At 48.6% G+C, this 71870-nt stretch overlaps 1 protein-coding gene across 1 annotated transcript; it reads right to left on the reverse strand.

The window, feature by feature from the left end:
• Positions 1 to 10391: 10391 nt before the first annotated feature.
• Positions 10392 to 38938, reverse strand: LOC147736831 (uncharacterized). Its single transcript, XM_086953521.1, has 3 exons — positions 38357 to 38938; positions 37111 to 38284; positions 10392 to 12839 (listed from the first exon to the last, which is right to left on the reverse strand). The coding sequence occupies exons 1-3, from the start codon at positions 38936 to 38938 to the stop codon at positions 11968 to 11970; spliced, it is 2628 nt and encodes an 875-aa protein (XP_086809647.1). The 3' UTR covers positions 10392 to 11967.
• Positions 38939 to 71870: the final 32932 nt, after the last annotated feature.

Raw genomic sequence — 71870 nt, forward strand, 5'->3', positions numbered from 1 at the left:
ATAGTTAAAAGCCTTGACTTGCTCAAGGGGTAATTCATTCATGAATATATTGCCCTTATAGGATTTATGTTGATTAAAAGACATAAATTTGGATTTTAAAACATTTACTTCTAGACCTCGGTTGGTGCAAACATTTTCAAAAATACCTAGAGCTTTTTGCAATCCACTCGGAGTCTTAGCAATAATTAGAAAATCGTCAGCAAACATTAAAATGGGTACTTTCGCACCTGCTAGAGTTGAGGCATCAACATTAGCTTCAATCAGTAGTTTGGCCACATCATTGATGTATAGAGAAAACAGGGTTGGTGCTAGCACACAGCCTTGTCGCACCCCTCTTTCTACTGGAAACTGGCTGGTAACGCTTCCAGGAGAACCCCATCTTATCTGCGCATAATTATCCTCATGGAGTCTCATAATTAGCGAAAGAAGGGCACGAGGCATACCCATATCATGTAGAACAGACAACAGGATCGAGCGTGGAACAAGATCAAAAGCTGCCCTTAGATCAATGAAGGCAGCATATAAACTACCCCCACCTAATTGCACAGTCTTCCAATGAAGCATTGCAAAATGCAATATTTGGTCGACTGTGCTAATATAGGCTCTAAATCCTGCTTGGAGGTGGGATAAAATATTCTGCTCGCGCTCCATTCTTGCACTTTTTTCAAAATCAGTCTACCAAAGATCTTTTGCATGGTATCAATCAGACTGATTGGGCGGTAATTACCGGGGAGTGGCTTATCCCCCTTCTTAAAAACTGGTATAATTTCCGCACCATTCCACGATTCGGGTATAGGTGCTCCCTTTGCTATTAGATTTGCCAACAATAAGATATACCTCCCCCAAGATTCTCTATCATGCAAAAAGGTATCAGCTGGTACGCCGTCTATACCTGGCGCCCTACCAGGTACCACAGAATCTAAGGCGCAATTTATATCCCCAATATTGAATGGATCTTCCGAAAAGGGTGTGCGTATAACCTCTACACTTGTACTTGGTTCCACACTTTTTGCATATTGCGGCTTAAAATAAGCCACCCACTCTTCTTGGGCTACCCAGTTTTGTGGCTTTTCAGGTCAGCCCTCACAACCCCACTTAAGTATATTCCAAAAACATTTGGAATTCTTGGGGGCGCTAGCTTCCTTGAGCTCTTGCCACCTCTCCTCATCCCAGGCTCGCTTTGATTTGGATATTACACTTTTATAGGCTGCCCTTGCAAGGCGTACAGCAATACTAGATCCAAACTCTATAGCCTGACCCAAATGATGACGTGCTTGCCTACATTCTTTGGAATACCAGCGTGGAGAGCGGTTAGTTTGTGCCTTATTCACCCTGCATGGTCTAACAAACAAACCCTTTAATTTGTCAAACAATGTTTCGTGTGTCCTAGTACCAGATTCTAAATATAAGTCCGTACCACCACTACTGGCATGTACCTCCAACTCCCTTGTTGCTTGCTCCTGCTTGCTTGAAATAAAATCTATATGCTCCTGGCATTCTAGCAATTTTACCTATTTTATGTGGCGCATATCATTCGCAAGAACTATATTTGGGGGAGACACTTCATTCGATCCCCTGGCAGCCGTAGGTGCCTTCCAATAAGACAAGAACATACATAGAGGATTGTGATCGCTCTCCAACCGATCAACAACCATCATATCCTCTATGTATTCCCACATTCCAAGACTCACTAAAATGAAGTCAATTCTACTTTCCCGTAGGCCGCTCTTGAAAGTAGTAGCACCCAGCTTATCCTGCGATGTCCTGCCATTGGTTGCCCTCAACCCCTTATTCATGCAAATTGAATTAATCGGAATTGTCGGCTCAGTCCACCTCTTTACAGGCTCCAATTCTAATTTAGGAACTCCCCACTGCTTATCTTCTTCATCTGTGAGGTTCCAGTCGCCACTTAACAACAGCTCAAAAGTCGTATTAAAATCCCCTGCTACAATTATATATGATTGCGTGGAGTATCTTTTGCCCTCTGTACTCCTCGCATATACATTGTAGATATCTACAGGTTTAGCCGGTCTATACTTAAGGTTAACAATCTGTATATCCCTGTGGTTTGAGGGGAGCACCTTTACACTAACTTCTAAGTCCTGCCTAATCCAGATAACTAAACCCCCTAAAGGTCGCCCTCTTTCGCCCTTTTCCGCGGGTACGATAACATTTTAAAAACCCGGGAAATACTGTACTTCAAGTAGCCAGGTTTCTTGGAATTAACAGATATTATACAGATTAATAAACGAGGCCCATTCCGGGGTTTGAATCTTCGTGTTCAATCCTGCGACGTAGACTGAACCAAATTTCTCAAGGCCATCAAGGAGGTTAGGGTTCATATTTAAATTTGGGCCTTCTAGGACGCGACCTGACATGGGGTTATCGTGATCTTCCAACAACCATGAGGTTACTGGTGTGCAAAGAATGCCTGGATTAAGATCTACATGCAGGCTCGGACTTTCTGCTACGATAGAGACTGAGGGGCCTGATTGGTCACCTTTATCTGGTAGTCAATCATTAGACTCTAAACCCGAACAGCCTTGTTCACTTTCGAGTGCTTGCTTTATTGTTTCAGCCAGGCCATGTTGGGGGTAGAAGATCTCATTTGTATGGCAGAATAATCTGGGGAGCAACTTCTAAATTTCAACAGTATTAAATGCTCTGCCATATTTTCCTTTTTAAAAACTAGTTCAATACAGTCGGTTTTGCCCCCTTGGGTAGAAAGCCTTTGTGCCCTAACAATATCATCTCTTATCACTAATCGATAACCCCTGGTGTGCCAAAATCCAATGAATAGACTTATTAGTTAGAGATTCACTTGATTCTCGATCCCTGCCAGGGCCCAATTTTGGAACATTCACCAAATAAACTTTCGGTGTTTCATTCATATCGGCATGGTGTTGTTGTTTACCGCTGTCCATTGTAGGAATTTTATTGTTAATTTGTTTGGACATGCTAGCTTGGTCACGATGTCTACCGCTCAGTTTGGAATCACCACTTCTTTCCCTTAGCTGTGTTTCCCCTAACGTTGCAATTGGTTGTTTGCCAACATTAGTGCAAGGGACTTGCGACAACCCTTTCCTTGCCCTAGCCGCTTCGCTATACAAAGCACCAGCCTGGGTCAAAACACTATCTCTGCTTGGGCGAGACACGATGCGTTGAGTTGCCACATTGCCCTGATCTATTGGCATACCATTTGTTTTCTTATTTGCCATGCACGTAGAAGAGGGACCTCGGCCTAATATGGTTTTATTTACTGAAGCGGTAAGGCTTTCGATCTTAACCTGCATGCCCTCAACCAGTTTACATAATTGTTTGACCACAATGGTCAGGGCAGTGCTGTCTTCCTTAGTGGGAACGAGAAAGTCAAGAAGTCCCCCCAGTGTTGATTCACTAGCTCCTTGGGGAACAACAATCTCACATGTACTGGGTTGGGCTCCTTCACCATCAATCGTAGAACTACAGCTATCAGTATTTGCTAGGGCTGAAACCTATTTTTACAAATAATAATTGGATCAACCACAAGGGGGCATATTGCTCTATGTTCTATACCAGAATTACTGATCTCATTTCCCCCTTCAGCAGTCCCTTGATCTAGAACTCTGTCACCTTGTTTTCTCCCTAGGAACATGTCAGGGACCACTATTGGGCCTTGTTTAATCCCCCCCCTTAGTACTTCCACGGGGCTCTTACATCCACTTTCTGGCTTCTGATTAGGGAGGTGGTTGGTTGAAAGTTGTGCTCCACATTCCTCGATTAGCTCGTCAATACGGTCCATAACACAGTTCCCCCTGCATGCGTTGCTACTTTCTTAGACTTTTTTGACTTCTTCCCCTTTGTCAGTACACTTGGGCCCTCACCCCCTCCCTCCATACATTTTCTCTTCCCCATTACTTAGGTTTTCGTGCTATTAAGGCACACTTACAATGTCAACAGTACCTTCTTGAGGCGATAACAATTCGGGTGGCCCAGGCCAGCCTCCTCTGGCCCCCGACGGCCACAGACACTCGCCCTTTGCCCGGGCTTAGCCCGGCGCCAGCCCGCACGCGTCCTGCGCAGCGGGAGGGACCAGACGCTTATGGCCTTCTGATGGCTAAGGGGAGGGGCAAGCTGTCCTCCGGTGTGCCCACTGCCTTCTGGGCCTCGCAGTTCCCAGCAGGAGCCTTCTGCAGTTGCGAGCGTCTCCCACAGAGCGGGAGACGCGAGAGGTCTATGTAGCCCCCGGTGGTTAGGGGGAGGGGCAAGCTGTCCTCCGGTGTGCCCACTGCCTTCTGGGCCTAAAGTTCCCAGCTGGAGCCTTCTGCAGTCGTGAGCGTCTCCCACGGTGCGGGAGACGCGAGAGGTCTACGTAGCCCTCCCGGTGGCTCTATGGTCTATGTAGCCCCCCGGTGGCATGGGGGAGGGGCAAGCTGTCCTCCGGTGTGCCCACTGCCTTCTGGGCCTCGCAGTTCCCAGCTGGAGCCTTCTGCAGTTGCGAGCGTCTCCCACAGAGCGGGAGACGCGAGAGGTCTATGTAGCCCCCGGTGGTTAGGGGGAGGGGCAAGCTGTCCTCCGGTGTGCCCACTGCCTTCTGGGCCTCGCAGTTCCCAGCTGGAGCCTTCTGCTGTCGCGAGCGTCTCCCACGGAGCGGGAGACGCGAGAGGTCTATGTAGCCCCCGGTGGCTAGGGGAAGGGGCAAGCTGTCCTCCGGTGTGCCCACTGCCTTCTGGGCCTCGCAGTTCCCAGTTGGAGCCTTCTGCAGTTCTGAGCGTCTCCCGCAGAGCGGGAGACGCGAGAGGTCTATGTGGCCCCCGGTGGTTAGGGGGAGGGGCAAGCTGTCCTCCGGTGTGCCCACTGCCTTCTGGGCCTAAAGTTCCCAGCTGGAGCCTTCTGCAGTCGTGAGCGTCTCCCACGGTGCGGGAGACGCGAGAGGTCTATGTAGCCCTCCCGGTGGCTCTATGGTCTATGTAGCCCCCCGGTGGCATGGGGGAGGGGCAAGCTGTCCTCTGGTGTGCCCACTGCCTTCTGGGCCTCGCAGTTCCCAGCTGGAGCCTTCTGCAGTTGCGAGCGTCTCCCACAGAGCGGGAGACGCGAGAGGTCTATGTAGCCCCCGCTGGTTAGGGGGAGGGGCAAGCTGTCCTCCGGTGTGCCCACTGCCTTCTGGGCCTCGCAGTTCCCAGCTGGAGCCTTCTGCTGTCGCGAGCGTCTCCCACGGAGCGGGAGACGCGAGAGGTCTATGTAGCCCCCGGTGGCTAGGGGAAGGGGCAAGCTGTCCTCCGGTGTGCCCACTACCTTTTGGGCCTCGCAGTTCCCAGCTGGAGCCTTCTGCAGTCGCGAGTGTGTGACTAAAGCAAGATCGGACTAGCCGAGAGACTTGGGTAGTCCCATAGAAGATAAGGTATGGCAATCCTGCTGCGCTAGAACTAAGGAGGGATCTGTAAATGGGGACACCAGTTGATACACTTTAAGTACATAAACCGTGTGTATTATACGCTGGAAAGATTGTACCGATATGGCCGACGGGAATCTGCAAACTGCCTGCAATGCAGTGAGCAGGAAGAAGGGTTTATACATGCTGCTTGGTACTGTCCAGCGATACTTCAATTCTGGGAGGGAGTTTTCACACACAGCCGAAGCACCCCACGAACGCACTAACGCCCCCCACCACCACCCTCCGCGCCTGGACACCGGTCAACACCGAAGACATCATCCGCACGATGAACTCCATCCACTCCGGATCACCTACTGACCCCTGCCCTCACCACGTCTTCAACAAGGCTGACTCCATCATCGCACCCCATCTCCGGGACATCACCAACGCCTCCTTCAACACCGCCACCTTCCCAGAGAGCTGGAAGCACGCCGAACTCAGCGCCCTACTGAGGAAACCATCAGCGGACCCCACCGACCTCAAGAACTACCGCCCCATCTCGCTCCTGCCGTTTCCTGCCAAAGTCATCGAGAAGACAGTCAACAGACAGCTGGCCGCCTTCCTTGAAACAAATGGATCCCTCGACCACTCACAGTCCGGCTTCCGGGCCAACCATAGCACTGAGACCGCCCTCATCGCAGCCAACGACGACATCCGAGCCCAGCTCGACAACAGGGAAACGGCGGCTCTCATCCTCCTGGACCTCTCGGTGGCGTTTGACACGGTCTGCCACCGCACCCTAGTACAGCGCCTGCACAACATCGGAATCCAGGAGAAGGCATTGTAGTGGATCATCTCACCGGAAGAACTCAGAGAGTCCGCCTCCCCCCGTTCAGATCAGAGGCCACCGAAGTCATCTGCGGCGTACCTCAAGGATCCTCACTCAGCCCCACGCTGTTCAACATCTACATGAGCCCCCTCGCGGCCATCGCACGCCAACACAACCTCAACATCATCTCCTACGCCGACGACACCAAGCTGATCCTCTCCCTCACCAACGACCCAGCAACCGCCAGAGCCAACCTACACGAAGGGATGAAAGACGTAGCCGAGTGGATGACGAACAGCCGCCTGAAACTGAACTCAGATAAGACGGAAGTCCTCATCCTGGGATCATCACCCTCCACCTGGGACGACTCCTGGTGGCCCCCTGCCCTCGGCAACGCACCCAAACCAACGGACCACGCACAAAACCTGGGCTTCATCCTGGACTCCTCCCTCTTGATGACCAGACAAGTCAACGCCGTCTCCTCGTCATGCTTCAACATCCTACGCATGCTACGGAAGATCTTCCGGTGGATCCCCACCGAAACCAGGAAGACGGTCACCAGGCCCTCGTCACCAGCCGACTGGACTACAGGAACACCCTTCACGCCAGAACCAAAGCCAAACTCCAGAAAAGACTCCAGCACATCCAGAACGCCTCAGCGCGACTCATCATGGACATCCCCCGACACAGCCACATCTCCGGACACCTGAGAGACCTGCACTGGCTCCCCGTCAGCAAAAGAACCACGTTCCGACTCCTCACCCACGCACACCAAGCCCTCCACAACCAAGGCCCCAGATACCTCAACGACCGCTTGACCTTCTACACTCCCACCCGCCAGCTACGATCGACCACCCACGCCCTAGCCGCCATTCCGCGCATCTGAAGAGCCACAAGGGGAGGAAGATCCTTCTCCTACCTGGCTGCCAAGACGTGGAACTCCCTCCCCATCCACCTCCGCCTGACACAAGACCACCTCTCCTTCAGGAAGCAACTCAAGACCTGGCTTTTCGAGCAGTAGAGGACCACCCAAGCGCCTTGAGACCCTCCGGGTGAGTAGCGCACTACATAAATGCTTTGATTGATTGATTGATTGAGTTTTCCAGGCATTGACGGCTAGAACAGCATCACTATACAGATGGAACCAATGCTAGCTTTATTGTGATACGATAAGGACCTAGGAAAATCGGTCAGGAAGCTAGTAGTTATTGGACTACTAGTAGCTAAGCGCAGAGTAGCGATGCGCTGGGCAAGAGTCCCAGCTCCAAAATTGAGGGTTCGGCACTCGGACATGGCATACTGTAATGAGTAGTTGGACACTTCTAATGAGCTTCAGTCTGTGCAGAACCGCCCTAGGGACTACTGGGCCCTTTATAAGGCATACTTAGTGGACAAAGGCGAAAATGCCGAGGAGGAAGGGCACACAGAGGGGCGATGCTGGACACAGAATACTAAAAGAGGATTGCAGGCTGCAGCGTGGTGGGCTATGGAATGGGGCTGCGGTAACACCAGACCCCTGCAAAGGACGAACGAATGTATGCAGTTGAAGAATGTACAGACGACAGGTCCTCTGGGGCAGATGTATGGGGAGAGGTCTATCGAATGAATGTCAGCAGAAGAAAGGTATAATGAAGAGCGCCACTTACCACTGAATGCTTTGTACTACTTTCTGTATCATACAAGAACTATGTTGTGCAGTGGGACTATGAGGTGGTTAAATGCGCATGTGTGATCTTTAAAATGTTAATAAAAAAAGAATTAAAATAAAAAAACAGCAGAGAGGAGTTGGGCAAAAAAAGAAAGGAATCCCCTGAGAGTGTGAAAGATTTTTCTGGACTATACAGCTATTTCTGATATTTCAGGAATTGCCTTAAATAAATGGAAGATCCAAACTACCTGCTTGTGGAACGGTGGAGGATGAGGGGAGCCTTCAACCTGCAACCAATTCTCAACTGCATTTTGTATTCGTTGGACTGGTAATGGTGAGCCTCAGCACAGTGAACATGAAATGCAAAGTGCAAAGTGCTACAGAAAGAAAGTGCTTGTAGCTACTAAACAAAAAGGTTTAGGTGATCCTCTAAACCAAAACGTTTGTTGATCCTCAGTTACAACTGACACACACACACCGTTGTTCTTGTGTCTTAGTAAGCATGTAAGGTAGCGCAGATGGTTATGGCATCCACTGCGGACATCTGCAGCATGCAGAGCACAGGCTTGAAGCCTTTTAAGATGCAACACGTCCTCGACCCTTCTTTTGTGAAGGCGTCCCCTCCCTATGACGGGGAATGCTATACAACATGTGGAGTGGAGTATTATGGACATAAGGTGTGGATATTATTAAAAGGGTTGATGCGTGTGTGTGTGTCTGTTTTGCATTTCCAAAACGCTTGCAGGTATAATCCTATGTGCTGTTCATCCCACTAAAATCTAACTTTGCAGTTGCATTTAGGAAGCAAACTGTGTTGTTAAATGAAACATAAGGGAACCTTATTTTAGGCAGAATGAAGTCCCGCATGAACCAAGAAGAGGTAGACGATGGGTTCCTGCTGCTCAGGCATCGGCACCGCAGTCACTCGTAATAATGATCATTTTATCTGAGCATGGTCCTGAGAGATCGACTCTCCTTCTAAAACGTACAGCCTTCCATCAGTGCTAGCAGTGACGCCCAGCTCTGGGTTATGCATATTTGTGGAAAGACCAGGATGCCATGAGCTCAGGTGCAAGCAAAGGAAATCACCTATTTGATTGTTGTTGGGCTGCTAATATAAAGTAATTTACGGGGTCAACTGGCCCATCACAGCCCCGTGCCCCGTTGCCCGTGCCACTGCACCTGCTGCACCAATGGTAAAGCGCACAGAAGCATGAAGAGTCACCAAGCACCAGCAGGAGTGTGTGGTGAATGGAACAAGAACAGCAGGAGCATCTGCCGTCCGCTGGGAAAACACGAACATGGACTTCAAACAAAATATTATCTCCAAGCCTAAGACTGAAAGAGACATCTGCAATCATGAGGAGCACAAATAAATGAATGCTTGCTGTGATTAATTTGTTTTAAAAAGCAAAACCTGTGCCAGTGCTCATGCCACCGTTTTTGCTGCACACGTGCAAAGCTGGCGCTGCACCATTAGTCTAGTGCCCTATTGGCTAGTTCTGCTGCTGGGGGAGTAAATCATTAGGGGCCACTTGTACAAAGCATTTTTGCAGTCGGAAACACCCAACCACAAAAATGCTTTTACAAATGTACCAAATACAAATTGTGATTCAGTAAAACGCTACCCACTTGCAATTAGTGTTTGCGATTTGGTATTTAAAAGGGGCGTGTTTACGGCATTTCTTCCAACTACTGAATCTGAATGGGCTGTAGGAAAGTTTTGCGACCGAATTAAGGTCAAGTTTTACTGACTCCTTGAAGGAGGTGGTAACCCATTTGCAAATATATAGGGGTCCTTTGAAGAATGGAAAACAAATATTTTTGAGAGCAGGCAGCTGTCCCACGGACCCCACTGTCTACTCTTAAAAAATTAAAATAAAAAGCTTTTTTTTTTTTCTTTTTAAATGCATTCCATTATCCTTTAAGGAAAACAGGCTGCATTAAAAAATAATAAACAGACTGCATTATTAAAAACCAATCATAGACATTGTGGTCTGCTGACTTCAGCAGGTTGCCATCTCTGTGATGGTTGTGATTCCTAATGGGTCTCAAATTGCAACTTACCACACTAAAATGCATGAGGTAAGTCTATTTCAATCTCGCTAGCAATCGCTAATGAAACTCAAAAGAGTTGCTTTCATACATTAGGAATTCCGATTTCCAAATTGCGACTCAGAGAATTGCAAATAGGAAATCGGTATTCCTAATGCTAGTACATCCTGCCCTAAGTCTTGTTGTATTTTGCATTCTTCGAATGAGATGAGCAAAAAAGAACTGGGATGAAAAAAGAAATTTAAAAAGTCAGTCTGGACACAGTACTTACTCCTTACAAGAGGTAAATCAAGTTATACCTGGCGGCACTCATAGATACGGGGCTGCTCAGTGGGTTAGCTGCTTTGCAGTTGGTTGCGGCAGCACTCTTCACTACCGAAGCCTGAGCGCTGCAGAGCTTACAGAGTGACAAAAAAATTAATGCGAGCCCTAAAGGAGGGTATCTTAAATGCACAGAATGCTGACTCGAACCCATTGTAATGCAAGATACAGCAGCATTTATTGAGGAAAAGAGGTCTACATACATCTGCAATAACCACAGTTCAACTACTAACTCTTAAACATATGTGATAAAAGGTATGATGGGAAGAGAAAAGAGCCCATGTTTCTTTCTGCAGCTCCAACGGTGATCACGCACCACAAAGAGCAGCCAGCACCTGGGCTTAAGATGGAAGCAAGTCCGTTCCGAGAGGCGAGTAGGGACTTTGGCATCTGTGAATAGGGGTCTGTGCTGAGAGCCCTAGCTGTGAGCTAAAAGTTGTGGTGACGTGTAAGTAGTAGTTCAGTGTGTGTTTTGTAAGACTGTGTGATAGCGTTGCGGCTGTGCCCTCATGTAATGGCATGAGCGAGGTGGTAAATGAATCCTATATTCGGTTGGTACAATAGAATCAACTCGCAGTGAGAAAGACTCAGAACATTTATAAAGAAATAACACAAGGATGTGATTGGTTACCGATCATATCTCCTTACATTCTTGTATGGCTGCTCACAATCACGCTTCACAGGTGACCAGAGCTGCAATTACAGAGCCCAGGTGTAGGCCGGGAAAATGACTCATCTTAATGATGCTGCCTCACTGGGGGCACATATGACTTGGCATGCTTGCGGCAGGGTCAGAAATTACTTCTCTAAATAAGTTTAACACAGGCATACCATTATGCACTGAGTGCCTGCCTTTTGAACACTTTTAGCTGGGACTTAAACATCAGTATGCCGTACATCATGCCCTTAAATCCCGAACAATGCTAATTAGTGCATGGACTTTTAAAATAAATTAATCTGCAAGGCACGGATCATACCCGGACAGCCACTTCAGCCTGTAAAGCCCTGCAACCTCTCTCAGAAACTAGCGCAGCAAACAGCATGCGAAGAAGAAACATGCTGCACAACTTGTGACCCTCGGCAATCCGATACACTGCAGTTTAAGAGGCACACTGCAAAGTTCTCCCCTCTTCCACGGTGGTATGTTGCTACGGCCAAGATCTGCTCTCTGTGCTCCTTCACGCAAGAGATCTTTTTTTCCACGCTGCTCGCTTTTTAAAAGCAAGAGCTGCAAATGGTGCCTCAGTGATGTGTGAAGTGTATGCGCTTCGCAACGGAGTTTGCGCACTCAGGGTTATTACACTAAATGCACGCTCCCTACAGGGAACACTGGCCATTAGGAATTTATGACTATAAGCCCTCGCTAAGTTACAACATTCCAGTAAAACTTACTTTGGGGTAAGCAGGACATAAGATTGTTACAATGAAAATGGATCTAGTTTGTATTTATTGGTGTTGAGGAAACGTTCATTTTGAGTGAAGTTCCTGGCATAAACTGTGCAGTGATAGGGTTCAGTTTAGAGTGTATTATTTGGTGCCGTTGCATATGTGCCTTACCATTAAAGCTCTTCCACACACTGTGCAGTGATAAGGCCTCTTTCCTGTGTGTGCACTTTGATGCCATACATGGCCCTTCTTTCTGAGAAAAGAGCTTGGAAGACACTTTGCAGTGATAAGGTTTCTCTCGAGTGTGTTTGGTGTTACGAGACTTGACTTTTGATTTAAGCTCTTCTCGCACACAGTGCAGTGAAAAGGCTTCTCTCATGTGTGTACGCTTTGATGCCGTACAAGGGATCCCTTATCAGCAAAGCACTTGGAACACACTGTGCAGTAATAAGGCCGCTCTCCGGTGTGTACGCTTTGATGCCGTACAAGGCCTCCCTTATAAGCAAAGCCCTTGGCACACACAGTACAGTGATGAGGCCTCTCTCCTGTGTGTACAATTTGATGCCGTACAAGGGTCGACTTATCAGCAAAGCGCTTGGAACACACAGTGCAGTGATAAAGCTTCTCTCCTGTGTGTGTTCTTTGATGCAGTACAAGGTTTGTCTTCTGAGAAAAGGTTTTGGAACACACAGTGCAATGATGAGGTCTCTCTCCTGTGTGAGTTCTTTGATGCCGTACAAGGGTCGACTTATGAGAAAAGCGCTTTGAACACACAGTGCAGTGATAAAGTCTCTCTCCGGTGTGTATTAGTTGGTGCTTTAGTAGATTTGCCTTTTGACTGAAGCTCTTCTCACACATGGTGCAGTGATAAGGCTTTTCTCCTGTGTGTACACTTTGATGCCGTACAAGGCTGATCTTATGAGCAAAGTGCTTGGAACACACTGTGCAGTGATAAGGCCTCTCTCCAGTGTGTGTTCTTTGATGCTGTAAAAAATTTCCCTTTTGAGTGAAACACTTTTTACACTTTTCGCAGGGATATGGCCTGAGGCTGGTGTGTCCTTTTTTGTGCCTCACAAGAAGTGTCTCATTGATAAATCCTTTGTCACACACATTACAAGCAAAGCGTCTCTCCCTCATGTGCATTCTGCGCCGTTTCTTTAAGTAGATATTTTGATTAAAATTTATCTTGCCTCCGGAAACTTTATGGCTTTCTTTTCCATTCATACTTTCTAGATGTGATTGTTGTTCTGCAAAATATAAAAAACATTGAAAATTACATGAAGAAAATATTTCTTGAAAAAACTGCATTGGTATAATATGGAGAAGTGAACAGTTACAATTAAGGGGAAAAAATGTATGTTCTAGGAAAAAGAGTCACACTTCCCTTTGAGACACAAATGGTGGCTAGTCCTCCTACATAAAGTGCGTTGACCGAGTCCTGCAGCAGGAGCATGCTGGGAAATCAAGTGATTCACAAGGACCACTGTTCGATACAGGCTTTCTGGTTGGCAAGGGTAGGCACCTAAGCCAGGCAGAATCCACCACTGTAGTCAGGGTAAGCCAGATACACACTGGTAGTTTGGCGCAGAGCAGTCAGGCTAGTTTAAAGATGCAATGTGCAGAGCATTTGTGCAACACACTAGAGCAGCAACACAGTGAGTAAACCACAAAAGGGAATCCACGCAGGATTATGTAAAAATAAATTCTCCCAGACAGGGAGTAGACGAGGGCCAGACGATGGCACTGATCCTTCTTGACCTAAGCGCAGCATTCGACACTGTAGCACACTCCACCCTGCTACAGTGTCTGAATGGAGGAGGGGTGACAGGAGCTGCGCTTGGTTGGATCAAGTCCTTCCTCTCTGAGAGGTGCTTCCAAGTCAGATTGGGTGAGTGCTATTCCAGGGAGATTGAGCTGGGCCAGGGCGTACCTCAGGGTTCGTCCCTGAGCCCAACTCTATTCAACATCTACGTCTCCCCCCTGGCGGCTATCGTGGAGGGATATGGTCTCCGCCTGGTGTCCTACGCCGATGACACGCAGCTGGTCATCTCCCTATCGCGCGCGCCCGGTCTTGCGGCGGACATCTTCAGGAACTGCATGAAAGACCTTGCTGCCTGGATGTCTGCCAACTGTTTAAAGCTGAACGGGAGCAAGACCGAGGTGCTCGTGGTGGGGGGTGCACCGTCGGCGTGGTCGTCGGCGTGGTGGCCACCCTGTCTGGGGGAAGTCCCCATTCCCTGCCGTGAGGCCAGGAACCTGGGCGTGTGGCTGGATAAGGACCTCACCTTTGGCCCACATGTCGGTCGGGTGGCGGGGGTCTGCTTCAGTGTTCTGAGAGCTTTGAGGAAAGTATTAGATCTGCTTCCCATTTCTGCTCGTCAGACACTGGTGCATGCCCTGGTCACCTCCCGACTTGATTATGGGAACCTGCTCTATCTGGGGGCCACAGGCAGGGTCATCGGCCGCCTGCAGGTTCTTCAAAACGCAGCAGCGCGGCTGGTCCTTAGACTCCCTAGGAGGTCATCCGCCAAACCAGCCTTGTGGGCGCTCCATTGGCTCCCCATTGAGAGGAGAGTGGAGTTTAAGGCCCTTGCCACCTGCCATCGTATCCTGAATGGCAAAGCACCTCTTCCGCTCCAGAACCTAGTAGCCCATTACGAGCCTGCACGCAGTCTTCGGTCCTCGCAGACCGGGCTGTTAAAAGTTCCAAGAATATTTAAAGCTCGTATGGGAGGCAGATCCTTCAGATACCTTGCTCCCAAGTGCTGGAATAATCTTCCGCTGGAACTTCGGCTTGAATACTCCGAAATCCAGTTTAGAAAAAAACTTAAAACGCACCTTTTCAGTAGATAGCTTGGTTGGGAGGAGGGGGGACAGTCACTCCACTTGTCATAGCGCGGGGACACGCCAGTGGCGTAACCAGGCGCTTAATAAATGTCCAATAATAATAATAATAATTGTAAATCAAACAAGACCAAAATGACTTAAATCACACCGTTCGTGCAAATAATGCAGGTTTGACAGAGAAAAACACAAATTACTATGAAAACATAGGTCACATCGCACCTGCGCTCCTATTACACTTCATATGGTAACTGTAGTGAACGTGGTTGACCCGATTGCATTTAGAAACCAAACGTACGGCGCAGGAGCACCTACTAAATGCTAAACAGTAATTGACCTTGAGTCTTCCAGCAGTTCTCCTCTATGAACAGCCCTGCACCATTCTTGCGGTCATCTCCAGAGCAGAGACAATGCTGAACAAGAAATGCCCCTCACGCTCTTGCGAATTTGGAGCCCGCCGGGGCCGCTTGAATCGCGTCTCTTTGCCCAAGGGAAACCAAGCCACCCGTGAAGGAGAGTAGGGCGGCTTTACCGCTCTTCTGGACCCAACCCGCCTCACAGTACCTTTGTGGGTGCAGGGTCACTGTCCTCAGGGCATCTGTAACTTACTAACAATGTTGTCATGTCTCGGGAGTGAGACCCGACGTTGAGAGCTTTGTGCAGTATACGCGTTAAAACCAGAGGGTGAGGCTGGCTGGAATGAGCCTCAAAATGCTGGCCCGCCGCATGTTACAGAACAACGTGTTGTCGAAACGCCTGCCTTGAAGGCTTTGTGCAGCTCCTGTAGCTCTGCAGCCTTAGACGCGGCTCTGTACCACCTCAGAGCCGCATAAGTCTTCAGGGGGCTGTTCCTCGGGTCTCAAGGCCAGAGGGGCCACACTAGTTTGTTCTTAGTGGCATTTGACGGTGGAGATATCTTTCCAGGACTCAAGGACGTGTTTGTTTCTCTGGTAACACCTCCAGGCGAAACAACGCTGTTCTCGCTGGAGAAAAACGCTCAACACATGCTGGTTTGTAAAACATGGCGCACTTCCCTAGAATGCACAAAGGCACTCCCCTGGTCAGAGCGCTGCACTGTAGGCCCATGCTGCACTGTCCTGTAATGCACAAAGTTTTACCTTGGTGCAGAAGGGAGCAGGAGCACTGGGGACATGCTAGACCTTCTAAAATGGGCTCACCCAGCAGAGGTTTCAGAGAAAAGAGGCCACAAGGTCTTTGATGGCCCTGAGATCTCGGGAAAACGGGAGCAAACAAACAACCCTTGGAGAGCACTTCGGGGAACAAAAGGAGGTGGCAGGCTGCAGACAGCACATACAGTTAGGTTGCAAATTTGCAGTCCCTCCTGCAGCAGCAGGTCAACACAAGGCAGTTAGTCGTAATGGTGGTTGCTCCTGGCAGCACAGCAGCCAACTGTGTCTGGCTACAAGTCAAGTCAAGTCAAGTCAAGTCAAGGAATTTATATAGCGCGCTACATACCCATAGGGTCTCAAGGCGCTTGAGGAAGGGTGGGGAATTACTTGTCGAATATCCAAGTTTTAAGTTGCTTTCTGAATGCCAAGTGGTTCTGAGTGAGACGAAGGTGAGTGGGAAGTGAGTTCCAGGTTTTAGCTGCGAGGTAGGAGAAGGATCTACCAAGCAGCGTCTAAAAACATGGGATCAGAGCTCCAGTACATATACTCAAAAATGTATTTGATGAACAGGTGACTTCAAATGAACCCTCAGAAGTGTGCAACAGTCCCTTGCAGCCCATTCCTGGCTCCAGACGATCATTAGGGCGTAAATCAGACCTTTGAGTGAGGGCAGGACACAACCTATTCAAATGTAAGTGTGAATCACGCCTCTCTCAGCCCAAGAAGACGCAGATGAATGCAGATGTATCCCCTGTCACACCCTTCCCCTCCCATTGGGAAAGCTTGGTTGTCATGACTCTTCCAAACATGATAGTTGCAGGGGTTTCCTCTGTGGTCGAGTAAGGGGGTCAAACACTAACCTCAAAGAATAGTGTTCAAAACACCTTCGAGGTCGAGCTTCCCCAATGTAGAATGCTGAACAGCTTTCTTTAGAGTACTCATGAGGCGTTATACCAGACCATTGGCCTGGGGTCAAAGGGGAGTGCTTTTTTTGATTCTTTATATTGAGGTGATTTAGAACTTTTTTGAATTCTCGACTATTAAAAGGTGGGTCGTTGCCAGATTTTAAGATTGCAGGTACAAGTCATGTCACAAAGATGCCATCTAGTTTTTGAATAACCCTGCTTGTTAGAAATAGGATCTCTGGTTGGCTAAGGCTTGCGCCAAAGCCAGGCAGAGACCACTATTCTAGTCAGGGCAAGGGAGTTACACACCAAGATAACCCCTGCTCACCCCCTTGGTAGCTAGGCACAAGCAGTCAGGCTTATCCCAGAGGCAGTGTGTAAAGCGTTTGCGCAACACACACAGCAGCAACACACTAGGCACACCACAAAAAGGAACTCCACACAAGGTTATATATAAAAATAGCCTTTGTATTACCATAAACACATTAGATCATAATCACACATATACACTGTGCCAACTGGCACTGGGCAGTATTTACAGGGGATTATTTACACATGACAGGGCCACGGGCCACTGTCAGAATCAGCACTTAGTAGAAATAGTAGATGTAGCACATAGAATAACTGTAGCATAAAATAACAATTGTAGAACACCACCAGTATTCACTGGTGACAGGTAGGAACACACTATGCAATACTAATCATCCTAGGCATAGATCACGCAGGGAAACATAAACTGACTAGCATAAACTATACTATGCATAACAACCTCCTAGTCATGAAAACACAGTTAGAGGTATAACGTAGGATGCATAAATACATTACACATACATCACATTAGGCAATTATCATCATGAACACAGTAGGCAACCACCTTGCGCAAGATTCCCAGAGGATACTGACCCCAGGCCAACTGGCCTTCCATGGGGCTCAAACGCTCTTTGACCCAAAAGTCAGGGCTGGCTGCGCACGCAGCAAAAGCAACAACGCAAGAGAACAAGCCTAAACGTAGCAGCTGCCCACTACTTCCTGGGCAACTGTAGAATCACCAAGAGGGGCACGGGCATTCACTGCGTCCCCTGTAGAAGAACTCAAGCTGGATCAGGTTTCATACCTCCATCACAAAATACATGGCTGAAGAATGTCAAGCTTTTCTTGTGGAATTCACATTTGTCAGCATTCAGAGTTAAGGCTGCATCATTCAGCAAACGACATACTTGCATGAGAGTTTTGTAATGCTCTTTCTGTGCAGCCCCCAAAAAACAATATATCACTATAGTTAAATGCATTTACTACAGGCTATATGATAAGTCAAATGACGACTTGGAAAAGTTCTGCAGTAGAGGATATACCAAAACTCAATCGCTTTTAGCAAAACAAACCAATATGCGTAGAGAAGGTTGCAACGTATCTGGATTTTTCTTCAAGTTCCAATTGGTAAGATCCTTTATTGAGGTTGAGTCGAGAGAAGAACTCTGCGCCATTCAATTGAGTTATTATATCAGCAATGGGCGGACCAGGAGGTTTCTCTCGCTCAGTTGCCTTGTTGGCCTGACGCATGTCAACACTTATGTGTACAGGTCCTTCAATGTCTCTTTTAGCGCACAGTTAGAATGGGAGAAAGCCAATGTGTCGGACCAATGGAGCGTTCAATGATGTCATGTATAAGTAAAGAATGAAGTTCTTTTTCAACAGCTTTTTGCAAGAGAAATACAACTCATCTGTGTCTTTGATTACAATTCTCATTTATGTGTAACTGTTATATTCTCTGTATTTGTGCTTAGTTCTACTATCCTTTCCATGCTTCCTTCCATAGAATGTTAGAGTGTTGCCTGGTTGCACTTGTTGCCGGGCGATAGTTTGAAGGTTAATTTGGAGAGAGGCGTTGGAGTTGGATGTACCTGCCTGCGCTCTCTGGTCTGCTGTGTAGCTTCTCCACAATAAACTTGAAGTTAACTCTACTGAGTCTGCGAGTCAAATACTACACTAACTTTCCTTGTTTGACTTGTCCCGACCCATGAAATAATGAAGGAAAGTGACTTACAATTCCACGAGTATATTCATATTGTGGTTCCCCCATATGCACTTGGCTCTTCAAAGGGTATCCTTCAGGATCACAACAGTGTTCTTCTTGTTCTATCTGGTGATGGTGACTTAACAGCTGCATTTCTTATCCCTATGTCATTGTAACAATTGTGTAAGATACTTTCTATAAGATACTTTCTATATCCTCTTGCAGCCTTGAAAAAGTCTCTATGACGAAACACGTGACGGCTGCCTGTCTGTAATGGATTTTACGTCTCAGACACAAGAAAGGTGAATAATTGTGACAACAATAAATCACAACAAACATCTCTGATCTTGCAGTACTTCTTTACGGACTACAAGGCATGGCCACTGGACCTCGCTGAGTGCTTCGGTATTCCTCTGCTCATTTGGAAGCGAGGTGTTGGCAGGATAGGCCTCTTTGACTTAACGAGGGGGAGCAGCTGTCACTTATCACAGTTGCACATCACAAAGGCTCTGCATGAGCACTCTCACAAAGGAGTTATCACTGGTCTTTTGTGAATCCAGACAAGCTGGACCCAGGGCAAGGAGGAAGCGGATGCTTGACACGTCAAGGCGGTGGAAGCCTCTAGAAACTCCTACTAGTGGGCGCCGGGTATGAATATTGGACTCCAGACTGCAAAAGACTAAATGAGGTCCCAGTGCTCTGGAGTACGGATGTTTCTACCCTCTCAGGGCTTCCCAAAATCTCTACCGCCCCTCTAAACGCCTGCCTTAACGCCAGTGAGTGTTTGATTGATTCAGATGCTCCGTCCATCACCACCCCCTTTTGTACCGCTTTTGGCCGCCATAAGTGTGGCAGGGTATACTCAGACGTGAGTCCCTTGCTCACTTTGCCACTGGATTCAAGCAAGCCGGGCTGAAGATGGCTGGAATGCCAGAAACCGGTCCTCGCAAGCTTGTTTCCGGTCCAGGGAAGGCATGGCTTGGCGGTTCGTGCTGGACTGTTCCCATGAGGCACAGGGTCAGACTGATTTGCATATAGCCATGTCTGAACTGGGGTGGCAGAGTGGGCTAAAGAACGGTGATGGATTAAACCCAGATCTTTTGACTGGGTGTGAGTGTTTGATTGATTCAGATGCTCCGTCCATCACCACCCCCTTTTGTACCGCTTTTGGCTGCCATAAGTGTGGCAGGGTATACTCAGACGTGAGTCCCTTGCTCACTTTTTCACTTGATTCAAGCGTGCCGGGCTGAAGAAGGCTGGAATGCCAGAAACCGGTCCTCGGAAGCTTGTTTCCGCTCAAGGGAAGACATGGCTTGGCGGTTCGGGCTGGACTGTTCCCATGAGGCACAGGGTCAGGCTGATTTGCATATAGCCATGTCTGAACTGGGGTGGCAGAGTGGGCTAAAGAACGGTGATGGATTAAACCCAGATCTTTTGACTGGGTGTGAGTGTTTGATTGATTCAGATGCTCCGTCCATCACCACCCCCTTTTGTACCGCTTTTGGCCGCCATAAGTGTGGCAGGGTATACTCAGACGAGAGTCCCTTGCTCACTTTGCCACTGGATCCAAGCAAGCCGGGCTGAAGACGGCTGGAATGCCAGAAACCGGTCCTCAGAAGCTTGTTTCCGGTCCAGGGAAGACATGGCTTGGCGGTTCGGGCTGGACTGTTCCCATGAGGCACAGGGTCAGACTGATTTGCATGTAGCCATGTCTGAACTGGGGTGGCAGAGTGGGCTAAAGAACGGTGATGGATTAAACCCAGATCATTTGACTGGGTTTGAGTGTTTGATTGATTCAGATGCTCCGTCCATCACCACCCCCTTTTGTACCGCTTTTGGCCGCCATAAGTGTGGCAGGGTATACTCAGACGTGAGTCCCTTGCTCACTTTGCCACTGGATTCAAGCAAGCCGGGCTGAAGACGGCTGGAATGCCAGAAACCGGTACTCGCAAGCTTGTTTCCGGTCCAGGGAAGGCATGGCTTGGCGGTTCGTGCTGGACTGTTCCCATGAGGCACAGGGTCAGACTGATTTGCATATAGCCATGTCTGAACTGGGGTGGCAGAGTGGGCTAAAGAACGGTGATGGATTAAACCCAGATCTTTTGACTGGGTGTGAGTGTTTGATTGATTCAGATGCTCCGTCCATCACCACCCCCTTTTGTACCGCTTTTGGCCGCCATAAGTGTGGCAGGGTATACTCAGACGTGAGTCCCTTGCTCGCTTTTTCACTTGATTCAAGCGTGCCGGGCTGAAGAAGGCTGGAATGCCAGAAACCGGTCCTCGGAAGCTTGTTTCCGGTCAAGGGAAGACATGGCTTGGCGGTTCGGGCTGGACTGTTCCCATGAGGCACAGGGTCAGGCTGATTTGCATATAGCCATGGCTGAACTGGGGTGGCAGAGTGGGCTAAAGAACGGTGATGGATTAAACCCAGATCTTTTGACTGGGTGTGAGTGTTTGATTGATTCAGATGCTCCGTCCATCACCACCCCCTTTTGTACCGCTTTTGGCCGCCATAAGTGTGGCAGGGTATACTAAGACGTGAGTCCCTTGCTCACTTTGCCACTGGATTCAAGCAAGCCGGGCTGAAGACGGCTGGAATGCCAGAAACCGGTCCTCAGAAGCTTGTTTCCGGTCCATGGAAGACATGGCTTGGCGGTTCGGGCTGGACTGTTCCCATGAGGCACAGGGTCAGACTGATTTGCATATAGCCATGTCTGAACTGGGGTGGCAGAGTGGGCTAAAGAACAGTGATGGATTAAACCCAGATCTTTTGACTGGGTGTGAGTGTTTGATTGATTCAGATGCTCCGTCCATCACCACCCCCTTTTGTACCGCTTTTGGCCGCCATAAGTGTGGCAGGGTATACTCAGACGTAAGTCCCTTGCTCACTTTGCCACTGGATTCAAGCAAGCCGGGCTGAAGACGGCTGGAATGCCAGAAACCGGTCCTCAGAAGCTTGTTTCCGGTCCAGGAAAGACATGGCTTGGCGGTTCGGGCTGGACTGTTCCCATGAGGCACAGGGTCAGACTGATTTGCATATAGCCATGTCTGAACTGGGGTGGCAGTGTGGGCTAAAGAACGGTGATGGATTAAACCCAGATCTTTTGACTGGGTGTGAGTGTTTGATTGATTCAGATGCACCGTCCATCACCACCCCCTTTTGTACCGCTTCTGGCCGCCATAAGTGTGGCAGGGTATACTCAGACGTGAGTCCCTTGCTCACTTTGCCACTGGATTCAAGCAAGCCGGGCTGAAGACGGCTGGAATGCCAGAAACCGGTCCTCAGAAGCTTGTTTTCGGTCCAGGGAAGACATGGCTTGGCGGTCCGGGCTGGACTGTTCCCATGAGGCACAGGGTCAGACTGATTTGCATATAGCCATGTCTGAACTGGGGTGGCAGAGTGGGCTAAAGAACGGTGATGGATTAAACCCAGATCTTTTGACTGGGTGTGAGTGTTTGATTGATTTAGATGCTCCGTCCATCACCACCCCCTTTTGTACCGCTTTTGGCCGCCATAAGTGTGGCAGGGTATACTCAGACGTAAGTCCCTTGCTCACTTTGCCACTGGATTCAAGCAAGCCGGGCTGAAGACGGCTGGAATGCCAGAAACCGGTCCTCAGAAGCTTGTTTCCGGTCCAGGGAAGACATGGCTTGGCGGTTCGGGCTGGACTGTTCCCATGAGGCACAGGGTCAGACTGATTTGCATGTAGCCATGTCTGAACTGGGGTGGCAGAGTGGGCTAAAGAACGGTGATGGATTAAACCCAGATCTTTTGACTGGGTTTGAGTGTTTGATTGATTCAGATGCTCCGTCCATCACCACCCCCTTTTGTACCGCTTTTGGCCGCCATAAGTGTGGCAGGGTATACTCAGACGTGAGTCCCTTGCTCACTTTGCCACTGGATTCAAGCAAGCCGGGCTGAAGACGGCTGGAATGCCAGAAACCGGTACTCGCAAGCTTGTTTCCGGTCCAGGGAAGGCATGGCTTGGCGGTTCGTGCTGGACTGTTCCCATGAGGCACAGGGTCAGACTGATTTGCATATAGCCATGTCTGAACTGGGGTGGCAGAGTGGGCTAAAGAACGGTGATGGATTAAACCCAGATCTTTTGACTGGGTGTGAGTGTTTGATTGATTCAGATGCTCCGTCCATCACCACCCCCTTTTGTACCGCTTTTGGCCGCCATAAGTGTGGCAGGGTATACTCAGACGTGAGTCCCTTGCTCGCTTTTTCACTTGATTCAAGCGTGCCGGGCTGAAGAAGGCTGGAATGCCAGAAACCGGTCCTCGGAAGCTTGTTTCCGGTCAAGGGAAGACATGGCTTGGCGGTTCGGGCTGGACTGTTCCCATGAGGCACAGGGTCAGGCTGATTTGCATATAGCCATGGCTGAACTGGGGTGGCAGAGTGGGCTAAAGAACGGTGATGGATTAAACCCAGATCTTTTGACTGGGTGTGAGTGTTTGATTGATTCAGATGCTCCGTCCATCACCACCCCCTTTTGTACCGCTTTTGGCCGCCATAAGTGTGGCAGGGTATACTAAGACGTGAGTCCCTTGCTCACTTTGCCACTGGATTCAAGCAAGCCGGGCTGAAGACGGCTGGAATGCCAGAAACCGGTCCTCAGAAGCTTGTTTCCGGTCCATGGAAGACATGGCTTGGCGGTTCGGGCTGGACTGTTCCCATGAGGCACAGGGTCAGACTGATTTGCATATAGCCATGTCTGAACTGGGGTGGCAGAGTGGGCTAAAGAACAGTGATGGATTAAACCCAGATCTTTTGACTGGGTGTGAGTGTTTGATTGATTCAGATGCTCCGTCCATCACCACCCCCTTTTGTACCGCTTTTGGCCGCCATAAGTGTGGCAGGGTATACTCAGACGTAAGTCCCTTGCTCACTTTGCCACTGGATTCAAGCAAGCCGGGCTGAAGACGGCTGGAATGCCAGAAACCGGTCCTCAGAAGCTTGTTTCCGGTCCAGGAAAGACATGGCTTGGCGGTTCGGGCTGGACTGTTCCCATGAGGCACAGGGTCAGACTGATTTGCATATAGCCATGTCTGAACTGGGGTGGCAGTGTGGGCTAAAGAACGGTGATGGATTAAACCCAGATCTTTTGACTGGGTGTGAGTGTTTGATTGATTCAGATGCACCGTCCATCACCACCCCCTTTTGTACCGCTTCTGGCCGCCATAAGTGTGGCAGGGTATACTCAGACGTGAGTCCCTTGCTCACTTTGCCACTGGATTCAAGCAAGCCGGGCTGAAGACGGCTGGAATGCCAGAAACCGGTCCTCAGAAGCTTGTTTTCGGTCCAGGGAAGACATGGCTTGGCGGTCCGGGCTGGACTGTTCCCATGAGGCACAGGGTCAGACTGATTTGCATATAGCCATGTCTGAACTGGGGTGGCAGAGTGGGCTAAAGAACGGTGATGGATTAAACCCAGATCTTTTGACTGGGTGTGAGTGTTTGATTGATTTAGATGCTCCGTCCATCACCACCCCCTTTTGTACCGCTTTTGGCCGCCATAAGTGTGGCAGGGTATACTCAGACGTAAGTCCCTTGCTCACTTTGCCACTGGATTCAAGCAAGCCGGGCTGAAGACGGCTGGAATGCCAGAAACCGGTCCTCAGAAGCTCATTTCCGGTCCAGGGAAGACATGGCTTGGCGGTTTGGGCTGGACTGTTCCCATGAGGCACAGGGTCAGACTGATTTGCATATAGCCATGTCTGAACTGGGGTGGCAGAGTGGGCTAAAGAACGGTGATGGATTAAACCCAGATCTTTTGACTGGGTGTGAGTGTTTGATTGATTCAGATGCTCCGTCCATCACCACCCCCTTTTGTACTGCCTTAACACCACAGCAAGACTCATAACTGGATCTAGGAAATTTGACCACTTATCGCCACACCTGAAGGCACTCAACTGGCTACCTTATGAAGCTCGTATTTACTTAAAGATGGCTTGCATCACTCACAAGGCGTTACACCACAACACCCCCAGTACCTAGCACAAAAACATACTTTATCTGGAGGAAACAGACATTCTAGGAGCGCAGATATTCTACTCCTGAAACCCTCGCGGTTCAACAAGACTAAAACCTCCAACAGAGCTGTTTCTGGAGTGGGGCCAAGAATTTGCAACTCGCAAAATTATTCTTGATAAGCAAATTCCTCCATTAAAATCCGCACAAACACCACGCCAGCTTACAACCTCAATCTTGACTATACTCTCCGTCCACTGATATTTCGAAGCTAAGACGTGAACAATCTCGAATTCATTCTTATTGCTCAGAACAATTCTCTACTCTGCTTTTATCCCCCAAACTCTGTTATGCTACGTTGTTACTTTGTATGCGTTGTTTTTGTATACCATGTTTTTACTAAATGTACTATTCATACCTTGCTCACTATGTAAAGCACTCTGATACCCTACCTTGGGTCTAGTTCGCGCTATAGAAAACTCTTAAAATAAATAAAACGCACTTGGAACGATAGCTTGAGCTACTGATTTGCTGAAAAGACTCTGCAGAGGATTGCTGAGGTCAGAGATTTTATGACTCCTGAAGGGCAAGTGTCAGATGGTGAGCGGATTTGACCTTGATCATAAATTATGGAGCTTGTTTATGACTTCAAAAAAGGATAGGGTTCTTTTCAGACTCACCTTCAGAATGACTGCGGCTGTAATGGTTTACACTATTGTAGGAGAGTAGGGTCTGCTATCCTATGGTCACCCCAAATTTTTGCTTTTTGCTTCACTGATTTATGACTTAATGTGGCTGTGGGCCTGCTAATCAGACCCACAGCCTGCTGTTCTCTCTCTAAATTACTGCCAATGCACTTTAGGTGCATTACGAATTGGAACTGGTTCACCTTATTGGCCACTGTAACAGTGTACCCTAGGTACCCAGGGCATAGGTGTTTCCAAGGCCTACCAGGGGCTGCAGCATGTATTGTGCCACCCCTGGCCTGGCCTCCATATTTGACACAACTGGCTGATCACTCAGCTGGGGTAAGTTGGTGTAATCACCTCTTACTTAGATATAGTATCCCTATATCTAACCTTAAACTGGACACATATGTTCCTATCAGCCACTCCTATGGAAGGCCTCTTCAATCCTGGAGGCAGAGTGCTTGGAAATATGTGAGATGGTGCTCTAGCATGAGCTGAGCCTGTCTGCAGCTGTCGGGAACCACTCCCTAAGCTGTTCCGGGATATTGCCATACCATATACTCTTAAGTGCATTATAATCCTTGCGGTTATTTGCTATCTTTGGTTTGGCTTTATCAAAACATGTCGAGTAAGGTGTCATACGAATTGGAATACTATCCCATCGATAGTTCTGTCGACGGGGATAGCATTCCACCCTTCTAGAGGGACACGACATGTGTGTAGCCTTAACCCCGGTTAAAGTTAACCAGAGCCTCAGCATCACAAAATGGATGCTGCCACCACAGACACGAGTCTGACCTCCTGCTGCTGGGAGTCCTTCCAGCGAGGGAGGCTTGGACAAAGGGTTTCCTGCCTTGGGAGGTGCGAGCACCACCCCAGACAGGGTTTTGTGTATTGGGTAGGACAGGGCTGAATAGATTGAGACATGCCCGGGGCACACAAGGTGTCCCCGTGCATAAGCCAGTCCAAACCGGTCCTGGGACTTTCCAGACCCAGGCCTGGCGAGGAGCTGGACAAAGGAAAGGGGGTGTAACCGCCCCCTTCCTGGTTCCTCCCAGAGGAGGGACCTAGTAGGTGATCCACCCCTCAGATTGGGAATAAGAGTGGGAGCAGTGCCATTGCACAGCAGATCATCCTGAAATCAACTTTAAACAAGAAGAAGACTGGACTTCGACATTCTGCTGCACAGAAGACTGAAGAGAATCTCCCTTGTGGCCTAGGAGTGGCCACCCTGTGAACACAGGCACCAACCAGCACCTCGTCGTCTGCTTTGCCGCCGCCTCCCGCCGGAGCCCGAGCCCAGAGCCTGACAAGACCCAGACTCTCAGACCTCTCACAGCCCGATCCACAGTCCCTGCAAAGAAGGGACCCGTGGAGGCACCGAGTGACGTGGGACCGGACCTCTTGGAAGACACTCGAAAAGCTGACTGCGCAGCAACCAAGGCATCCTCGACGTTGCGCTTTGGGGACTGAGAACCCCCACCACCGAGCAGCCCTTGCACCGAAGGATAGCCCTCCAGCATCTCCACGATCTGCGTGGGGCCCTTTTGCATTGTGCCACTTGACGCGCCATCCCGGCCACTAGCCACGTGGTCAGCGGCCATCTTGGCGACGAAACCGACGAACTACACTGCGGGTCTGGTTGCTCCAGACTTGCCCTAGCTCCTGTGAAAAGGAGCACCCGCTCTGACCTTGCTGGTCCGAGTGTTAAGCATTTTTTGATTCCTGCGTGGCTTGCATTAGCCAAGGCCTGTTTGCTCCGATCAAGTTGCCGACACCGCCAACAGCGAGAAGCCTGCTTGGGACAGCTCGTGATCGACTCCTGGACGTCCTCAACCCCCGGTGTCCACGTGGCTGAAGGGAGAAGCTACACCTCAACGCCTGTTTGCACCCGACATCGCCTGGTTCCAATCTGGTTCCACGGTAGTCACTGGCTAGTGACTTTGAACATTGTCCCCTCTGCTTTCAGGTCTTCACATCTTCAGATCCACCCTTGGATCCACCGGAACTCTTCACATCGAGCCGCCTGCAGCATCTTCAACTCCAAGCACCATCGACCAGCGTGACGAAACCCGACACTACTTCGACCCTGTGCACCCGCTTCCTGTGGGTGAGGTAACTCAGCTCCGCCGGTGTTCCTACACTGGTACACATCTCAAGGGCCTGTGTCTTAAGTTTCAGCGTTCTAGGTCACTCGGAAGGTTCCGAACTAACTAACTTTGTACTTTTTACGCACCATAGACTTTACATTGGTGAGTGCGTGCACTTTAAACACTGCACCCGAGTCCCGCGGGCCTTCCCCGACTTAGTCACTGCTAGTCTCGAATAGCTCCACCGATTCCCAAGGCCCTAGGCCTGTTTCCGTTCTGATTGGTATCTCTTATACCACTTTCTTAGTATATGGTTTAGGTGGCCCCTAGGGCTCATCCATATTGTGCAACTTTTGTGTATTTTAAACTGTCTTGTGATTTAACGCTTGTGCTTCTGTGCTCATAAAGAGTCCAGGGGATTTTGTAGTTAATAAATCAATATATATTTTCAATATATATCTGTGTGGTGTCCTTTCATTTGGTATTCAAGGGGGTTGTGTATGGTAATACAGCTGGCTTCACATGCCTTTCAGAGTTTAGCCTAAGACTGCTTTGTCCACGTTACCACTAGGATAACTGGTCTATAAGGTTGACTTACAACCAATCATCATAAGGGTTGCTTGGCATGGTACAAAGTGATCACTAGAATTAGTGAGCATTATATACCAGGCCAACTTCTCACAACTATCTTTAAAGCAACCACGAGGAGATGTTGGACGGAGAGCTGAAACTTTGCAGACACTCACCCCCAGTCTCACATCTGGGTTGAATTCATCATCTTTCTTTAGCTCACTCTGCCTCCCCAGTTCAGACATGGCCATATGCAAATCAGTGGAGACCCTGTTCCTCATGGGACCAGTCCAGCCTAAACTGCCGAGCCAGGTCTTCCCTGGACTGGAAACAAGCAGCCTGGGACCGGTTTCAGGGTAACACCCCTCATCGGCCAGGCTAGCTTGAATCCAGTGGCAAAGTGAGCAAGGGACCCACGTCTGGGCATACTTTGCCAACTTAGGGCGAATACGACAACCACAAGGAGATGATGGACGGAGCACCATGTGACTCTGGGCAATAGCTTGCCTAATCTTCCAGAGGGCCCCCAGCGCCGGGACACCTCCGTCGGGGGTAGATGTGCGCTTTACAAATGCTGGCATTTTACATTTATATTTTTAATTTAATTGACTAGTGGCTTGATTTGAAGCCCACAAAAAACACACTTTTCAAATGCTCAACTTCACAAACATAACTGATGGATTTATAGCAAATGAATCAAAGGCCCTTCCATGAGTACTGTGTGTTGTAATTTCGTTCAGCCTTTTTTCTGTAGATCTATTAATAACTTTTTCGATGGGAATTAAATGGAAAATGGCACTTGGCCACCCACTTGACAGACGTACATAAAACTAGCCAAGACAAACCCAAATAGTTTTGTGCAGAGTCAATGAACTGTGCCAAAGTTATTATATGTTCCTATATTTATATTACATGGGATTCTGTAATCTTTGTATAAGAGGCAGTCTCATGGGGCCAGATGTACGACTGCTATTTGCGGTCGCAAAGGGGATTTTGGCCCCTTTGCGACCGCAAAATCGGTCTGCCCATTGTACTAACCTATTTCGCAAGCCGCTAATGAATTAGCAACTCGCAAAATGGGGTTAGCGACTCCCTATTAGGAAGGGCCGTGCCAAGAGCATTCCTTCCTAATAGCGAGTCTAAAACCTATGTCTGAATGTTGTGCGGTCGCAAAACATTCGCAGTTTATCACCCTTCTCAGAAGGGTGGTAAAGCACTCGCAAACGGGTAGGGGTCCCCAAGGGACTCCTTCCCCTTTGTGAATGGATGCCCAAATATTTTTTAAGGGCAGGCAGTGGTCCTAGGGACTACTGCCTGCCCTAAAAAATTAAACTGAAAAGCTTAATCTTTCTTTTTTAAATGCATCCCGTTTTCCTTTAAGGAAAGCGGGCTGCATTTTTTTAAAAACTGCTTGATTGACAAAGCAGTCCCAGACATGGTGGTCTGCTGATCCCTGCAGGCTACCATCCCTGGGAGAGCCAGCCATTCCCAATGGGGTCGCAAATTGCGACAGCCTCATTAATATTCATGAGGCATGCAATTTGCGACCCCACTGGGAAGCGCAAACATTGTCTGAGACAATGTTGTACATTGGGATTTGCGACTCGCAATTAATCGCAATTTGTGAGTCGCAAATCCCAATGATCGTACATCTGGCCCTAATTTCTTTATAAACAGCAACTTGTGACGCAGCGAGTCGCTGATTAAAAAGAAAAGACATCAGAACCCGACTATTATAAGTTATTACCGTTGAGTTCTGAGGTCAATGCCTGCTGGAAGAGCCAGCAGCCAGGGTGAATGGCAGGTCAGGTCATGAAACATGTTAGAAATGGGGGTCTCTAGTTGGCAATGGCTGGCGCCAATGTCCAAATAGGGACCCTTCTTCCTAAGTCAGGGCAAGTGGCCTACCCCCTTTGACAACCGCTGCTCAACCCTGTGGTAACGTAGCACGAGCAGTTAGGCCTATCGCAGAGGCAGTGTGAGAAGCATTTATGACCATGCACAATAAGGCAGTAACGAAACCACAAAAGGACACAACTCAAGTAGGTATAGAAAAATAATATCTGTATCTAAGGTTTAACTCAAGGCTCTCAAAGCGTTTTAACAAGCTACAATGCATGTAAACCAGTAGGGACTCAAAAAGGCAATAACATATTCACCAGACGTGACACTGACTGAGTTCAAGGCCGGGGCCTACGCGACCCGTTGCGCACCAGATACCTGCCGTTAAAAGAGGAAACAGCACGCAGCTTCTCAAAGAAGCGGACACGGTGACAGGCGAACTTCCAGCGACCACAAGTCTTGGCTGCAGGGGTCCGCAGTGTGCACCCACAATGATTCGGGCACTCAGGGACAGGCGGGCTCTCAGCGGCAGCAGCACGCGGCTGCGGTGGCCCCGGCTGGTGGTGGCGATAACTCTCGTCTTGCAGCTCTGTGGTGGGCTCACAGGGGCAGCAGCTCTCTCCTAGCTGCTGCGGCCAACGAGACGATAGCGACAATCCTCGACAATGGTGAACAAGATGCGGGCACACAGCGGCGTCAGCTCTCCCTTCGCTGCGACGGCCCACAGGACAAATCACGATGAGGCAACGTTAGCAAAGGTGCGGGTGCTCAGCGGCAGCAGCTCTCTGTTAGCTGCGGCGGCCCACAGGACAGATCCCAATGATGCAAAGTTGGCAAAAGTGAGGGCACTCAGCGGCAGCAGCTTTCTCTTAGCTGCGGTGGCCCACAGGACAGATCCCAATGATGCAAAGTTGGCAAAAATGCAGGCACTCAGCGGCAGCAGCTCGCTCTTCGCAGCGGCAGACCACAGGACGAAACACAATGATGCAAAGTTGGCAAAGGTGCGGGCACTCAGCGGCAGCAGCTCCCTCTTAGCTGCGTCAGCCTACAGGACAAATCACGATGATGCAAAGTTGGCAAAGGTGCGGGCCCGCAGCGGCTCTCTCTTAGCTGCGGCGGCCCACAGGACAGATCACAATGATGCAAAGTTGGCAAAGGTGCGGGCACTCAGCGGCAGCAGCTCCCTCTTAGCTGCGGCGGCCCACAGGATGAAGGATGGTCTCGACCAGGCTGGCACAATGGTGGGCACTCAGCGACTACAGTTCTCTCTTAGCTGCAGCGGCCCACACAGATTCATCGAAGGTTCCGGAGGTTCAAATTCAGGCAAACTCTCAGCTGCGACAGCTCTCTCTTAGCTGCAGCGGTCACACAGATTCAGCAAAGGTTCCCAGTCCGCGTTCCTCACAGTAGAACTAGAGGATCCGGATTGCTTGACAGAGGCCTCACCTGCAAGCAGAATTCCTCACACTGGAATTCCGACGGCTGATGGGGTGAAGTCTAATGTTCCTGAGACTTCGGTAGGAGGCTCTCTTGATTCAGGCCCTCGAGTAGTTTCTTCAGCAAGCTTGGTAAAAGTTTCAAAAGTCCTTTCCTCTGTTCACTCGGACAGAGTTTCATATTGACATCCTGAAGGAACACACCTGGACAAGGTTCCAGCGCAGCGTTTTATACCAAAAAAGTATTTGTTCTCTAAAGCCACAAATCACTAAATCCAGTCAGAACTAGTTTGGTGGGGTCAGGGCGCACTTGGTTTACGAGACAACATCCTGCTCTTTCAGAATGCGGGGGTCTCCTATCAGACGCCCAGTGGGGGGGTGGAGCCATCATTCACCCTGCCAGGCATGGCCTTGCTCAGATGGAAGAGTCACCCCTCCCCATGCTCTGAATTCCGATCTCTTTCTACATTTTCTGAGGTACTGCAGCTTTTTTTTAATGACTTGTATTAAACGGTTTCTAATATTTGTGGGCAAAAAATATCCCCAAAAATATCCCACAGGTTTTTGATGCCTTTAATTTTGCACTAGAGGCTTTATTTTTATTTTTCTTGTTTGCAAACATGTTTGCTCTTTCATATGAAAGAGCTGCGCTACAAGGTTTTAAGTGGTTTGTGGGAAAGGTGATGGTGTGAACATGTATTATCCATATCCATACGCCCATGCGCGTATAACGAGACGAAGCGCGCCTGCTGGGACACTAACTGTTGAACTGACTGCACTTTGCCACACGTGCAGCGTCTCCATCGCGCGCTGTCACCCACTCAACTCTCTGCATCAACGACTTTACACCACAAGCACAACATCAAACAAAACTGGAGCCGGGCCTCAAGCGGGGGATGACGCGATTCAGCGGGCCTGCGGGGACACGAAATTTACAACTGAATGCACTTTCACACACGCTTACCTACGGAAGTGGAGTGCATACACACTAGAGACATCTGCTAATACTTCTTACTCAGAGGTACACACAGTATCTGCACACACATGCCTAACTATTGTAAAACTTCATGCTAAAAATGTTGTCTACCGCGAGATTTTAAAATAAATTTCCCTTGCCTATTACACACATTGCACACATTCTATTTCATACCCGGACAACGTCGGGAAGGCTGCTAGTATGAGATAAAGTACCACCTGGCGCACTTTATAAGATTACTGCAAGTCACCTCGGAGTCCAATAACCTTATAAAGTAACTCTGCCTTCGTCCTTGTTCCTCTATATAGTTCTGGAACTCCTCGCTGACATGCAATATCCTTATCATGTGTGGCCGGAGGTACTTTATCCCTAAAATATTTTCACTGAATAATGTTAAAGTGAAATTATAGTTGGTTTTGTTATAACACAAGGGTAAAGTGCATTTATAGTTAAAAATTAAAACTGAACAAACCACTGCAATATGCAATTTATAGTTAGAACCACAATAGTTCAAGTTCAAGTTCTGGCATTTGTATAGTGCACTACTCACCCAGAGGGTCTCAAGGCGCTAGGGGAGGGGTTCATTATTTGTCGAAAAGCCAGGTTTTAAGTTCTTTTCTGAAGGAGATGTGGTTCTGAGTGAGGCGGAGGTGGGTGGGGAGGGAGTTCCAGGTCTTGGCAGCCAGGAAGGAGAAGGATCTGCCACCCATGGTGGATTTCCGGATGCGCGGGACTGCGGCGAGGGCAAGATTGGATGATCTTAGTTGGCGGGTGGGTTTGTAGAAGGACAGTCGAGTGTTGAGGCATTCGGGTCCTAGATTGTAGAGGGCTTTGTGTGCGTGGGTGAGAAGGCGGAAAGTAATTATTTTGTTGACGGGAAGCCAGTGGAGATCTTTTAGATGTCCGGTGATGTGATCTAGTCGCGGGATGTCTAAAATGAGTCTCGCTGACGCGTTTTTGATGCGCTGGAGTTTTTTCTGTAATTTTGCTGTGATTCCGGCGTAAAGTGTGTTACCATAATCCAGTCGACTCGTGACCAGTGGGTGGGTGACAGTCTTTCTAGTCTCGAGGGGGATCCAGCGGAAGATCTTTTTGAGAATGCGAAGTACGTTGAAGCAGGAGGACGAGACAGCGTTGACTTGTCTGGACATCGAGAGAGAGGAGTCTAGGATGAAGCCCAGGTTACATGCATGGTCTGTGGGTGTGGGTGCTGCGCCCAGTGCGGAAGGCCACCAGGAGTCGTCCCAAGCTGAGGGGGAAGATCCTAGAATGAGTACTTCCGTTTTGTCGGAGTTGAGTTTTAGGCGGCTATGTTTCATCCATTCGGCTACTTCTTTCATGCCTTCGTGAAGATTGGTTTTGGCGGTCTTTGGTGAGGGAGAGGATTAACTGGGTGTCGTCGGCGTAAGAGATGATGTTGAGGTTGTGTTGACGCGCAATGGAGGCGAGAGGACTCATGTAGACGTTGTAGAGGGTGGGACTGAGTGAGGATCCTTGAGGAACGCCGCAGATGACTTCGGTGGCCTGTGAGTAGAATGGGGGAAGTCGGACTCTTTGAGTTCTCCCGGCGAGGAATGAGATGATCCAGTCTAAGGCTTTTCCTTGTATGCCAATGTTGCTGAGGCGATGGATGAGGGTGCTGTGGCAGACTGTGTCGAAAGCGGCGGATAGGTCGAGTAGGATGAGGGCCACTGTTTCTCCGTTGTCCAGTAGTGTTCGGATGTCGTCGGTCGCTGCAATGAGGGCGGTTTCGGTGCTGTGTTTGGCTCGAAATCCAGATTGAGATGGGTCAAGGGAGTTGTTGGATTCAAGGAAGGCGGCGAGCTGGCTGTTGACGGCTTTCTCAATGACTTTGGCCAGGAAAGGGAGGAGGGATATGGGTCGGTAGTTTTTAAGTTCAGAAGGGTCTGCTGTGGGTTTCTTCAGTAGGGCGCTGAGTTCTGCGTCTTTCCAGCTTTCTGGAAAGGTGGCAGAGTTGAACGAGCAGTTGATGACATCACGGAGATGGGGTGCGATGATGGAGTCAGCTTTGTTGAAGATGTGGTGGGGGCAGGGGTCAGTGGGCGAGCCAGAGTGGATTGAGTTCATGAGGTGAATGGTGTCTACAGTGGTAATTGGATTCCAGGCGCTGAGGAAGTTAGTTGGCGGAGAAGGATCTGAGGGGGGTGTGGAGGGGTGAACGCTGGAAGAGTTCTCAAAGCTGTTGTGGATGTCGGGAATTTTGTTGTAGAAGAAGGAGGATAACGCGTCGCAAAGGTCTTGGGAGGGAGTGATGTCGTTAGATGCTGCGGTGGGGTTGGTGAATTCTTTGACGATGTTGAAGAGTTCCTTGCTGTTATGAGTGTTGTTGTCGAGACGATTCTTGAATGCTGATTTCTTAGCGGATCGAATCAGTTGGTGGTGTTTGCGGGTGGCTGTCTTGAGGGAGGCCATGTTGTCTGAGGTTGAGTTTTTTCTCCATATCTTCTCCAGGGTGCGGCATAGCTTCTTAGATTTTTTAAGGTCATCGTTGAACCAGGGAGCCTTTTTGCTGTGTGACTTGAACTGGTGCTTTTTCAGGGGTGCTATTTCGTCAGCACTGTGGGTGATCCATTGCTTGAGTTTGGGTCCAATGAGATGTGGGGGGGTTTTGGTTGAGTGATGTGAGGAGTTGGTCGGAGGTGATTTTGTTCCAGTTTCTCCGAGGAATAAGTTGAGGGCGATTGTGGGTTAGGGAGGTTTTGTAGCTGAAGTGAACACAGCTGCGGTCCGTCCAGTCGAGAGTTGTGGTGCGATCGAAGGAGATGTGCTTGCTGGAGGTGAAGATAGGGTCGAGCGTGTGTCCGGCTACATGGGTGGGGGTGTCTACAAGTTGTTTGAGTCCGAGATTAGCCAGGTTGTCCAGAAGGGTGTTGGTGTTGCTGTCGTGTTTGTTTTCAAGGTGGAAGTTGAGGTCTCCTAGAAGAATGTAGTTCTCGGAGGCTAGGGCCTGTAGGCTGACAAAGTCCGTGATATCATCGCTGAATTGGGTGCGGGTACCTGGAGGCCTGTAGATGAGGGTGCCTCTCAGTGTGGTCCTGGGGTCGGTGTGGATCTGAAAGTGGAGATGTTCGGCGGTTGCAAGATTGTCGTCGGAACTGGTTGTGATTTTGATGGTGTTCCTATGGACGATGGCAATGCCTCCTCCTGTTTGATTGGTGTGGTCTTTGCGGATAATCTTGTAAGTATCCGGTATGGCTATGGCGATGTCGGGAGCTGATGATGTGTTCATCCATGTTTTGGTGAGGAAGGCGATGTCAGGTGACGCAGAGTCGATTAGGTCCCAGAGTTCTGTTGCGTGTCTGTGGACCGAGCGGGTGTTGAGCAGGATGCACTTTAGGCGGTTTGAGTCGGAGATGTGTTTGGAGGACGTGGAATTGGTGAAGGTCCTAAAGCCGTTGAACTTGCAGGAAAGGCAGGCGAAAGGGCCGCAAGTACGTCCAGGAGTAGCTTCGCAGCAAAATGGTGTACGTCCAGGATTGAGGGCGAGGAGAGTAGCGGCGTCATATGTGATTTTAGTGGGTTGGGAGCGGGGGGGGACCAGGAGGTCTGGCGCTGGGCGCGGTCCAGGCGCGGACGGGCGTAGACGGGCTTACCTTTGGCACTCCTTCGGCGCGCATGGGGCGCGCTCGCTGCGCGTGAACTCTGCGCGCAGATACATCTGTCATATGTGGATGGTGGGAGGGGCGAGGGAGGGACAGCTGTGAGGCCGAGGGCGGGTTGTAGGTCCGGGCAGGGAGGCACAACAACACACGTGAAGATGGCTGCTGGCAATAAACCAAAGTAAACCAAACTGGATTGGGGCAATACTACGCTATGCGATCAAACATTCAACAGAAATGAAATAAATTTAGGCACAATGCGGCGGTAAGCACACACAAATCAGCGTGTTCGGGTCAATTAATTAGATAGTTCGATTTGGCAGCGCGGGTAAATAGGAGCGTCAAAGTTCTATATTACGAGCAATGCGAGGAGGCTGCAATCACATCAAAATACAAGCGCTACGATGAAAAGTATCAAAGTTAAAAATTAGCAGCAATGCGGGGAGGCAGCAATCAGAGTCAATTTCAAGCGCTACGATACCACTGCAGTTGGGGTGAGGAGCTGCGTGGGGGAGCGACCGCCTCTGGAAGGATCAGGACGGTCACAGAGGAAATGGCAGAGGGTCGGGCCAGGAGATTCAGTGGGAGGGAGGGACAGCTGTGAGGCCGAGGGCGGGGTGTAGGTCCGGGCAGGGAGGCACAACAACACACATGAAGACGGTGTGCAAACCCTAACTCAGCATGTTACGTGTGATGATGCAATGACATTTTTCATAGTTAAAGAGTTTGCTAAAGGCAGGATGTCATGGCTACTTTTATGTTCCCTTAAAACCATTCATAGCACACTTGGGACTGAGCTAGAATTCGGGAGGGTGAACTCACAAGTCAGATACAGCGAATCACGTAGTGTATCTGTCTTTCACAACAAGGCCGTGTGCACTCTTGGAGAACCCTGCAGTGGCAAGAACATCCCTAGTCAGACCTGCTGTTGAGGCCGAATACAGACTAGGATTTTTATATCAGGAACTTGAGACGACTGCATCTTACCCAATGTAACTGTGCAACCGGAAACCCAGTTCCCTCTCTATACTGCGCATGTCTGCTATTCTCAATGAACACCACATCACTTGTATCCGACTATTGTGATTCTGCCCAGTAATTCCTCCCATGAATTGCGCTATTTCCAGTTCCTCAGCCTGGAATAGGGACGGACAAGGAAGGACGAGAGCTACTGGCGTATTTGTCTCATGCAGAGTCCCATTACCAGGCCTACTACTGCACAGGAAGGATGCAGTCCTGTGTGGAAACAGAGAAGAATGCAGGGACACATCTGCACCCAGTGTACTCTGGGGGTCAGTATCGCTCAGTGGGTTCCACCCAAACCCAAATGATCGCCTCAGAGACTTTCTAAAATCTGCTAATATGCATTCTCAAGAGGTAACATGCGTTAGTATGCCCTCCGCGTGTCCATGTATAGCGAAACACATACCTGGGGTGGCTTTGGACGGCAATAAATGTGACTGTGTTGGTCCTGTCTCCATTGAGTCTGAGGGGGCGTCTTCATCTGCAGTAATTGTGTCCAGTTCTAGGCATGATGGGGGCACAGGCAGACCCAGCTCTTCAGGACAGAGCAGTTCTGCCTTGCAGTTCTGATATTGATGCTGTGATTCAGGTTGCAGTAGCTTGTTGTTCTGATCTGAACCCCATGCATCAGTACAGGCTGGTTCTAGCTTGTAGTTCTGATTTGAATCCTGCTCCTCTGGGTGTAGTGGTTCCACCGTGTTCTGATCTGTTTTTTGTGCTTCAGGAAGCACCGATTCTCTCTCTCGATCCAGTGCCGCAGAGTGCAGTGGTTCCACTGTGTTGTTCTGATCTGAACCCGGTGCATCTGCCCAGGTCTGTTCTAGCTTGTCGTTCTGATCTGGTTCCTGTGCTTCAGGGCGCATTGATTCTAGCTCGTAGTTCACGTTTGGATCCTGCGCATAAGGACGTTCCTGCTTCAAGCATAGGTGTTGCTGTAGGCACTGGGTTTGTTGTGACCCCAACTCATGAAAGGACAACAGCCCAGACTCTAAGTGTTCGTCTGATGACATCCCATCAGGTGACACGGGTTGTAGGCTGCGGTTCTCCTGGGGATCTTGGAAATCATAACACATCAATCCTTCCTCTAAGGGATTATCATGTTCCTTCCCATCTGGCAGCGCGGGTTGTATACAGTGGTTTTGCTGTGGTTCGTGTCCTTCAGGAAATAGTGGGTGTGGGCAGAGGTTCTGTTGCTGGTCCCAGCTTTTACTAGACAATGAGGATGGTTCTTGATTCAGGGGCTCATCTGGCTCCCTCTCTTCTGCGAACGCTGACTGTACGCTCTGGTCTTCCTCTGGTGCCTGGCCAACAACAAATTCTGAGTGAAGATACAGGTTTGCCTCCAGTGACCTGCCTGGAGAATCTGTCTGAGGGCATCTGGATAGAGTACAATCCTGCTGAGGTCCATTTCCATCTGGAAACCCAGGTTGCATGAAAAGGTCTCGCTGCGACTCGTGTACATTTGGAAATCCAGGCTGCATGCACTCTTCCTGCTGCAACTCGTGTACATCTGGAAACCCAGGCTGCATATGCTGATGTCGCTTCGACTCGTGTACATCTGGAAAACCAGATTGCAAGCACTGGTCTCGCTTCGACCCGTGTACATCTGGAAACCCAGGTTGCAAGCACTGGTCTCGCTTCTACCCGTGTACATCTGGAAACCCAGGTTGCAAGCACTGGTCCTCCCGTGGGTGACGTCGATCTGGAAACACTGGCTGTAGACAAAGGTTTGGCTCCTCTGGACGCCCTTGACCATCGGTCGGTGAAGAGAGCGTACACTCCTGCTTTGGTGCATGCCCATCATAACACACTGTCTGAAGATACAAGCTCGGATCCCCTGGCCTGTCCAGTTGAGGTGTCACAGGAGACCGGCTAACAGTACAATCTCTAATGCTCGCCGGACAGACCATCTCCAAAGACACCGTACCATTATCTAGGTAACCTTGATCCTTTTCTATCCAGATTTTCTTAATCAGCCCAGCGACTCTAGAAGGTACGTCTACCACAGTATTCAACAAATTATCCAGTTTGGCTTCCAACTCCTCCAGCATGGATAGAAGGATAATGTGCGGCAGGTTCTCCGAAAGCGGTTCCAGGTCCTGGTCCCTCTGAGCATCATTTCGGGATCTTGAAGCTGAGACGTCATGAAGAGGATAAGATGGGTCTGTGGCTCTTACGGATTCACGTGAACACTCCGCTGTCACTTTCTTTCCTGGAGCCCGTCTTCTCCCCATTCCGGTAAATTGATGTTCAAGTCTCAATGTCTGCAGAGAGAAGGAAAAGAGAAAACACAACACGTTATCACAGGACAGTTAGGTCAAAATCCTCCTTCCTGTCTCACCAACCCCAGTGTGATCAGAGAACATCGCTCATTTCTAAAACCAGAAAAAAATGAATCATTAAAATGTCACAATAACCGCAACATAGTTTATATATTATGAAAGGCACGGATTTGAAATGTTTCCAACACTATGTCTGTTCCTTGGTCTGCTCAAATTGTACACTGTGCCACCACAAAAACTGGACACTGTAACAGCCTTACAGCAATCGAAGGTTTATAATACCCTGGCAGACAAGACTGCGCTAACATCCTCACTTGCACTGTACACCTCTCTTTTGCAATATTCAGGTCAGTGACTGAAGCACGCGCCAACACACCAAACCTCTACAGAATCTACAAAACGCGTGTTGTGTCATTACATATTTAGAGAGCATGTTCAACCTGGGGTTTCTTGGAACTGAATCAGAAACACATAAAAGAGGAGACAACTAATCAGACCAGGGAAGAATAGGTTTGTGCGTTGTCAGATTTCTGGGAAAACACTTGAAGTTAGATTCAAATGGATTTAGCCGGGAGAGAGATCCGAATGGAAGGAGCTTTACCAAAGCTGCGTCCACCTGATCTGATCCTCTGTAATTTTGGAATAGAAAGTAAATTCAAGTGAGGCGATCTCTGGTTTTGTACGGGTGTATGCATTTCCGCCTGGTTTGCAATGAGGGGCTAGACCTCTCAACCATTTAGGGCTGAGGCAGAGGGTCTTAGAGTGGATTTGTTATTTCAATATAGGTGTGGCGTGTGCCCACCTCTGAAGATGATGTAGTAAACAAGCTGCGTCGCTGTGAATAACTTGTTGTCTATGAATGGTGATACTGGGTATTCTTACATATACTCGGTTGGCATGATGAGATCTAGATAGGACTGCGGCCACCACTATTGCTTTTCTTTCCTTAAGTGGGAGGAGTGGGGTTATTCTCTTAAGTAGTTTCAGTATAAATCTGCATTTAGATCCTACTGCTCCAGCCTGCTGGCTCTTGCTAAGATTGCTATTGATTATCACTCAGAGGCTTTTAGCTCTGGGGGGTTAATCTCCGGTAACAATCTCATTTTTGTTGGAGAGTAAAGTTGGTTCCAAAGATTGGTCTTATTCTTTAGAATTACAATCTCAGTTATATCAATATTCAGTTTTCGTTGATTCAACCTCATGAAGTAATCATCAAATTGCATCATATTTTGAACCTGGAGTTGTGAGGCTGACATTCCATTGATAAGAATTATCTGAGAGCTGGTGTAGTTATAAAGCCTGGAACCTCTTGAAGACAGGTCTCTGACCAATAGTTTTTGCAGGTTAAGGGAGCAGAGATATTGGCCTATAATTCCTGGTTATATCTGGGACTTCTCCCTGGTTTTTCAGTAACGTGAGCTCTACAGCATTTTGAAACGCGCTTGGAACGATCGCTTGAGCTGCTGAATTGATGAAAACGCTCTGCAGGGGATTGCTCAAGACCTCGCTTTTCAACGGAGACGCAACACCCTCAGCGCCCAGATACCCTTGGGGTGTACCTTATAAATGCTGATTGATTGATTGTTGAGGTCAGAGATTCTATGACTGCCGGAGGGCAAGGGTCAGTTGGAGACCCGGATTTGACCTTGATCACACATTCATGAAGCCTGTTTATTTCTTCAAACAAGGATAAGGAGAGTAGAGTTCTTTTCAGACTCAACTTCAGAATTATTACTGCTGTATTTGTTTATACTATCTTTAAAGAATGTTTTTGTCAAGTATTTAGATTGTCACAGAATGCCTCGACAGGAGTCAGGGAAGTTCTCATTTCATCTGGGGGCGACAAATCATTCAGGATATCAAAAAACCATTTTTATTATTTGTCTATTAAGAGGACTTTGCAAGGAATGGGTTTGCCTTTATATTCCTCAAGCTCAATTTAAAATGTGATTTTGCTCTCTTCATCTTCCCTTTCCCGCCACTGTCGACGCAATGCAGGTTTCGCCTCCTTTAACTCTGGCTTGTACCAGGGCTCTGGTCTGGTGCGGTTTATAACACGCTGTTGAATTTGAGGGGTGTTGGTCACTAGCATGTCCGAACCACAGAGTGGGATATTTTTCTTTGGAGAGAATGTCTTCAATTGATGGGAAGAGGGGGGAGGGGTTTGAAAGTGTTGATAACACTGGCTCTGTATTAATGTATCGCCATGTGTGTATGGTTTCATTTCCTGCTTGTGGATCAAGTTAGAAAGATCTACCGGAATACAAACGCTGATCAAATACTGATTGGACGGTAAGCAAGGAGGGATGATTATATTCAGTCAATTCGAATTATACGCCCAGATCAGATCTAAGGGATTTCATTTTTTGTGATCCGAGCATGTAATGTGTTGGTGTAAATTCAACATCATTAAATCAGCAAATTCATTATCTTTAGGGACCGAGTTGTCGTCATCAACTCGAAACTTGAGAAAGGAAAGCAGATCTACCCCTTCAGTTTGAGTAATTTGTAAAAGGGATGTGTGGATCCACTGGTGAATAATTGCTGCTATCTCACTCCTTTCTCTGAGCTCGTTCTCTTTTGGTCATCTTCGGGTATGGCTTCTGGAGATCTGGAGTAGATTCCTCTGACAACCAGGTTTCAGTTACGAACAGGATATCCGGCTTAGGAGATTCTAATAATTTGATATTTCCACCTTATCTTTGCCTAGGGAGGGTGGGTTTAGTAAAGCGCTTTTAACGATTTCTCAATCTGAGGATGTTGAAGAGTCTTATTGTTTGTTGGTCCAAACTGAGGTCTGTTGAGTACCAGATTACTCTATATGTGTGGCTAGCATACACGCCATTTGCCTCTAAAAAAGAGACAAACATGGGGGAGATACTAAAATCTGTGTACCTGAAAGACTTTAGATCTTATGCTAAATATGCGAAATATTGAGTATACTACCTGACTTCTGGTCCCAGCAGTGGCGGCCAGGGGTGCCTGGGAGCAGACAGGCTTGTCTTTGGCAAAATGCTTGCAACACACACGCCAAATGTTTGCAACAAACACGCACACAAATAAATTGCTCTTTAAAAAGTCCATTCAATTGTGTACTCACAGATGTGACACAAACTCCAACTCTCACTCGTACAGCCTCACACGTCATTTATAAATCGAATTCATGTAACAAACCAGATATTTCTTAACCACATCTTCAATGCTGCACAATTACACAGGCATTGTGCTCTCCAGTGCACACACTCACGTGAAACAGCGCCAGAATGCCCTTTGGGTGACAGATCAGCGCTATATAAATATGCCAAATAAATAAATAAATAAATAAATAAATAAACACACACGTGAAACACAATTCATCCCCAGGCACAAAGACCTACACACTGGAAATAAGTCATCAAACGGATCAGTTGCTTACACGCTCATATATAATGTATCCACCCAAGACGACCAATCACAAACCAGCACATACACACAGTCTCGCACACACAAATCACTTCCATACATTTTGTAGTGAAAGGTTAGACTTCGTCCAAGCCATTCACGGGCATCACCTACTCCCAGAGAACTACACACAGGGTGGGCACAGATCTGCACAATCACATGTAACACCTCAAATAATCACGGCTCACTATTCACACAAAGTTCTTGCAGTCTCTTCAACAGAGCTGAGACATCCCAGAGTCTCTGAGACAACACCCAATGTGGAATGCTGCCGGAGGAGTTGGAAGGTGTCAGTGTCTCAGGAGGAAGCAGATCTGTGGGTGGAGTATTCTGTAAGAAATAAACTCCTCCTTTCTATCACCGCCATGGACACGCGATACTTCATATATTAGGGACGCACGGAAATATGGAAAAATGTGCAAGGCTTCACTATCGCATTGTGAGAGTACTGAGGATCTGTGAATTTTATGTAAAAAAACCTTTGAATCAGGTGATAACACGGAGAAACGTTGTCACTTCTTCAAACACTCCACACATTGCATGTGCACTGCACTTTACAGCACAAACACAACCTGCCCTGCACTTCACAGCACAAACACAACCTGCCCTGCACTTTACAGCACAAACAATCAATCAATCAATCAATACATTTATAGAGCGCGCTATTCACCCGTGAGGGTCTCAAGGCGCTGAAGGGAGGGAGGGTGTCGCAACTGCTTGAAGAGCCAGGTCTTGAGGTGTTTTCTGAAGGTGAGATGGACCTGGGTCAGTCGTAGGTGCACTGGGAGGGAGTTCCATGTTTTGGCTACCAGGTAGGAGAAGGATCTTCCTCCGGTGGTGGTTCTGCGAATTTGTGGGCCGGTGGCGAGGGCGAGGCTGGCGGAGCGGAGCTGGCGGGTGGGGTTGTAGAACGAGAGGCAGTTGTTGAGGTATTCGGGGCCCTTGTCATGTAGCGCTTTGTGTGCGTGGGTGAGGAGCCTGAACGTGATCCTCTTGCAGACAGGGAGCCAGTGCATGTCTTTCAGGTGGGCGGATATGTGGCTGTGGCGAGGGATGTCGAGCATTGGTCGTGCGGAGGCATTCTGTATGCGTTGAAGTCGTGTCTGAAGTTTGGCTGTGGTTCCTGCGTATAGGGCGTTTCAGTAGGTGTTGAAGCAAGATGACGAGACGGCGTTGACTTGTTTGGTCATCGTGAGGGAGGAGTCCAGGATGAATCCCAGGTTGCGTGCATGGTTCGTGGGTGTTGGCGCTGAGCCCAGTGCTGTGGGCCACCAGGAGTCATCCCAGGCGGATGTGGATTGTCCGAGGATGAGGACCTCCGTTTTGTCTGAGTTCAGCTTCAGGCGACTGAGCTTCATCCATACTGCGACGTCTTTCATTCCTTCATGGAGGTTGGTTTTGGCGGTGTCTGGGTCTTTGGTGAGGGGAGTATCAGTTGGGTGTCATCGGCGTAGGAGATGATGTTGATGTCGTGTTTGCGTGCTATGGCGGCGAGGGGGCTCATGTAGATATTGAAGAGGGTAGGGCTGAGCGAGGAGCCTTGGGGTACTCCGCAGATGATCTTGGTGGCCGCTGATCGGAAGGGAGGGAGCCGGACTCTCTGGGTTCTGTCGGAGAGGAACGAGGTGATCCAGTCCAGGGCCTTTCCTTGGATCCAAGTGTTGTGGAGGCGGGTTGTTAGGGTGCGGTGGCAGACAGTGTCAAAGGCTGCCGAGAGGTCTAGGAGGATGAGGGGGGTTGTTTCTCCGTTGTCCATCAGGGTCCTGTTGTCGTCCGTGGCTGCGATGAGGGTGGTCTCGGTGCTGTGGTTGGCTCGAAATCCGGACTGGGACGGGTCGACCGAGTTGTTTGCCTCGAGGAAAGCTGTCAGCTGTTTATTGATGGTCTTCTCGAGGACTTTAGCCGGGAAGGGAAGGAGAGAGATGGGGCGGAAGTTCTTGAGGTCTTTGGGGTCCGTTGTGGGTTTCTTCAGAAGGGCGTTGATTTCTGCGTGCTTCCAGCACTCAGGGAAGGTGGCTGACTTGAAGGAGTTGTTTATGATGTACCAGTGGTGGGGTGCGATGATGCTGTCGGCTTTGTTGAAGATATGATGGGGGCAAGGGTCGGAGGGGGAGCCAGAGTGGATGGTGTTCATGACGTGGGTAGTGTCTTCCGTGCTGATGGGGGTCCAGGTGCGGAGGGTGGTGGTGGGGGTCGATGCTTCGGTGGCTGGAGGCAGAGTCTGGGGTCCGAAGCTGTCGCGTATATCTGCGATCCTGCGGTGGAAGAACGTGGCTAGGGAGTTGCAGAGGTATTGCGATGGGGTGATGTCGTTGTTGCAGGCGCTCGGGTTGGAGAGCTCGTTGACGCTGCTGAAGAGTTCTTTGCTGTTGTTGGTGTTGTTGTCTAGCCCCTCTTTGAATGATGCTCTTTTGGTGGTGCGGATCAGCTGGTGGTGTTCGCGAGTTGCGTTCTTGAGGGCTGTCAGGTTTTCTGTTGTCCGTTCGTGGCGCCAGGTTTTTTCAAGTGTTCGGCAGGATTTCTTTGAGTCTTTGAGGGTGTCTGTGAACCATGAGGTTTTCATGTAGCCGGTCTTGCCTGGGGGGTTCTTCAGTGGAGCGAGGTCGTTGGCGAAGTTGGTGATCCACTGTGCGAGGTTGTGGGCTGCGTCGTTGGTGTCAGCGGTGTCAGCTGGCGGGTTCTGGCTTAGTGATGAGAGGAGCTGGTCTGTGGTGATTTTGCTCCAGCATCTACGGGGGATTTGTTGCGTGCGGTGGTGTGAAGTATTCTTTTTGAAGGTGAAGTGGAGCCATCTGTGGTCGGTCCAGTGTAGTCCGGTGGAGCGGCTGAAGGAGACAAGGTTGCTGGGGGAGAAGATGGGGTCGAGCGTGTGGCCAGCGAGGTGGGTGGGGGTGTTCACCAGTTGTTTGAGTCAGAGGGTGGCGAGGTTGTCGAGCAGGGTGGTGGTGTTGTTGTCGTTGTTGTTCTTCAGGTGGAAGTTCAGGTCCCCTAGGAGGATGTATTCAGGTGAGGCCAGGGCGTGTGGGCTGATGAAGTCGGCGATGGTTTCGCTGAATTGTGTGCGCGGGCCCGGGAGTCTGTGTAGGAGAGTAGCGTCTGCAATCCTATGATCACCCCAGATTTTTGCTTTTTGCTTCACTGGTTTACGACTTCCCTGGCTGTGGGCCTGCTAATCAGACCCACAGCCTAGCTGTTCTCTCACTAAATTGACATGTGTACCTTAGGTGCATTTACCAATTGGTACTGGGCCACCTTATCAGACCCTGTAACTCAGGGCATAGGTGTACCCAGGGCCTACCAGGGGCTGCAGCATGTATTATGCCACCCCTGGCTGGCCATCTAAATCTGACACAACTGGCTGCACGACAGCTGGGGCAAGGTGGTGTAATCACCCTTTGCTTTAGATATAGTATACCTATATCTAACCCTAAAATGGACACATAGATTCCTATCAGTCACTCCTATGGCAGGCCTTGACAATCCTGAAGGCAGAGTGCTTGGAATCATGTGAGATGGTGCTCTGGCATGAGCTGAGCCCGTTTGCAGCTTGTGGAACCAAGTCCTAATAGCTGTTCCATGATAACGTATACCATATACTCTTAAGTGCATTATAATCCTTGCGGTTATATGCCAACTCTGGTATCGCTTTATCAAAACATGTCGAGTAAGGTGTCATACAAATTGGAATACTAACCCCTCGCCAATTCTGGCGACGGGGTTAGCATTCCACCCTTCTAGAGGGACACGACATGTATGTAACTGTGAACCCCGGTTAAAGTTAACTCAAGCCTCAGCATCACAAAATGGATGCTGCCACCACAGACACAAGTCTGACCTCCTGCTGCTGGGAGTCCTTCCAGCGAGGGAGGCTTCGACAAAGGGTTTCCTGTCAGGGGCGGTGCTAGCACCATCCCAGACAGGGTTTTGTGTATCCTGGGTAGGCAGGGCTTTAGAGGAAGGTGACTGCAAGTGGCACCCCGGTGCTCACTATGCATAGGCCGGCTAGAACCAGTTCCAGGGGCACACCAGCCCCTGACCTGGGGAAAGTCCGGCATGGGAGAGGGGTGTAACCACCCCCCTTCCTGGTCCCACCCATGGGCAGGACCTAGTCGCGTGCCAGCCCCTTTTCCTAGTATAAAGATAGGAGCGGGCCCCCTTCCAAATTAGATCATCTTTGAATCCTGAAACTACTTTCCACGAAAGGAACTCAAGACTTCTTCTCAAGATTTCTCCCTTGTGACTAAGGAGTAGTCACCCTGCACCCGCAGGCACCATCTAAGAACACTGCGGTTTGCTGCACGTCCTTCCTCCGGAATCCGACTGACCAGCACGACGAGACCCGGCTTCCCTGGCACCTCTGACCTCTACCTACATCATCAGCCCAGCTGAGATCCGTGGGTGTGACGAGACCTCGAGGGACCGGCCATCTTCAGAACTGCACAACGCTTATCCAGCATGACCGCCGAGGGATCCTCGAGTGAGTTCTTTGCGGTTCGAGAAGCCCTAACCCTGAGCAGTTCCAGCACCGAAGACCAGCCCCCCAGGATTCACCAGATCTGCGTGGGGCCCTTCTGCTCTTTGCTGCTCACTGCGTTGTCCGGCTACTTGCCTGCTGGCTTGTGGCCCTCTTGACGACGCACCACGACGACAACACTGCTGGTCTGGTTGCTCCAGACTGGCCCTTGCTCCCCTCCAACAGAGGAGCACCCCGGACCCTCCTAGTCCACTCCAGACGCCATTTTGAGTCCACCGGGTGGGCTTGCATTTGCCAAGACTTGTTGCCCCAATCCTGGGTCCAGCGACGTCGACAGCAGATACCTTCGTGGGACAGCTCGCACCTCCATCCTGGTCGCCGACAACGCCTCCTGGTCCGCGAGACTGCAGAGCCCAGCGTCGCCCACTCACCTGGTCGAGGTGACTCCATCCGGTGCCATCCTGGTGTCCATCTAATCACTGGCTAGTGATTCAGAACTTGGTCCCCTCTGCTTACAGGTATCCTCCATCACCGATCCAGGCTTGGATCCCTCCGAATCTCTTCACTGGTCGCCTGCCAGCAACTTCTTCTTTCAGGCTCCATAGACTGCAACGAGGATTCCCGATGTCTTTTCAGACCTATGCAGCCGCAGCCCCTGGGCTAGGTAACCTCAGCATTTCGGTGCTCCAGCATAGCCTCACTATCCAAGGGTCCAGATCCTTTTTCGTTTCAGCTCTACCTAGTCGGATTCGTCCGATAACACTAACTTTGTAATTTCTAGCAACCATAGACTTTGTCCCGCATCCCGCGTGAGAGTGCACACTCTGCACCTGATCCCCCTAGGCCTCCTGCTAGTAATCTGAAGGTTCAGTAGTCCAGTCCTAGCGATCCTAAAGTCTATTAGAGTAATACTTACCTGCTAGTAATTTCGCATTCCACTTTTAGAGTATATGGTTTATCATGCCCCTCGGGCATTTGTGTAAATTGTGCAAACTTAAAGTATTTTCGTAAGAGCTTTGTATTGTGCTTAGCACCCTGTCCTCATAAAGAGTCCAGGGTTGTTGTGTTCTAAATAAATAACTGTTTATTTTCATAACAACTTGTGTGGTGTCCTTTCACTTGGTGTTCAAGGGGTATATGTGATGGCATAACAGCTGACTTAACACGCCCTCTAGAGTCTAGCCTAAAGACTGCTCTTGTCCATGCTACTAGGATAGCTGGTCTACGGTTGACTTACAACCAATCATCAATAAGGGTTGTTTGGACTGATACAAAGTGCTCGCTAAAATAGTGAACATTATATATCAGGCCAACTTCTCACATTGGTGAGCAGCGGTTGGGATTTGAGCTTGCTGTTGTTTTACCACATGTATCCTAAGAATATCATTTGAAAGATCACATAAGTACCCAGGTACATATAACTTAGCTTAGAATACTCTGAGTTCTACTGAACCAGCTGTTGTAGTTCAACAGGGCCTAGCACACCCTTACTACAACTCCTAGCAAGGGATCAGTAGGCAATCAAATAGTGTAGGTAGGTGCATCACTTACACCACACTAGAAGCATGTCAGACAAAGGAGGGAACTCAGAGGCCCCCCTTGTGTCAGTTGACCTTCCACAGGTCACTTCCAGATATGCTGCTCTTAGCTTCCAGGAGATGAGACGGCTGTGTACCTCCAGGAAGCTAAAACAGGGTTCTAACCCTACAATCCCCTTTCTGATTGGTCTCTTAGAGACTTATGATGCTAGGAGGACTGCTAACACAGATCCTTCTCATCCATTCCAGATGGGAACATGCCCCCCTTAGAGGGAACCCTTGGGGACCCTGACCTCAACGCCATCAGAACAGAGAGTGATGAGGAGGAAGAGGATCAGGAGTTGTTAGGGGATGAGGCAGACAAAGGTCAGGTAGAAGTCAGTAGACTCACCAGGACCAACTTAAGCAGGCATGAGAATGGATTTGGGGGACCCCCAGGGCCACTCTCAGGCAGGCTTAACATTGGTAATGGAAGAGTTAGGTCTCTATCCAGAGGCTCTAACAGATCCATTAGAACCAATGGCTCTCAGACCTCTTCTCACAGAGGGATGATATCCCCTCAGAGGAGAGAGCATGAGGCCAAGATGAGGGAAGTCAATCTGAGGATTGAAAGGGAAGAACTTGCCCTGGCCAAAGAGAGACTTGCCTTTGCTAGAGAGCAGAAATTGAGTGGGGTAGATCCCACTGGTGGCAGCATTTTACCTAGAGAAAAGGACAGGAGTTTAGACACTAGACACCTGAGTAAGATAGTGCCCCCCTTTAAACAAGGGGATGATATCCACAAATGGATACCTGCTTTGGAGAGGGCCTGCACTGTCCAGTGAGTCCCCCAGAGTCAGTGGGCAGCTGTCTTGTGGCTCTCCTTTGAAGGCAAAGGTAGAGATACGCTCCTCACTACTAGAGCTGAGGATGCTAACAATTACCAAGTCCTGAAAAATACACTGATAGATGGGTTTGGCCTAACCACTGAGCAGTACAGGTTGCTGTTCAGAGATACCCAGAAAACTCAGTCTCAGGATTGGTCTGATTTTGTGGATTGTGCCACTAAGGCTTTGGAGGGCTGGTTGCTGGGCAGTAAGGTTACTGATTATACAGGATTGTACAATCTGATCATGAGGGAACAGATTTTAAACAATTGTCAGAACCAGTTGTTGCATCAGCACCTTGTTGACTCAGATCTGACCTCTCCCCAAGAATTGGGAAAGAAGGCAGACAGATGGGTCAGAACAAGGGTTAAGCAGAACCAGGGCCAGAACCAGGGTGGTCAGAAGAAAGCAGACCAGAAGGGTAGTAATACCAAGGGTGAACAAAATGACCAGAAGTCTTCGACAGGCCCCCAACAAACCAAAGAGGGTGGGGATCAGGCCTCTCAGAAGAAGAAGACTCAAGAAGGCCAGTCTAAAAGGTGGTGCCAATTCTGTAAAGGTAAAACTCACTGGTTTAGTGAGTGCACCAAGAAAGGAGGGCAAACTCCTACCACTACAGCCCCTAAGGCAACTGCACCCCCTAGTACAGCCAGTAGTGGTAGTGCACCTCCCAATGGATTAGTTGGGTTAACCTTGGGTTCTGAGGGGTATGACAACTTAGTTGGCACACTCACTCAGGCTGTCCTTGTCTGTACAGGGGATGTGGATATATCCCCTGATGCCAGTCCCAATACTTTGGGCAAATACAGACAGACACCTTTTATCAATGGAAAGATGGCTCAGGCCTACAGGGACACTTGTGCCAGTGTCACAATGGTGACACCTAACTTTGTGGACCCTGGACAGATCATGCTAGGACCAGAGTACCTAGTGAACAATGCCAGCAATGTCACTACCCACCATAGTATGGCAATTGTTGATTTCTCCTGGGGAGGGGTAAGTGGCCAAAAGAAGGTTGTTGTTAGTTCAGATCTCCCAGTTGAATGTTTGTTGGGCAATGATTTGGAGTCATCCCTATGGTCAGAAGTGGAGCAGAGGACTCACATGGAAATGTTAGGCTTACCAGCACATGTGCTTGCTGTGACTAGGTCACAGGCCAGAAGATGCCCCACTGAACAGGTGCTGGATCCTGGAACAATGGACCAGACACCTTCCAAGAAGAAGAGCAGTAGGGTTAAGGCATTGCCTTCCCCCTTGCTGTCGTAATTTGACAATGGCCGCGTTAGCGCTTAGCTGTACTACACGTTTTCCCGCTTAACTTGGCTATACACGGAAACGCCATTTTGAATGTTACGGCGGCCATCTTAGATCATAAGCAGCCTCGTGGCTAGCGTGCCCTTTAGTCCGTTGTCCGTACTACTGACCGCTTGAGTTTGCCCAGCAACAGGCTATTTTTAGTACTGGTCAAGCCTGTACATGCGCAGTCCCCACTGACCAGTCACCCCTTAGGAATGTGCCGCCAAACTGACCAGCGGAGTTGTAACCCCTCCAATGAGCTGGCTGCGTTCCAAAAATGACCATATATGTACATAACGCTTTGTAACTTTGTGCCGCCTATCTTTTTATTACCTGCAAATGTATAAGAGACCGAGTCACACCGATGTTCGGTGTGATACTTCTTGCATTACCGAAGGGTGCTGTAGGAATGTACCACCACCCCATGGGGTCTTAATAAACTTGTTCTTTGAATTTTACAGTTTCCGTGCCAACAGTTCTTGAATGTAAGTGGGTTATCTTTGGAGCATCTAGGCCTTGGGAACCCCGATACTACAAATTGGCGACCACGAAGGGACTCATCGGCGACTCGGATGCCCGAAGGAGAGGTCGTGACGAAGGTTTGGAAACTCGCCATGGACGCGTACGCTGCCACCGAGTGACCCTAGTCTTGGCACCCGCGGTGTTTCTTCCTTTCCTTCTGATCTGACCTTCCAGGTGGCGCCGGTCTCCGACTGAGTTCTCGATCGTCTGCGTTGCTGGGAAAGTGCCGTTTGGCTGATTCGATTACAAGACCTTGGCAGTTGGAATCTGGACATTTTGAGATTTTGGGTAAGATTTGTGATCGGTAAGGTAGTCTGCGGACGCTTACTGAAGTCCTATGATTTGTGATCGGTAAGGTAGTCCTCGGACGCTTGCCGGAGTTCTATGACCTATGATTTTGATTTGAGTTAGCTAACATTTGTGAATTTGTGACCTTTGAATCTATATGTGTAGTGCACTTCACATAGGCAGGCATGTAGAGATGTTTCTCTAATTTTGTTCCTTTCCCTTGAGCGGCACATTTGTGTGAAGTACTGTAAGTGCCATTTTATACGGTGTCACGCTTTCGTGATACTTTTTTTGAACATGCCTGTTTTCAGCACACTCCGAGGGATGTGCTGTCTTGGAAATGGTACCACAATTAGGTTAGCAGAAGCACAGCCGGCTCCCCCAGAAGGAACACCAAATCGGGAAATGTACATTAAATTTGGCCTTCCCCCTATAATGTACAGCAAATTGTGGCATAAGTATACAAAATCAGATCCTGAATTGCAATGGCCTCTACATGGGTCGTTCGATTTACGTAAAGTACAGTTTGTGGAGCAATGTTTGTTTCAACGCAGGTCTAGACAAAACATGTTTGATTGTGTGCGAATGTGGGAGAAAGCGGTGCGTGAGCGAATGAAACGTGAAGTTGCCTTGGCGGACAAAGAGCAGCGCAAGGCTGCTCGTGATAAGGCTTTACAGCTCGAGGAAAAGGAGGCTCAGGAGAAGAAAGAGAGGGAGGAACGGGAACGTAAATTGCAAACGACTGGTCAATTCCCTATTCGCCGACCGCTTTATCCTGTCCTTAATAATGAAATTGATGATTTTTCATTGCTAGATCGATCACCGCCTCCGTATGTTTCGCCTACGGCTCCAACTGCAGAATCGGACGATGAAGGACAGGATAAGCCTGACAAGAAGGGTGTATCTGCTACCAGGTTTTCTGCGGAGAGATCCGCACATTTACGTAGTTGGGCTCGTAAAGTGAATACGAATTTTGTTTCTCAGTCTGACGTTGTTAAGGAAAGGGGTGCATGGACAGACCAAGAATTACTGTATTTTTTGGCTACTTTGGCAGATGAAGTTGTTACCGCATATCGTCAATTTTCAGATACGTTAGAACCTAAGGCTGTGTCAGTTCACCGTGAGAATTTGGATAAAGGTTTATTTGATCTTGCAGATGTCGATGACCTTTTCAAGCAACTGATCCAGCTGCGAGATGAGACTACCAGATTGCGGGACGAGCGGAAAAATAATAAGAAGTCCGGGCCGGAGTCTAATGGGCAGTCTAAGGAGTGTTCTCTCCGGGGTTCAGATAAGAGTTCTGCACTGCATGTTATGCCTATGCGTGAAGCCGCACCTTTGTATGTTCCACCAAAAGGGGAAGGTACAGATGATGATAAATTGTCAAAGGATGCGAAGGGATATTTTGTATATAACTGGGTGTATACGCCTTAGAATAGAGCAGATGTTATGGCGTTGAAAAATTCTTTGCCTGACCTTCGGAAAAATCCGGCGGCATTCTATGAAGGGGTGGAAGGGGCTATTTCGTCTTGTGTGATGACTCTTGTCGATATAGATTTGTTTTTTGGGTTAATTCTTCCGCCTGATATGTGGAGACAAATTCGTAAAAACAATGATGAAACAATTCTTGGGGGGACTTGGAAAGAAATAAATGCCGCTGATTTAGATAGGGAACCGGCATGTAAGCCTTGCCAGCTGATTTTAGACCTCCCGGCGGCTATTTTGAATAAATTGAAAACGCTTGTACCTTCTAAAAAGATCGATTGGACCATGTTAGCTTCGTGCAAACAAAAGCCAGATGAAACGGTTTCAGATTTCTTTACACGCTTCGAAGAGGCGTTTCATGATTACAGTGGTCAATCTTTAACAGATGATACGGGTCGGCATTTGTTTGTAGATAAGTATGTGACTAATCTCCTACCGGAGATTGCAAAACGATTGAAATCGAGTGAAAGTTCCTGGGCCACGGCGACCCCTGCGTCTTTGTTAACTATGGCTCAGTATTATGAGCGGCAGGAGTTGGAGGCTAAAGAAAGTGTTGATAAAAAAGCAAAGGAATTGAAAACGAAGGTGATGTTGGCGCAGGTTCGGGGAACACAGGGTAGAGGGAATGATAGAGGTAGACGAGGTGGAGGAAATACGTCGAATGGTCGTACGGATATAGCGGAGGATCAATGTGCCTATTGTAAAGAGTTTGGGCATTGGGCTGAAGATTGTCCGGTACTTCGTGAGCAGCGTAGCCAGCGTGGTCGAGGAGGCGGTAGGTCGAGAGGCAGTTACACGGGGGCGAGAGGTGGTGGAGGCGATCGTGGAAGGACTGAGGAAAGGGGCCGTGGCCAGGACGAACGAAATACTTTTGATAGACGAAGCCAATATCAGATATCGGAGGGCGAGAATCTGGAGCATCAGGATTATGTACATGCATAGGACTGCGTAGGATGGGGTACGGAATCAATTGAAGTGCCGGTAGATCAGAAGGGTCCATATGTAACAGCGGGTATTTTGGGCTCTACTGATCAATTCCTAGTCGACACAGGGGCTACTCGTAGCGCTTTGTCAAAAAACTTGGTTCCGAGGGCTCCCCTGTCTGGCGAAATGATAACATGTGTAGGGTTCGATGGCACACCCTCCCCTAGCCCATTGTCAAAACCCCTTGCACTTTGTCTTGACAAATTTTTTAGTTTTGGTCAATTTTTGCTATCGCCCCATACACCAGATAATATCCTGGGCATTGACTTGCTTAAATATTTTCGAGCAACGATACGGTGCGCTCCTGAGGGAGTGCCGGTTATTTTAAACGACAATTACCCTGACTCAGATAGGTTTTGTACTATACTAGACATTCCAGCTTTGGCCTCTCTACCGCACACGTTATGGGCGACCTCAGACACGGATGTGGGAGAGATGCGTATTCCACCTATTCACATTACTGTTAAGGAGGGGGCCTCTCTGCCACGGGTGCCACAGTATAAGATTTCGAGGGAAGGTGAAATTGCCCTGACACATATTGTTCAAGATTTGATAACTGCAGGAGTGGTGGAGGAGGTTCCTTATAATGTTTGTAACAGCCCTATTCTCCCGATTCTTAAGAGAGATACTGACGACAAAGTCTATCGGTTTATTATTGACTTGAGAGAGATTAACAAAATTGTCATTCCCCAATATCCGGTGGTGTCCGACATTACGACCTTGCTTACATTGGTGCCACCAACGGCCACGACCTTTAGTGTAATTGACTTGAAAAACGCATTCTTTTCCATCCCTGTCCATCCTGATAGCAGATATTTGTTTGGCTTCACGTTAAATAATAAATCGTATAGATTTTGTCGTGTTCCCCAAGGTTACACTGAGAGCCCGAGTATCTACAGCCAGGCTCTGAAAAGACAGCTTGATTCCTTTGAGTTACAGTCGGGGGGTTGTCCTTATCCAATACGTGGATGACCTTCTGCTTGCCGCAGATTCTTATGCACAATGTGAGGAGAGTACGATTGCTTTGCTTTCTTTTCTGGCACAGAACAACCACAAGGTTTCTAAGAAAAAGCTTCAATATTGTAGACCCAAGGTGACCTACCTCGGTCATCTTTTGTCTAAGGAGGGGCGTGCATTAACATAAGATCGAATTCAGGCGATTTTAGATACACCAGTCCCCCGCACGCAGAGAGATGTACGCGCCTTCATAGGGTTAACGTCCTTTTGTAGGCAGTGGATCATGGGGTTTTCGCACATTATAAAACCTTTGCTAGCGTTACTGTCCAAAGCTACACCAATGCCCCTTGAATGGACAGATGAATGTCAGAATGCTTTTGAACAATTGAGACAGGCCCTTTGCTCTGCACCAGTGTTAGGTACACCAGATTACACGAAGATTTTCACATTGTACGTGCACGAGAAAGATGGGTGCGCGTTATCAGTGTTAGTGCAAGCACACGGGGATAAGCAGAGGCCATGTGTGTATTTCTCTGCTATTCTCGATCCTGTAGCACGAGGGTTACCTGGGTGTTTCCGAGCAGTGGCAGCAACAGCGGTAGTTATAAGGCAGAGTGAGGGAATAGTGTTAACGCACAAATTGTTGGTGCTAGTTCCCCACGCGGTAGATGCCCTGTTAAATCAAACAAAGACCCAATATCTCACGAGTGCACGATTAACAGGATATGAGCTTACACTTTTGGCGCCACATATCACACTGAAAAGATGCGCTACCCTGAACCCTGCCACTTTATTGCCCTATCCGGTCGAGGAGGGTCAGGAAGACAAACAACACGACTGTGTTTTTCTGACCGAGGAACAGACAAAGGGTCGTGTCGACTTACAGGATATGCCACTTCCAGATGTGGATGGGGAACTGTGGGTTGATGGATCGTGTTTGAGGCTGCCAGATGGCACGACTTCCGCAGCCTATGCGATCACGACACTTAAGACAGTGGTAGAAACAGCTAGAATACCACAGAAATCGGCTCAAGCAGCGGAGCTGATAGCCTTGACAAGAGCCTGCGAATTGAGTGCTGGCCTATGTGTGAACATATACACAGACAGTCGGTACGCCTTCGGAGTAGCACATGACTTCGGGCTACTCTGGAGAGAACGTGGGTTTCTGACTTCTCATGGAGTACACATTATGCACGGAGAACTAGTGCGTGATCTCCTAAACGCGTTGCTTTGTCCAAAGAAAGTAGCGATAATAAAATGTAGTGCCCATAAAAAGATCACTGATAAAGTGGGTCAGGGAAATGCCTTTGCGGACAGCATAGCGAGACAAACGGCTATGTCTCGAACTGACTCCCCCATGTATGTGACACAATCACAGGCTGAGCGATGGAACGATGCTAGAGCAGAAATATTAGATATTCAGAAATCAGCTACTGAATCAGAACTTGCGGCATGGGCAGCAGATGGGGTGCTAGATGATGAAGGTTGTTGGAGAAGCAAGGACATGGAGAAATGGAAATTGCCTGCAGCTTACTTGCAAGCGATGGTCCAGATGACACATGGGTTGGCGCATGTGGGAGCTCTTGCAATCACTCGACTGCTAACACGAGTTTGGGAACATCCCGAGATTGCTAATACTGCCAAGAGAGTAGTGCAGACCTGCCTGGTATGTTTGCAACACAATCCTGGAAAGGGGACCCATACTCCGAAAGGAGGATTCGTTCCGCCTTCTGCACCATTCGAGGTACTCCAAATGGATTACATCCAGCTTGAGCGTTGCAACAATCTGAAGTATGTCTTAGTGGTGGTATGTGCTTTTAGCAAATGGGTAGAGGCTTTCCCCACAAAAGACAATACAGCTCTGACAACAGCGAAGGTGTTGCTCAAGGAGTTTTTTCCTCGCTTTGGAGTTTGCAAATTTTTGTGGAGCGATAATGGGCCTCATTTTGTTGGGAAAATTGTGGAGTATGTGCTGAAGGGGTTAGGGATTCAGCAGAAGTTTCATGCTGTGTTCCACCCTCAGGCGGCAGGTCTGGTTGAGCGGTACAATGCTACGTTGAAACTCAAACTGGCTAAGATTGTGGCATCCACGTCGTTGAAGTGGCCGGATGCTTTGCCGCTAGCATTACTCTCTCTTAGATCAGTGCCCCACTCGCGAACTGGCCTCACACCGTATGAGGTGGTATTTGGACGGCCTATGAATATCTGGGGGGTGCCCAAGCCGCGATTAATACATGATGTGCCTTGTATAATGATGAATGATTATTTGGCACGATTAACAAATGATTTGCTTTCTATTCATCAACAGGTTCGAGAAGCGCTCCCTGACAACTCTACTGGAGAGGGCCATGATCTTCGCCCTGGCGACCATGTTATGATCCGGTCGTTTGAGAGGGCGAGCAGCTTGGAGCCGAGGTGGCGGGGCCCTGAGCAGGTCCTTCTGGCGACCCGGACAGCTGTACGAGTGACCAACAGGAAGCGGTGGGTGCATTCGACACACTGCCGTCGTGTCTCTCCTGATCTGGTGAATCCTGCTGTGTTGACGGACTACAAAGAGATTTTGGAGAAAGAAAAGAGCCCAGCTGTGACGTCTGCCGAAGTTGAGGGAGCCTTCCCGGACCACACTGTTGCTGGACGAGAGCGTTATAATCTGCGGCCACGATAAGAAGATTTTTTTTGGTTTTCGAGACTGATTGGTTACCGCTCTGGGGTTTGAGAAACGGAAACCGGGAATCTCAAGGGGGGGGGATCAGTTCTGCCAAGAGTAGCGACACCTGTCTTGACCCCGGAGAAGAAAACAACGGCTACCTCGGAGCTCAGCACCGGATTTTTCTTTTTTAGGTATACACATATGTATATTTGAGACTTTGTGAACAATTTGAACTACTTGAGACATTCAGAACTTTTTGAACTGGCTAGTGATTCAGAACTTGGTCCCCTCTGCTTACAGGTATCCTCCATCACCGATCCAGGCTTGGATTAAGCGTGGGCGGAAAATCCGTTCCGCTCGCGGATTTTGCGGATTTTCGGGAAATCCGCAATCCGCGAGATTTGCGGATTTCCCGCAAAATCCGCAAATTCGCACAGAGCGGATTTTTTTGGCGGCGCGCGGCGTTGGTGATACAATTTTTGCGGCGCGCGGCGTTTATCATCGTTTGCCGAGTTGTTTTTTTCGATAGTTTGCGAGTGCTGCGCCATTTTGGATCTTGCTGTGTGATCCCGCGGGAATTGGCGAGCGCGATTACGTCATCGCGGCTTGCCAGCGATAGTTTGTCAACGCGAGTACAGCGAGATCACGTCTCGCGGTACTTCGCAATTGCGAGATTTGAGATGCGGCGAGCGAAAATATAAATTTGCAATTCTGCACAAGAAATCCACTAGCAAGCAGCATAAACCTTCTAGAAATGATGATTTTTATGTGAATAACTCCTTAGTTTGACATTTGCCTGCACTTTTTTAGCGAGGAGTCCATTTTGGGGAGGGGGCAGGGGGGTGGGAGGAAGGAAGTGCCCCATAGTCTTCAACTTCCTGTTCCTGTTCAGCAGGCTCCTCCCAGTGCTTTGTCCATCTCCTGGTCACTTTTCATTTGGATGTGGACCTGGAAGGATTACTTTTTGTGGATGCTGCTGGATCTTTGGATTTGAGGCCTTTTTGACTTTGTTTGGATCACTGTTGGATTAGAAATTTTACAAGTAAGTTTGTTTGGGGCATTACAGTTGCTGCAACTAAAATTTTGGGATTTTCGATTTTTGGGCTGTTTTGGGGCCTTTTGCCCAGGGGTACTCAGTGGTGGGTGGACTGATTCTTTCTGTGGGTTGTCTTGAACTTAAACATCATGGAGGCCATAGATGAATTGGGATTGTGCTGATTTTTCTGTGTTTTTCGATTTTTTTTTTTTGTAAAATTTTGTGTTTTTCGATTTTTGACCTGTTGTTGGGGCCTTGACCAGGGGTAGTGAGTGGTGCATGGGCCTAGTCTTTCTGTGGGCTGTCTTGAATTTAAACATCATGGAGGCCATGGATGGAATGGGATTGTGCTGATTTTGCAGTGTTTTTCGATTTTTGGGCCTGTACTTGTGGCCTTTTCACCAGGGGTATTTGAGTCTAGCATGGGTCTAGTCTTTCTGTGGGCTGTCTTGAATTTAAACATCATGGAGGCCATGGATGGAATGGGATTGTGCTGATTTTGCAGTGTTTTTCGATTTTTGGGGGTGTTCATGGGGAGGGACATGCCATGTGGCTGGTGGCCATTTTGAGTGCAGCTACAGGCACTGGCCATGTGCTGGCAAGCAAGTGGCCATTTTGAATGCAGGCTTTGTTGTTAGGCCTCCAACCATTTTGCCTACTTTTCAACCTTTATTTATGCCCAGGGGTAGTGAGTCTTGCATGGGCCTAGTATTTCTGTGGGTTGTCTTGAATTTAAACATCATGGAGGCCATGGATTGAATGGGATTGTGCTGATTTTGCAGTGTTTTTCGATTTTTGGGCCTGTACTTGTGGCCTTTTCACCAGGGGTATTTGAGTCTAGCATGGGCCTAGTCTTTCTGTGGGCTGTCTTGAATTTAAACATCATGGAGGCCATGGATGGAATAGGATTGTGCTGATTTTGCAGTGTTTTTCGATTTTTGGGCCTGTACTTGTGGCCTTTTCACCAGGGGTATTTGAGTCTAGCATGGGCCTAGTCTTTCTGTGGGTTGTCTTGAATTTAAACATCATGGAGGCCATGGATTGAATGGGATTGTGCTGATTTTGCAGTGTTTTTCGATTTTTGGGGGTGTTCATGGGGAGGGACATGCCATGTGGCTGGTGGCCATTTTGAGTGCAGCTACAGGCACTGGCCATGTGCTGGCAGGCAAGTGGCCATTTTGAATGCAGGCTTTGTTGTTAGGCCTCCAACCATTTTGCCTACTTTTCAACCTTTATTTATGCCCAGGGGTAGTGAGTCTTGCATGGGCCTAGTATTTCTGTGGGTTATCTTGAATTTAAACATCATGGAGGCCATGGATTGAATGGGATTGTGCTGATTTTGCAGTGTTTTTCGATTTTTGGGCCTGTACTTGTGGCCTTTTCACCAGGGGTATTTGAGTCTAGCATGGGCCTAGTCTTTCTGTGGGCTGTCTTGAATTTAAACATCATGGAGGCCATGGATGGAATAGGATTGTGCTGATTTTGCAGTGTTTTTCGATTTTTGGGCCTGTACTTGTGGCCTTTTCACCAGGGGTATTTGAGTCTAGCATGGGCCTAGTCTTTCTGTGGGCTGTCTTGAATTTAAACATCATGGAGGCCATGGATGGAATAGGATTGTGCTGATTTTGCAGTGTTTTTCGATTTTTGGGCCTGTACTTGTGGCCTTTTCACCAGGGGTATTTGAGTCTAGCATGGGCCTAGTCTTTCTGTGGGCTGTCTTGAATTTAAACATCATGGAGGCCATGGATGGAATAGGATTGTGCTGATTTTGCAGTGTTTTTCGATTTTTGGGCCTGTACTTGTGGCCTTTTCACCAGGGGTATTTGAGTCTAGCATGGGCCTAGTCTTTCTGTGGGTTGTCTTGAATTTAAACATCATGGAGGCCATGGATTGAATGGGATTGTGCTGATTTTGCAGTGTTTTTCGATTTTTGGGGGTGTTCATGGGGAGGGACATGCCATGTGGCTGGTGGCCATTTTGAGTGCAGCTACAGGCACTGGCCATGTGCTGGCAGGCAAGTGGCCATTTTGAATGCAGGCTTTGTTGTTAGGCCTCCAACCATTTTGCCTACTTTTCAACCTTTATTTATGCCCAGGGGTAGTGAGTCTTGCATGGGCCTAGTATTTCTGTGGGTTGTCTTGAATTTAAACATCATGGAGGCCATGGATTGAATGGGATTGTGCTGATTTTGCAGTGTTTTTCGATTTTTGGGTGTGTTCATGGGGAGGGACATGCCATGTGGCTGGTGGCCATTTTGAGTGCAGCTACAGGCACTGGCCATGTGCTGGCAGGCAAGTGGCCATTTTGAATGCAGGCTTTGTTGTTAGGCCTCCAACCATTTTGCCTACTTTTCAACCTTTATTTATGCCCAGGGGTAGTGAGTCTTGCATGGGCCTAGTCTTTCTGTGGGTTGTCTTGAATTTAAACATTATGGAGGGCATGGATGGATTGGGATTGCGCTGATTTTGCAGTGTTTTTCGATTTTTTTGTGCTCTATAACTGAACTGATGTTCCTCTGTCTTCCATTTTTTTTAGGTGCACAAGACTCAAGAGAACCACCAGTGCCAGGAAGAAGTCCTGCAGCGGTGTGTGTGTGCAGCATAACGTCACGCGACGTCACGTCTGGCCTCAGACAACTCTACAATTCGTGCAACTGCGGCCTGCTGTCTGACCTGCTCTGAAGAAGATGGCCCCGCCCCCAAAGAAAGTTCTCCGTAGCTCCTCTAGCAAGAAAGTTGCTAGTAAGGAGCAGAAGAAGCAAGTTACCAAGGAGGCTGGTGTGCCACCCGCCACTTTTTTTGGGAGCAAAAAAAAAAGTACGCCTGCAGCAGCAGGATCTGCTGGGGACCAACCTGAGAGCAGCACCCCTGCTCCATTGGGTTCAGTGACTCCACCACCACGCCAACTTAAGTCAAAGCCCTTGAGTGCTTCAGAGGCAGTCAGTGTACTTCTCCAATCACCATCGACCAGTGATGTTGGCTCATCGCAAGAAAGTAGCAGCAATGTCCCTGAATCAACACAGGTTGTTGTAACTCATCTGACAAGTGTTGAACAACCACAGCCGCAACAACAACACCATGTGCAAGTACACGCCCAAGTACATGTGGAAGGAGAGGCAGCAAAAGGAGATGCGCAAGCAAAGGTGCATGGAGGTTCACAAGTGCCCACAATAGTTGTTCCTCCCGAAGTAGGGGCACATTTGGAAATCGACATTGAAGCTGAGGTATCATTGGAAGCCACTCCTCCTGATGATCATTCATTGTCTTCCACATCCCTAGCAAGGAAAAGATCAAGGGGGGTGTCTACATCTTCTTCAAGCCCACCTCGTTCTGGTGCAAGTGATCTGTCTTGGGAACCACAACTGCGGTCTGACAGTGAGGCAGAGGCACACCATGATCTGACACCGGTACCTAAGCGTAAAAGGAAGGTCGTCCAAAAACTCAAACCTATGGAGTGTGATGAAGCTCAACAAGAAGTGACAGATACTGCTGGTGATGAAGCCTCTCACGATGACGACGAGCCAGTCATCACAAAGGTCACTGCAGCCCCACCGGGCATGCAGCAAAGAGACATTTTGACCCTATCCCGAGAAGCTGCTGAGCGTGATGATGATGTCGGCGAGGAGGCAATGGAAATGGAATCATTAGATTTGGAGTTAAGTAGTACACCAAAACCTACCGCTTCCATATTTCTTCGCAAGAAGGTACCCACCTCGTCCTCGACCTCAATTCGTGGTGGTGAAAGTGCAAAACGTACTGAAGTTCGGCAATCCACATCCTCCACTTCATCTGTCATTAGCAGCAGGACCACCACCACCAGTATCGCCGCCTCCTCCGGCCCCCGAAGACATTTCAAGTCTCCAGTTTGGGACTTCTTTAGTGTTTGCCCAAAAAAGGAAAACGTAGCCATTTGTAGCCTTTGTAAGCTTCGATTTAGTCGTGGTAAGCTTGGTTCTAACTATGGTACCGGAGGCCAGAGAGGTCATCTTGAGAGAAGGCACGCTGTCGAATGGTTTCCGCACCTAGAGGCGGTCAAGAAAGCCGGAATTGCACGTAATGAAAACGTTGATTTGTCATCTGCTGATGACGAGGAGGTAGAAGAAGACGATTCAAACACTTCACTTACACCCAGTTCCCATGTCAGCAGCACACCCCATGGGAGCCACACTAAGAGTGTGGGAGAGAGTAAGACATCAATGCGGAAAAGTTCATCAGCGAGCGTAACTGGGTCGAAGAGATCATCATCATCCCGTAAATCATTGGTCCAGGGCAACATTAAAAAGATGTTGTTTACAGAAGCGCAATATGAACGCAACCACCCAATGACCCGTCTGTATAACACTAAGCTGGCTAAAATGCTAGCTCTGGACCTTCTCCCTTTTTCTTTTGTAGAAGGGGTTGGTTTTCTAGAATTAGTGACAGCGCTCTGCCCTAAATGGAAGGTTCCTAGCCGGTTCTATTTTGCCCGAGTTGCGGTTCCAGCACTACATGAAGATGTTCTGAAGGTGATTGGGGCAGCTTTGCAGAAGAGTGCTGTTCACACTATACATCTGACAACAGACATGTGGACCAGTGGCGCAGGCGCTGATTACATGTGCATCACTGCACACTGGGTCTCTTTTTCAGGGGCTAAAGCAAAGCTAAACTCAGGTGTTGACACTAACATTGTTTTTAAAGGTGCTCGGAAACATGCAACACTAGCCATGTTTGGTTTGGAGAAACGTCACACAGCAGAAAACATTTTGGATGTCTTTAACACAAAGGTCCTTAACTGTCTGTCCCCACTAAAACGCAAGGTTGGTTATGTTTCCACGGACAATGGCTCCAATATAGTTAAGGCCATGAGGGACGGTTACTATTTCAGAGTGCCGTGTTTGGCGCACTGTATAAACCTGGTTGTCCAAAAATTCTTGGGTAATAAACGCAGTGCAGCGTACAGTGTATTGGAGAACTGCCGAAAAATTTGCAAGCATTTCAGGCATTCTTTTAAGGCCCGGAAGCAGCTGAGGAGCATGCTATATCAATGTCAAATGCCAGTGAAAGCACTCATCCAGGAGGTGGTAACACGTTGGAACTCAGCCTTCTACATGCTTGAGCGTCTGTATGAGCAGTATACGCAACTCGATCAATATTTCTTGAAAGAGGGTATAGAGGAGCTGAGGATGGGTGGGCCGCAATGGAACATAGTTGAAAGCCTAACACGCATGCTTCGTCCTTTTGAGGTCTTCACGCGTGCAGTCAGCAAGGAGGACTCTAATTTGGGAAAAGCTATCCCATTGTTGTACATGCTGGAGGACCAACTGAAGGAGGTGTGTTCTGTGTTTGGAAAAGATGACAAAAAGAAAGACTCTTTGCTTCTGGCTGAGCAATTATTAGAGCTCCTACAAGGTGATGAACGTCTTCAAAAGATCCACTCAGAACAGCATTACATTTGTGCTACTATTCTGGATCCACGCTACAAAAAGGCGCTGGCAGGCAGAGCATTCTTTCCTTTTGGTGATGAAGATGTTACAAAGTACAAACGTTGGCTAGCCTTGTCAGCCAAGAAGTTTGAAACAGAACGGCTGGAAATTGAAGGAAATGGCAGTACATCAGCAGGCCATCCCCAGTCAAAACAATCCACTTCTGCACCTGTGGCTGTGGCACAAGTGACCTCTCAGCCGTTAAAGACACCGGCAACCGGATCATCTGCACGAAAGACAACAGAAACATTGGAGGCTGAAGAGGATTGGCTAGCTCTGCGTGGGTTTGGTTCTCAAAAGGTCAGAGGCACAGCAAGAGCTACGCAAAGTGGAGGAACTTTGGAGGAGGACCTTGAGTCGATGGTGAAGGACTATCTGAATGACTCCACAGAGGTCTATGTTAATTCTGACCCATTGGCGTATTGGCATGGGAAAAAAGAATTGTGGCCACAGCTCACCAACCTGGCTATAAACTACTTGTCTTGCCCACTCGCAAGTGTGTCTTCTGAACGGGTTTTCAGTGCGGCTGGTGGGATTGTAACTCCCAAACGGAGCCGCCTCTCGCCCAAAAATGTGGAGAGGTTAACAATGATCAAGATGAATCAGCACCTCATACCACCAGATATAAGAGTACGAGAGAGCGTGCCGGATGAAGAGGAGGTGGCCGGCAACATAGATGAGGGAATTTCTACTCTGTCAGGTGGCACTGACCTCACCCTGGCTGAATTCGCAGAGTATGATGACGAAGCCTTATTCTTATTCCTGGACCGTGATACCGACTTCGAGCCCTGAAAATGAGACAACGAATCAATAACTTTCTTTTTCATCCTTATTCACTTTTATTCCTGTGTGTCTGTCTTTCTTTGTTGTGCACAGTTAATATAATTCAAACTTTAATCAGATAATCACAAAAACAAGCCCATCAGCAGAACTGTCTTCACTTGTTTGCTAATTTATTTGAAGGTGCCGCAGTCTGCATTCCTCAGGTTCACAAGTTCAGAAGAACATGCTCCTCTATCCTCCTCCTCCAGACTCCTATTTCCATCAAAGCAGAGGGCTGGTTTACGCCCAATGAAGAAAGACTCAGCACTTGTGGGGGTGTTGTTCTACCTCTTTGCAGGTGAGTTGACGGGTCTGGGGCCATTGCTGGGAAGCACTAAAAGTGGTTTGGACCAAATCCGAGGCGGAAAATTTTTTGTGTTTTTGATGACTTGCTTGCCTTTGAGGTGCTCTTAGGGGGGGTTCCGTCTGTTTGTGGGTGAGTTTCGTGGTCTGAGAGCATTGCTGGGACACTCTAATCTTGATTGCATTTGCTTTTCAGGAAATCCGTCGTGCCAACCCCGACTTATGGCCTAGCTACGCAGCGCGTTTGGACCGAAGGCCCAGAAATATTGCAAGTATGAGATTTTGCTTTTGGCCTGTTTGGGGGTGTTACGCTTCTTGGCGGGTGGGTTGCCGGGTCTTGGGGCATTCCTGGGAAGGTCTAATACCGGGTAGAAGTGGTTGGGACAAAATCCAGGCCGATTTTTTTTTTGGCTATTTCTGACATTTTGCTCTATGTAGCGTTTTCGGGGGCCTGTTTGGGGGGCTTCCTGGTGTTTGTGGGTGAGTTTCGTGGTCTGGGAGCACTGCTGGCTATATATACTTTACTTTGCAAGAGGTTTGAAGCAAATCCATGGTGGCAGAGGGGACTTAGGGCCTAGCTGCAGAGCGCGCGCAGAGTGATTTGGGAAATTTGTGAAAAAGTGACTAAGTCCCCATTTTTGTACTTTTGCTCTTTGGCTGTTTGGGGGTCTTCTACTCGTTTTCTCCTGGGTTGACGGCTCTGGGGCCATTGCTGGGAAGCTCTAATACCGGATAAAAGTGTTTTGGACCAAATCCCAGGCGGAATTTTTTTTGTGTTTTTGATGACTTGCTTGCCTTTGAGGTGCTCTTAGGGGGGGTTCCGTCTGTTTGCGGGTGAGTTTCGTGGTCTGGGAGCACTGCTGGGACACTCTAATCTTGATTGCATTTGCTTTTCAGGAAATCCGTCTTGCCAACCCCGACTTATGGCCTAGCTACGCAGCGCGTTTGGACCGAAGGCCCAGAAATATTGCAAGTATGAGATTTTGCTTTTGGCCTGTTTGGGGGTGTTATGCTTCTTGGCGGGTGGGTTGCCGGGTCTTGGGGCATTCCTGGGAAGGTCTAATACCGGGTAGAAGTGGTTGGGACAAAATCCAGGCCGATTTTTTTTTGGGCTATTTCTGACATTTTGCTCTATGTAGCGTTTTCGGGGGCCTGTTTGGGGGGCTTCCTGGTGTTTGCGGGTGAGTTTCGTGGTCTGGGAGCACTGCTGGGACACTCTAATCTTGATTGCATTTGCTTTTCAGGAAATCCGTCGTGCCAACCCCGACTTATGGCCTAGCTACGCAGCGCGTTTGGACCGAAGGCCCAGAAATATTGCAAGTATGAGATTTTGCTTTTGGCCTGTTTGGGGGTGTTATGCTTCTTGGCGGGTGGGTTGCTGGGTCTTGGGGCATTCCTGGGAAGGTCTAATACCGGGTAGAAGTGGTTGGGACAAAATCCAGGCCGATTTTTTTTTTTGGGCTATTTCTGACATTTTGCTCTATGTAGCGTTTTCGGGGGCCTGTTTGGGGGGCTTCCTGGTGCTTGTGGGTGAGTTTCGTGGTCTGGGAGCACTGCTGGGACACTCTAATCTTGATTGCATTTGCTTTTCAGGAAATCCGTCGTGCCAACCCCGACTTATGGCCTAGCTACGCAGCGCGTTTGGACCGAAGGCCCAGAAATATTGCAAGTATGAGATTTTGCTTTTGGCCTGTTTGGGGGTGTTACGCTTCTTGGCGGGTGGGTTGCCGGGTCTTGGGGCATTCCTGGGAAGGTCTAATACCGGGTAGAAGTGGTTGGGACAAAATCCAGGCCGATTTTTTTTTGGGCTATTTCTGACATTTTGCTCTATGTAGCGTTTTCGGGGGCCTGTTTGGGGGGCTTCCTGGTGTTTGTGGGTGAGTTTCGTGGTCTGGGAGCACTGCTGGCTATATATACTTTACTTTGCAAGAGGTTTGAAGCAAATCCATGGTGGCAGAGGGGACTTAGGGCCTAGCTGCAGAGCGCGCGCAGAGTGATTTTGGAAATTTGTGAAAAAGTGACTAAGTCCCCATTTTTGTACTTTTGCTCTTTGGCTGTTTGGGGGTCTTCTACTCGTTTTCTCCTGGGTTGACGGCTCTGGGGCCATTGCTGGGAAGCTCTAATACCGGATAAAAGTGTTTTGGACCAAATCCCAGGCGGAATTTTTTGTGTGTTTTTGATGACTTGCTTGCCTTTGAGGTGCTCTTAGGGGGGGTTCCGTCTGTTTGCGGGTGAGTTTCGTGGTCTGGGAGCACTGCTGGGACACTCTAATCTTGATTGCATTTGCTTTTCAGGAAATCCGTCGTGCCAACCCCGACTTATGGCCTAGCTACGCAGCGCGTTTGGACCGAAGGCCCAGAAATATTGCAAGTATGAGATTTTGCTTTTGGCCTGTTTGGGGGTGTTATGCTTCTTGGCGGGTGGGTTGCCGGGTCTTGGGGCATTCCTGGGAAGGTCTAATACCGGGTAGAAGTGGTTGGGACAAAATCCAGGCCGATTTTTTTTTTGGCTATTTCTGACATTTTGCTCTATGTAGCGTTTTCGGGGGCCTGTTTGGGGGGCTTCCTGGTGTTTGTGGGTGAGTTTCGTGGTCTGGGAGCACTGCTGGCTATATATACTTTACTTTGCAAGAGGTTTGAAGCAAATCCATGGTGGCAGAGGGGACTTAGGGCCTAGCTGCAGAGCGCGCGCAGAGTGATTTGGGAAATTTGTGAAAAAGTGACTAAGTCCCCATTTTTGTACTTTTGCTCTTTGGCTGTTTGGGGGTCTTCTACTCGTTTTCTCCTGGGTTGACGGCTCTGGGGCCATTGCTGGGAAGCTCTAATACCGGATAAAAGTGTTTTGGACCAAATCCCAGGCGGAATTTTTTTTGTGTTTTTTGATGACTTGCTTGCCTTTGAGGTGCTCTTAGGGGGGGTTCCGTCTGTTTGCGGGTGAGTTTCGTGGTCTGGGAGCACTGCTGGGACACTCTAATCTTGATTGCATTTGCTTTTCAGGAAATCCGTCGTGCCAACCCCGACTTATGGCCTAGCTACGCAGCGCGTTTGGACCGAAGGCCCAGAAATATTGCAAGTATGAGATTTTGCTTTTGGCCTGTTTGGGGGTGTTACGCTTCTTGGCGGGTGGGTTGCCGGGTCTTGGGGCATTCCTGGGAAGGTCTAATACCGGGTAGAAGTGGTTGGGACAAAATCCGCGCGGAAAAGCCTTTAGTTTTGGCACTTTTTGTAAATTAGGGTTCGTTAGGGTTAGCCCTAGCAGCAGGATTGCATGTGTTTCGGGGTGTTCTAGATTTTTCAAACTGAGTTCTGGGGTCTTAGAGCACTCGTGAGAATGTGTAATTTTGGTTGCAAGTCATTTAAAGAAAATCCATGGTGGGAAAGGGGGGATTTGGCATAGTTAAAGAAAGCCTTTGCCACTATTCTTAACTTAGGGTTCGTTAGGGTTAGCAGTATTTCTATTGCATGTGTTTGAGTGGGGGGGATTTCGAGTCTTGGAGCGATGCTGGCTATGGCTACTTTTGCTTGGTTGCTTGCAAGTGGTTTGAATGCAATCCACGGTGGGTAATGGGTAATTAGGGTACTTCGGCCTACTTTTACTTTCAAAGTAAGTTTTGTCACCAGTTTTCTGCTAGGCCTCGTTTTTTGAGATTTGATTGGGGGTCTTCTACATTTTTGCGACTGGCTTTAGTAAGGGTCTGGGTGGGAGCACTGCTAGGAAGATCTAATTTTGTTCTAAAACACAGTTTCAAGTACACCTAGCTTGAGGGGCAAGATCCGATACATTAATTTGCCCATACTTATTTATCCTTCAAAAGGTGACTCAGAGTACGCACTTTCGAAAACATTGTACTGTCTACTAGGAAAAACAAATTGTGACTTTTTGCACTCCACAGCCTACATACCTTATATTTATTTATCAGTGGTGTTGTAATATTATATCACTTCCTGTTTTTCGTTGAATAATTACAGGCCGGGTTTCAGTCTCTGCAATGGGGAAAAAAGGATGGAGTCAGGCTTCACAGTAGCGAGCCACAATTCAGCATCAGGCAGGCAGTGGACAGGGTGTCTTCTGGTGACCAACATCGATGGACGAAGCGTCGGCTGCAATGGAGGAGTGCCGCTAATAGGAGGATTTTTTTTCTGCGGGCAACTTACTTACCACTTCCAACAGGACCACTACAACCACATAGATACAGTATCCCTTGCCTTTTTCTCTGACTGTGACTGCATTTCTTGGCTCTCTCTCTGCTTCTACATTGATCCCTTAACACATCACTTAGTCCACTCCACTATCACATCTGCACCACACATAGTCATTTGTAAGTGCTCCTACGTAATTCGCAAGTCGCAGCACGCCCCAGGCCGTAGAGGACTGGGATGGCCCCAATGATGAAGCATATCACCAAGGGGCAACCCTGGTGAGTGAGGGGACACCTAGAAAAAAAGCAATTTCTCCTTTTCTATCTACTATACCTTCTGTCAGGTTACGCAGCCCCTAAGCGCCTACCGTACTATGAAACTACATTTCCCATGAGTAGGCGGGAGACTTGCAGACTATTTAGTGAGACTATATGAGAGTACCCTTGTATGTTAGGACAGCACTTCACTGATGCCTGTCTTGTCTTCTGTTACAGGTATCCTTTCCCTGCTGACCCTACCTTTACCCATCCCACATTTTTTATTTTAGTTTGTTATTTTTCTCCCCCGCCTAATGCCTCGAACACCCTGTGTTTACACTTCTGGGTGTTGGTGACATTTGGAGGTGGAACCATATTTGCATCGACTGGATCACGGGGAGTAAACCTGACACCTTCCAGACCAACCCCATTGAGTGTTGTTGTGAATGGATTTATAGTGACCAGCAAGGCTCTCAGGTATCTGGCTACAGAGACCTTATGTTGAATATAGTTATCAATATTTCCACCCACGCCCTGTACTGTCGCATTCTTTCTTCCACAGTTGTCGAAAGTACTACTTACTTTTAACTGACATGCATGCAGTTACAGTAGTGTATGCACTTTCAAAGATTGATGGATAGGTTTGTACCCAAAGATTTGTTTATGTTCACAATTGTTCGTCCATGCTGTGCTACTTTTTCTTGTCTCCCAAAACCTTTCCCAAAAACCCCCGTACCCATCCATTTTTCAAACCCTAACCCTCTTCCCCCGGGCTGTGTGGTTTTGATTGATGTGTGACTAAATTACAGCAATAAATCCACACACTTGCTGGGGAGGATAAGGTGATAGCAACAGGCTGGTGAAGAAATCCGAGGATATATTCTTACTCTGCTTGACAAAGACCCATGGCTAATGTCAAAGAACTTCAACCGAATTAGTTATACTTTAACATTTGTTAGGCTACAACGTGGCACTGTTCTAGTGTACTTCTGTCACCTGCTATATTCTGTATTGTACCTTTGTATTGCTCAGGAGGACAAACCAGATTTCATTTTCTTTTTTTCATAGGCAAGCAACTGCCACTGTGTCACACCACTAGTACCACCGCTATGAGGAAATTTTATCCGCCCAGGATTGCCAACCTTATTTGCTGTTTCCCGTGGAGCCAGCCCTGGGCCTAGCCCTACTTGCAAACAGAAATTACAGGTAAGATAGGCGTTTGGTTGGAGGTAGTATAATGGAGTATTAGGAGAGACGAGAGATTTGATTGACGGTAGTACTACTAAAGTCCTAGGACTATTCAGGAAAACAAACTTACTGTTATGTTAAACCCCCACCCACCAGACTCAAAAGCAGTAAAAAACAGGTATGGTCAGATAAAGTTTCAAAAAGTATATTTTTATAGCCCTAACAAAAGAATCTCCCGCAAGACCCTCCCTAACCCCAACGATTGTCCTTCAAAAGTCCCCAAAAATCACAACTCCCAATTCCCACCCCCCAAAAGTCTCTAAAAAAGGGGCAAGGGACACTATGGCAGGGTGCTGTTGGAATTAGCAGCCAGGGCATCATGCTCCTTGCGGAGGGTGGCAAGTTCGAAGCGGAGGCCCTCCACCACGTTCTTATAATTATGGACCTCCTGCTCCAGGTAGGACAGTCTGAGGGATAAGCAGCGCCGGTGTGCCTTGCAAATCCTGTGAGGGGCAGCTGCTTTCTTTGCTGCTGGGCGGTGGCGTTTGGCTTTGGTAGCCCGGCTCCGTACCGCTGGAGCACTGCGCTGGCTGGCAGCCCGCACGGAGGAGGAGGCAGCTGTCCCAGTGGACGTTGTTGTTGTTCCAGACTGCGTCTCCTCCTCCTCCAGGGCCACCAGCCGCCGATATTCAGCAACAGTGGCATCCAGCCTCCGTTGCCGGGCCATTCGAGCCAGCTCCTTCCTCCTTGATGGTGTCTTGGATTTGGAAGGAGCAACTACATGAAAAAAGAAAGACATAGTCTGTAACCAATGCTCCTTAAGATTAACACAAAATGATTGAGCAGAAAGTTGTCACAGTACAAGTAGCAAATTGAAAGCACAGTGCATAACTATTGAGGACAGTATCTATGTAACCTCCGACTTCTTCATCCTTGCTCTAACATTAGTGGGAGTTTAAGGAACAAATTCTACGAGCACTATGGACTTCTATTACAGTCGACTATGACAGTACACCACTCTTATTCTTCTTCTTCTCTCTTGTTTAGGAAAATTGGTACGTTATCTTATGCAAGCCGGCATAATGCCAGCGCAGTGAACTTGCACCCGAGAAAAACAGACGCACACCATGGTGAGTGAGACAGACTTGCGTTACTGTACCGGTCCAGTACATGCAGG

Source organism: Lissotriton vulgaris, chromosome 1_2 (assembly GCF_964263255.1).
Source record: "Lissotriton vulgaris chromosome 1_2, aLisVul1.2, whole genome shotgun sequence".
NCBI classification, from domain to species: Eukaryota; Metazoa; Chordata; class Amphibia; order Caudata; family Salamandridae; genus Lissotriton; species Lissotriton vulgaris.

Coding starts and splice junctions, on each gene's coding strand:
- LOC147736831 (XM_086953521.1), bottom strand. CDS start 38,938: ATGGGGAGAAGACGGGCTCCAGGAAAGAAAGTGACAGCGGAGTGTTCA. Junction 38,285..38,356: donor TGCAACCTGGGTTTCCAGAT/GTACACGGGTAG, acceptor AAGCGAGACCAG/TGCTTGCAATCTGGTTTTCC. Junction 12,840..37,110: donor GCCGTCCAAAGCCACCCCAG/GTATGTGTTTCG, acceptor TATATTTTGCAG/AACAACAATCACATCTAGAA.